This window comes from Salvelinus fontinalis, chromosome 13 (genome assembly GCF_029448725.1).
Source record: "Salvelinus fontinalis isolate EN_2023a chromosome 13, ASM2944872v1, whole genome shotgun sequence".
Taxonomy (NCBI): Eukaryota; Metazoa; Chordata; class Actinopteri; order Salmoniformes; family Salmonidae; genus Salvelinus; species Salvelinus fontinalis.
In genome coordinates this window covers 38,146,822-38,215,639 of record NC_074677.1, presented here as the reverse complement: position 1 = coordinate 38,215,639, position 68,818 = coordinate 38,146,822, and the positions used below count along the sequence as shown (strand labels likewise).

The 68,818-nt window shown below is 40.7% G+C and overlaps 1 protein-coding gene across 1 annotated transcript; it reads right to left on the bottom strand.

Annotated features, from left to right (window-relative positions):
* Nucleotides 1-8,105: 8,105 nt before the first annotated feature.
* On the bottom strand, nt 8,106-64,698 carry LOC129868619 (NALCN channel auxiliary factor 2-like). The gene is made up of 3 exons (XM_055942753.1): nt 63,493-64,698; nt 14,221-14,392; nt 8,106-11,236 (listed from the first exon to the last, which is right to left on the bottom strand). The coding sequence occupies exons 1-3, from the start codon at nt 64,216-64,218 to the stop codon at nt 10,926-10,928; spliced, it is 1,209 nt and encodes a 402-aa protein (XP_055798728.1). The 5' UTR covers nt 64,219-64,698; the 3' UTR covers nt 8,106-10,925.
* Between the last annotated feature and the right edge of the window lie 4,120 nt (nt 64,699-68,818).

Here is a 68,818-nt window from a genome sequence, read left to right as displayed (position 1 = left end):
TACGGCTGCTAGAATTCTGACTAGAACCAAGAAATTTGATCATATTACTCCAGTGCTAGCTTCCCTACACTGGCTTCCTGTTAAGGCAAGGGCTGATTTCAAGGTTTTACTGTTAACCTATAAAGCGTTACATGGGCTTGCTCCTACCTATCTTTCCGAGTTGGTCCTGCCGTACATACCAATACGTACGCTACGGTCACAAGACGCAGGCCTCCTAATTGTCCCTAAAATTTCTAAGCAAACAGCGGGAGGCAGGGCTTCTCCTATAGATCTCCATTTTTATGGAACAGTCTGCCTACCCATGTGAGAGACGCAGACTCGGTCTCAACCTTTAAGTCTCTACTGAAGACTTATCTCTTCAGTGGGTCATATGATTGAGTGTAGTCTGGCCCAGGAGTGTGAAGGTGAACGGAAAGGCTCTGGAGCAACGAACCGCCCTTGCTGTCTCTGCCGGGCCGGTTCCCCTCTCTCCACTGGGATTCTCTGCCTCTAACCCTGTTACTGGGGCTGAGTCACTGGCTTGCTGGTGCTCTTTCATGCCGTCCCTAGGAGGGGTGCGTCACTTGAGTGGGTTGAGTTACTGACGTGAACTTCCTGTCTGGGTTGGCGCCCCCCCTTGGTTGTGCTGTGGTGGAGACCTTTGTGGGCTATACTCGGCCTTGTCTCAGGATTGTAAGTTGAGGATATCCCTCTAGTGGTGTGGGGGCTGTGCTTTGGCAGAGTGGGTGGGGTTATATCCTTCCTGTTTGGCCCTGTCCGGGGATTTCTTCGGATGGGGCCACAGTGTCTCCTGACCGCTCCTGTCTCAGCCTCCAGTATTTATGCTGCAGTAGTTTATGTGTCGGGGGGCTAGGGTCAGTTGGTTATACCTGGAGTACTTCTCCTGTCTTATCCAGTGTCCTGTGTGAATTTAAGTATGCTCTCTCTAATTCTCTCGTTCTCTCTTTCTCTCTGAGAACCTGAGCCCTAGGACCATACGTCAGGACTACCGGGCATGCTGACACCTTGCTGTCCCCAGTCCGCCCGGCCTTGCTGCTATTCCAGTTTCAACTGTTCTGCCTGCGGTTACGAAACCCCTACCTGTCCCAGACCTGCTGTTTTCAACTCTTAATGATCGGCTATGAAAAGCCAACTGAGATTTATTCCTGATTATTATTTGACCATGCTTGTCATTTATGAACATTTTGAAAATCTTGGCTCTCTCTAATTTTCTCCTTCTCTCTTTCTCTCGGAGGACCTGAGCCCTAGGACCATACGTCGGGAATACCGGCCGTGGTGACTCCTTGCTGCCCCCAGTCCGCCTGGCCTGGCTGCTATTCCAGTTTCAACTCTTCTGCCTGCGGATATGGAACCCCTAACTGTCCCAGACCTGCTGTTTTCAACTCTTAATGATCGGCTATGAAAAGCCAACTGAGATTTATTCCTGATTATTATTTGACCATGCTTGTCATTTATGAACATTTTGAAAATCTTGGCTCTCTCTAATTTTCTCCTTCTCTCTTTCTTTCTCTCGGAGGACCTGGGCCCTAGGACCATGCGTCGGGACTGCCGCCCGTGGTGACTCCTTGCTGTCCCCAGTCCGCCTGGCCTTGCTGCTATTCCAGTTTCAGCTGTTCTGCCTGCGGTTATGGAACCGCCACCTGTCCCAGACCTGTTGTTTTTCAACTCTTAATGATCAGCTATGAAAAGCCAACTGAAAATTATTCATGATTATTATTTGACCATGCTTGTCACTTATGAACATTTTTGAACATCTTGGCATAGTTCTGTTATAATCTCCACCCGGCACAGCCAGAAGAGGACTGGCCACCCCTCATAGCCTGGTTCCTCTCTAGGTTTCTTCCTAGGTTTTGGCCTTTCTAGGGAGTTTTTCCTAGCCACCGTGCTTCTACACCTGCATTACTAGCTGTTTGGGGTTTTAGGCTGGGTTTCTGTACAGCACTTCGAGATATTAGCTGATGTACGAAGGGCTATATAAAATAAAATTGATTGATTGATTGATTGATATGGCAGGCAAAAACCTGAGAAAAAATCCAACCAGAAAGGGGGAAATCTGAGGTTTGTAGGTTTGCCTATCCAATATACAGTGGGATATTGGTCATATTGCACTTCCCAGGGCTTCCACTAGATGTCAACAGTCTTTAGAACCTTGTTTGATGCTTCTACTGTGAAGAATGAGGGAAGGAGAGCTCTTGGAGTCAGGTGTCTGGCATGAGCTGAACACGTGAGAGCAACCTGCTTTCCATTGCATTACATTATTGATTTATGTTAAAAACATCCTAAAGATTGATTCTATACATCGTTTGACATGTTTCTACGAACTGTAATGGAATTGTTTGACTTTTCGTCTGACCTTCGGGTCATGAATTTGGATTACTGGACTGAACGCATAAACAAAATTAAGGTATTTGGACATAAATGATGGACTATATCAAACAAAACAAACATTTATTGTGGAACTGGGATTCCTGGGAGTGCATTCTGATGAAGACCATCAAAGGTAAGTGAATATTTATAATACTATTTCTGACTTCTGTTGACTCCAAAATATGGCGGATATCTTTATGGCTTATTGGGGCTCTGAGCGCTGTACTCAGATTATAGCATGGTGTGCTTTTTTCATAAATTATTTTTGAAATCTGACACAGCGGTTGCATTAAGGAGAAGTTTATCAAAAGTTCCATGTTTAATACTTGTATCTTTTATCAATGTTTATTATGAGTATTTCTGTAAATTGATGTGGCCCTCTGCAAAATCACCGGATGTTTTGGAGGCAAGACATTACTGAACATAACGCGCCAATGTAAATTAAGATTTTTGGATATAAATATGAACTTTATCGAACAAAACATACATGTATTGTGTAACATGAAGTCCTATGAGTGTCATCTGATGAAGATCATCAAAGGTTAGTGATTAATTTTATCTCTATTTCTGCTTTTTGTGACTCCTCTCTTTGGCTGGAAAAATGGCTGGGTTTTTCTGTGACTAGGTGCAGACCTAACATAATCGTTTGGTGTGCTTTCGTTGTAAAGTCTTTTTGAAATCGGACACTGTGGTGGGATTAACAACGAGTTTATCTTTAAAATTGTTTAAAATACTTGTATGTCTGAGGAATTTTAATTATGAGATTTCTGTTGTTTTGAATTTGGCGCCCTGCACGTTCACTGGCTGTTGTCATATCGATCCCGTTAATGTGATCTCAGCCGTAAGATTAAGACATGAAGGTCAGCACATCCAGAAAATGTCAAGAAATTTGAAAGTTTCTTCAAGTGCAATTACAAAAACCATCAAGCACTATGATGAAACTGGCTCTCATGAAAGGAAGACCCAGAGTTACCTCTGCTGCAGAGGATAAGTTCATTAGAGTTAACTGCACCTCAGAAATTGCAGCCCAAATAAATTCTTCACAGAGTTCCAGTAACAGACACATCTCAACATCAACTGTTCAGAGGAAACTGCGTGAAACACGAGCAATGGACATTAGACCGGTAGAAATCTGTCCTTTGGTCTGATGAGTCCAAATTTGAGATTTTTGGTTCCAACCACCGTGTCTTTGTGAGACGCAGAGTAGATAAACGGATGATCTCCGCATGTGTGGTTCCCACCATGAAGCATGGAGGAGGAGGTGTGATGGTGTGGGGGTGCTTTGCTCATGACTCTGTCTGTGATTTATTTAAAATTCAAGGTACACTTAACCAGCATGGCTAACACAGCATTCTGCAGCAATACACCATCCCATCTGGTTTGCGCTTAGTGCGACTATCCTTTGTCTTTCAACAGGACAATGACCCAACACACCTCTATGCTGTGTAAGGGCAATTTGACCAAGAAGGAGAGTGATGGGGTGCTGAATCAGCTGACCACAATCACCTGACCTCAACTTAATTGAGATAGTTTGGGGTGAGTTGGACCGCAGGGTGAAGGAAACGCAGCCAACAAGTGCTCATATGTGGGAACTCCTTCAAGACTGTTGGAAAAGCATTCCAGGTGAAGCTGGTTGAGAGAATGGCAAGAGTGTGCAAAGCTGTCATCAAGGCAAAGGGTGGCTACTGTGAAGAATCTAAAATCTAAAATATATTTAGATTTGTTTAACACTTTTTTGGTTAGTACATGATTCCAAATGTGTTATTTCATAGTTTTGATGTCTTCACTATTATTCTACGTTGTAGAAAATAGTAAAAATAAAGAAAAACCCTTGCATGAGTAGGTGTGTCCAAAGTTTTGACTGGTACTGTATATATCTTTCTTTAAACAGGAGATTGTAATAATTTCCTCATGCCCACTAAAAAGATCAATGTAGTATCCCTGAAGCCCCACCCCCTCACCCATCTAATGACTTCTTAGTGAAAAGCAAACACAATGTCAAGGCCTTCAGCATACATTAATACAGTACCAAGATCTCTTTTAGTTGTTGTTAGTTTCAGGGATTTGATGAACGACCTCATATACTCTCAGTAACATTAGCCTTTTGACGTCTGACTAGTCTCTCTCTATTTGAATGTTATAGCGCCTCTGGCCTCTCACTGGAAAGGACAGTGTGCAAAATGACTGTCAACCACAATAATCTCTTCTCATGTGCAGTAATGGTGTAAAACATTGACTGTGACCAATATGCTTCCTAGTTGATGTAATCTCTCTGGTCATAGAGTTACATTATGTGTTGTCTTTATTTTACCAACACATTAACAGTGGCTATAGATATATAGTTGGCCAACCTGGAAAACCACAGGAAAGCTTCAGGATTGGCTGGTTTCTGTTTTGTCATTGTTTCGGCACAATAGGCAGTAAGTGACTCCATCTGGTTTTCCAAGTCTAGATCTGTTGTGGATTCGTAGGCAACCTCGTGAGCATGCAGACACCAAGGCCCCTTAGGGTAAGGATTGCCCATCACTGTCATAAAATAGTAAAACATTAATTCCAGCGTAGAATCCCATAGATAACCCTTGTCTATCACCCACTAACATTCAGTGGTGCTAATAGTATGTAAATCCAAGCAAAGCCATCACTGACGCATATTATTTCTATTCAATGTGCACAAGAATAACTCCAGTGTTTACAAGATGTTTTCATGTTTCTATATAGTGATCCATATTTGTAGACATGACAGCGGCGGGTGGACATGACCTGTACCCCCGCACACTGACTCGGTACCGGTACCTCCTGTATATAGCCTCGTTATTGTTATTGTGTTACTTTTAATTATTTATTATTTTTTGTTTTAGTTCATTTGGGCAAGATTTTTCTTAACTCTTCTTGAATTGCACTGTTGGTTAAGGGCTTGTAAGTAAGCATTTCACGGTAAGGTCTACACTTGGTGTATTCGGCGCATGTGAGAAATAAAGTTTGATTTTATTTGGGAAGGTCATAGTTAATACAGTGACAAAGTAAAACAGTGGGGAACATACTTTAAATCATGGATCCTTTGTCCCTGTCCCAGAACCAAGGGGGCTGTCCCACAGATGTACCCCTATATCATCCATGGGCCATGTCTGTTCCTGAAAGTATTAACTTTAGAGAGGACTTTCTGTAGCAGCAGCACCATTCCAAGAGCATTAAAACAAGCTTCATATAATGTGCCTTTCATCACTTTCCAGCATTGGGAATGGATCATGCTTTTAGAGGAACTTTATTAGATCCAATGTTGAGAATGAGATTTGAACATCAATACAACAGAGCACAGAGACCCTTTCTGATGTGAACATTTGCTGTGATCCATTAATTCTCTCAACATCTGACAGACGTCAACAGAACAGATGTATTGGAGAGACCAGGCCCACATACTGTACTGTTTGAAGAGAAATAGAAAAATTATAGAACATTATTGCAAAATCAATCAGACACAACTGCTGCCAAAGTGGATATACTGTACACAGTATCACCAAATAATGTTGGAGACTACTTATGCATCATTCACAAGGACAGGAATATTCAAAAGGTGCACCATGTATGTAACACTTGACCATGCTAATGTGGTTGCTCACTCCAGTGTTTGAAAGTGAAATTAAAATATCAATTTTAAAATAAGTTGGTTTGTTAAGAACATAGGTCACATACTTATACATACATCAGATTTTGTTTTCTTAGGCAGTTAGCTTGTGTATATATATTGATACACATCACATTTGAAATGTGATTTGGAGTCTATTTGTTGTTGTTCCAGGAATGTGGGACTATGATGTCAGATGTCAGTAGGAAGTTAAATCATTTTGTTTCACAGTAATCAGTATAAAACCTTTTCACTGATATTGATGTAGAAATAGTATGGTGCTGCAGACAGTTCTCACAAATATACAGCATACTTTCTCTCACAATTTTCACTTAACAATGGCTCTCCCTACTGGTGATACAGAGTAACACAGATTCTATGACTTGTTACAGTGCCTTGTAAAAGTATTCATCCCCCTTGGTGTTTTTCCTATTTTGTTGCATTACAACCTGTAATGTAAATAGATTTTTATTTGGATTTCATGTAACGGACATACACAAAATAGTTCAAATTGGTGAAGTGAACGTTTAAAAAAAAAATGTTAAAAAAATTCAACAAAACCCCCCCGGAAAAGTGGTGCGTGCATATGTATTCAGCCCTTTTGCTATGAAGCCCCTAAATAAGATCTGGTGGAACCAATTACCTTCAGAAGTCACATATTTAGTTAAATAAAGTCCACCTGTGTGCAATCTAAGTGTCACATGATCTGTCACATGTTCTCAGTATACATACACCTGTTCTGAAAGGCCCCAGAGTCTGCAACACCACTAAGCAAGAGGCACCATGAAGACCAAGGAACTCTCCAAACAGGTCAGGGACAAAGTTGTGGCGAAGTACAGATCTGGGTTTGGTTATAAAAAAATATCTGAAACTTTGAACATTCCACGGAGCACAATGAAATCCATTAATAAAAAATGGAAAGAATATGGCACCACAACAAACCTGCCAAGAGAGGGCAGCCCACCAAAACTCACGGACCAGGCAATTAATCAGAGATGCAACAAAGAGACCAAAGATAACCCTGAAGGAGCTGCAAAGCACCACAGAGGAGATTGGAGTATCTGTCCATAGGACCACTTTAAGCCATACACTCCACAGAGCTGGGATTTATGGGAGAGTAGACAGAAAAAAGCCATTGCTTAAAGAACAAAATAAGCAAACATGTTTGGTGTATGCCAAAAGGCATGTGGGAGACTCCCCAAACATATGGAAGAAGGTACTCTGGTCAGATGAGACAAAAATGTAGCTTTTTGGCCATCAAGGAAAACACTACGTCTGGCGCAAACCCAACACCTCTCATCACCCCGAGAACAACATCCCCACAGTGAAGCATGGTGGTGGCAGCATCATGCTGTGGGGATGTTTTCATCGGCAGGAGCTGGGAAACTGGTCAGAATTGAAGGAATGATGGATGGCGCTAAATACAGGGAAATTCTTGAGGGGAACCTGTTTCAGTCTTCCAGAGATTTGAGACTGGAACGGAGGTTCACCTTCCAGCAGGACAATGGCCCTAAGCATACTGCTAAAGCAACACTCGAGTGGTTTAAGGGGAAACATTTAAATGTCTTGGAACGGCCTAGTCAAATCCCAGACCTCAATCCAATTGAGAATCTGTGTTATGACTTAAAGATTGCTGTACATCAGCGGAACCCATCCAATTTGAAGGAGCTGGAGCAGTTCTGCCTTGAAGAATGGGCAAAACTCCCAGTGGCTAGATGTGCCAAGCTTATAAAGACATACCCCAAGAGACTTGCAGCTGTAATTGCTGCAAAATGTGTTTTTTTGTCTAATTTCTTGTTTGTTTCATAATAAAAAATATTTTGCATCTTCAAAATGGTAGGCATGTTGTGTAAATCAAATGATACAAATCCCCCCAAAAATCTATTTTAATTCCAGGTTTTAAGGCATCAAAATAGGAAAAATGCCCAGGGGGGTGAATACTTTCGCAAGCCACTGTATGCGACCTACCAACTGATATATTTCGAGGCATGATTACAAGGGTTGTGCTAACCTTAATTTTAAATGTGTCTAACTGAAAAGACATTCGGGATGTATAAGATTGTAAAATGACAAACAGCTAAATCTTTTATTTAACCCCTCACAAAAAGAGAGTCTGTTAATGAACAATTGTATTACTTTATTGGGCTTTAACAGTGAGCACTGCTCCGCCCAAAATACAATAGAAACAGAAAACAGATTACATATACAACTAGAAACACAGATATGGGATAATATTTGTTTTAGAACGGAATTAGTAAGCACAGTTTTAAAACAAATCTCAGGAAAACAAAGTTATTAGAACTAGTGCAAAAAGTTCTAAACATTAAAGCACAGTGTATAAAATGGCATAAGAAGTAGTCCCCTCACAGCATACAGGCTTAGGACACCAGTGTAGATTTATACCCCTTTTCCCTTCTCTGATTGAGGTACCATTCTTTTACATTCTAACGGATAAGCAACAGCCATGACTGACATAGGAGAGAGAAGGGTACAAGTGACCTTTTTGGAAATGGAGAGACCATACAATGTTATACACGTTAGTCATATAAGGCAGGCAAGATTTCCAATCCCAAATTGCAGTTATCAACATGGTTGTCTCTTTTAGAGTGTTTGGCATCTTAAACCAGTTTATAATCAGCATGCCGACAATGTCCGCTAGATATTAAATTAAACAACACAGGCTGTCGAAAACAAAATATTGCACTTTTAGCAAAAGAAACTAGCAGTTCATCAGACTGACATGAGATTAGTTCTTACTAATTCATTGTGGGCATTAAAGGCTACAGTGATATAATTAAGCAATAAGGCACGAGTGGGTGTGGTATATAGCCAATATACCACGGCTAAGGGCTGTTCTTAGGGCCTGGATATAGCCTTTAGCCGTGGTATATTGGCCATGTACCACAAACACCAGAGTTGCCTTATTGCTATTATAAACTGGTTACCAACGTAATTAGAACAGTACAAATATTTTTGGGGGCATATTGTGGTATACAGTCTGATATACCACGGCTTTCAACCAATCAGCATTCAGGGCTCGAACCACCAAGTTTATAATATATTTTATTTTAGATAAATAAATAATCTGAATCTCATGCATCTCATAGATCTCTGATTTGTTCATATTACTAAAACACTCAGACATTCAAATCCAAGTTAAATTCATACACATACTGTATACTATACTCTGTAAAAACCTGTGCTATGATATAGTTTTTCAATAGTAAAATAGTTATGATAGTTTTGTTAGGACATAAACAATATGCCTGTATTCTGGTAGACCAAGGTCACATACAGTATCTGTTTGGTAGGTGAACACAGGAATACTTTGTAAGATAAAAAATTATTCACAATTCCTATTTGTGAATCAATTTGTCACGTTGGAAGACAGTTATTTTATTTCAGCTTCCCAAATACAAGCCCAAATTTAACCAGCTATTTGTAAGAATAATACACAAATTATGCCAGGAAAAGAGGTCAGAAGTATTCAATCCAAGAAATCAGAAACATATGAGAACCATTTATATAATCATGCTCTAGCTTGTCTTTACAAATAACAAAACCGCTTTTTTCCAACAGATTGCCTATGAATAAATCAAGGTGGATCTTTTTCTATATCTCTAATATTTAGAAGTATATTTATAAAGTTTTGGTTCTTTCCAAATACTGTACTCACTGTATTTCACCATGAATGTAATGAACACACAAGAAGACATTGAGGGCAAAGACACATGCCTCAGTTTTTTGATGACGCGATGCATTCACATCTTGAACATTTCTTAGACATTCAGCCATGATAACATTCTGCTCCAATTATCACTCTGGGTCTTTGTTATGTGTAATACGTGGTAAATTGTCTGTTTTATGAGTAAGAAATGATTGGTGTAGTTATAACACAGACAGTCTTCCATTGCACAATCATGTGCCTTCTGTAAGCGATTAGAGACCCAGTGGGGGTTTCAACTCCTTTCAATCAGCTTTGCATAAACACATGTTCCTCCACAGCATTAGTAGTGTACTTCTGACATCTATCAAAAACAACATGGTTTACCTTTGATTAGGATCTGTAATCCAATACTTGCATGAACTGATTCTACTTGGTGTATGATAATGAGGGTAGTTGTACTGAGAATAAGAATAATATTTACTCTGAGTCAAACAAAGTATTTGTTGTGCGTATTCTGTTAGCTTGGAAGATGTAATGGTCATCTAATTTGTGTTGGGTCATATACATTATATTGCTGACTTCTTCACTGTATTCACACACACACACACACACACACACACACACACACACACACACACACACACACACACACACACACACACACACACACACACACACACACACACACACACACACACACACACACATAAAAAAAAAATAGCATACGAGCCTGCAACTCATACTTTTCCCCACTTCACAAACTCAACACCCAACCTCATACGTAAATCCCCAAAAACATCACTCAACTCATTAAATAGAGTAGTGATAAAACTTGAAAAAGGCCATTTGTACCCAAACCCTTCTCATAAACAGCATACAGTACCTCTTTCAGTTATAAAATCGACGCTTCCTCTGGGCCCTGGCATGATAGGAGACCCGCCTCTCTTTCCCTATGCCCTTTCATGTCCTCCTTACATGTGAGACATGTCTGGTTCTAAGTTTCGAAACCTCATCCACCTCCATACCTCTCTGTGTCGAGGTAGGGGAGGGCCCGTGCTTCGCCACTCCTCCAGTGTGGTGGAGGGTGAGGAGGTATACCGACCTGTAGCCTGCCCTGGAGCGGTGTATAACCTCCTAATTCCTGATGTCCTGTGGAGGGGACTGGATGGAGAGAGAGGGTTATAAACGCCTCACTCCTCAGGTACTGTGAAGGAAGGGGTCTCTGTAGACTGGAGGCAGGGAACAGTAGAAACTCTTGTTCATAATCAGTCACTCCTCTCGGGCAGAGCTCTCCTCCAATGGCAGGGGTACCATGGCCTCCAGGCCCACAGCGCCACTGCTCTGGACAGTGGAGAAGGAGACGACAGTGTGCAGCAGGATGAGGACCAGAACACACAGTCTTAGTCTGCTGCTGCACAGCCGCGATGCAGCTGACACGGGCGGGGAGCTGCGCCGCTGCCACGACGACGACCCTGGAAGCTGTGTCAGGGCGCACGCCGCCCCCACAGAGGGGTCGCAGCCACTCCATCTGACATCACAACACTCTGGGTCTGCATTGGTTAAATGGTTTTCTAGTAGCCCTGCATCACACACAGAGAAGAAACATAAATCAGATCCAGATTACTTTTTCAGATGACAACAAACAACAAGATACCAGGCGATTCCACCCCAGGAAAGCCCAAAAATATTTTTGGTATCTCAGAAAGTTCTGGCAATTCTCACATAGAAACTTCACTGGGAGGAATGATGTTTGACCTGCCTTTCACATTTGTATCACAATTTTTTGGAAAGTAACGATGAAAGTGGCCATTATAGGCCCTTTCTAGACCTATACAGTGCCTTCTGAAAGTATTCATACTCCTTGACTTATTCCACATTTTGTTGTTTTACAGCCTGAATTAAAAACGAATTAAAGATATTTTTTTTTTTTACCAATCAACAAACAATACAAAGTGAATTTTTATTTTTTGAAATTGTTGCAATTTTTTTGAAAATGAAATACGACATTTACATAAGTATTCACACCCCTGAGTCAATACTTTGTAGAAGCAGCGGTTACAGCAGTGAGGCTTTCTGGCTAAAAGCTTTCCACACCTGGATTGCGCAACATTTGTCCATTATTCTTTTCAAAATTCTTCAAGCTCTGTCAAATTGGTTGTTGATCATTGCTAGAAAACCCTTTTCATGTCTTGCCATAGATGTTCATGTAGATTTAAGTAAAAACTGTAACATGGCCACTCAGGAACATTCACTGCCTTCTTGGTAAGCAACTTGTGTTTTACGTTATTGTCCTGCTGAATGGTAAATTCATATACCAGTGTCTGGTGGAAAGCAGACTGAACCAGGTTTTCCTCTGGGATTTTGCATGTGCTGAGCTCCATTCCATTTATTTTCTATCCTGAAAAACTCCCCAGTTCTTAATGATTACAAGCATGCCCATAATATGATGCAGCCACCACTATGCTGGAAAATATGGAGAGTGGTACTCAGTAATGTGTTGAATTGGATTTGCCCCAAACATAACACCTTGTATTGAGGACGAAAAGTTAATTTTCCCCCCAATTTTTTTTCAGTTTTACTTTAGTGCCTTATTGCAAACAGAATGCATGTTTCTTCTTTTCACTCTGTCAATTAGGTTAGTATTGTGGAGTAACTACAATGTTGTTGATCCATCCTCAGTTTTCTACTATCACAGCCATTAACTCATTGGTCTTATGGTAAAATCCCTGAGCGGTTTCCTTCCTCTCTGTCAACTGAGTTAGGAAGGTCCTTCCCTATAAGCGTGCTGAAAGTCTGTTGTCAATTTGTTTACTGTAAAATAGCATTGTACTTGTAATTTTTTCCAAAACTTTACTAAGGGTTGGTAACAGGGTTGGTAACAGGCTTAGTCTGCTATTTGAACCAGTAAAGAGTGCTTTACTATTCTTAGGTAGCGGAATGAATTTTACTTCCCTCCAGAATGGAGGGCACACACTTTCTAGTAGGCTTAAATTGAAGATATGGCAAATAGGAGTGGCAATATCGTCCGCTATTATCCTCAGTCATTTTCCATCCAAGATGTCAGACTCCGGTGGCTTGTCATTGTTGATAGACAACAATAATTTTTTCACCTCTTCCATACTCAACTTTTCAGAATTACAATTCTTGTCTTTCTTAATTTGGTCCGATATACTTGGATGTGTAGTGTCAGTGTTTGTTGCTGGCATGTCATGCCTAAGTTTGCTAATCTGCCAATTAAAAAATAATTAGAGTAGTTGGCAATATCAGTCAGTTTTGTAATGAATAAGCCATCTGATTCAATGAATGATGGAGCTGAGTTTGCCTTTTTTCCCCAAATTTCATTGAAGGTGCTCCAAAGCTTTTTACCATCATTCTTTATGTCATTTATCTTTGTTTGATTCTGTAGTTTCTTATTCTTTTTATTCAGTTTAGTCACATGATTTCTCAATTTGCAGTACATGTAATAATCGGTTGTGCAGCCAGACTTATTAGGCATTCCTTTTGCCTCATCCCTCTCAACCATACAATTTTTCAATTCCTCATCAATCCCCAGGGATTGAACAGTTTTTACAGTCATTTTCTTAATGGGTACATACTTATTAGTAACTGGAATGAGTCATTTCATAAATGTGTCAAGTGCAACGTCTGGTTGCACCACGGACCAACAGATATTCTTTACATGAACAACATAGGAATCACTACAAAACCTATTGTATGACCTCTTATACACTATATTAGGCCCAGGCTTTGGACCTTTGGTTTTCCTAGATATGGCTATTATTTTGTGGTCACTGCATCTGGATACCGCTTTCAAGCATGAGTAAAGATGTGATCAGTACATGTTAATGATTTCATTCCTGTGCTGTTTGTAACTACCCTGGTAGGTTTACTGATAACCTGAACCAGGTTGCAGGTACTAGTGAAGATTTTTCTTGAGTAGTCCCAGAAAGTCCTTCGTAATTTGACTCCCCCCTCACGCGAGAGAAAGGCCTACAGTAGGGTGTGCTTGGGAAAGGTGGCGGAAGTGGATGATGAGTTCGAATCAAGCAAAGTTGGTGAGCAAAGTTGGTGTAGACGAATGTTCTGAATGGACAACAGTAGAATCGATAACTGGAACAAAAAGTACATTTTCTAAAATATGGATATGTGTATGAATTGCTTCTTGTTGGGATGCGTTTGTTGAATAAGGATGCATATGTGGGAGACCTGTTTGAGGTGTCGAAAATGGTTAGTATGCGCTGGGAAAAGTGGAGTCTGTCAGAGTGACCAGGAGTGGTCTTATTTTGATTCATTGCATTTCTGAAGAACAGAGGAAGATTGCAGTGAGCCTCAAAAGGATCCGGACAACAGATTTTCCGTTGCTGAGGTAATGGCAGCTACTGTCAACTACGGGCACAGATAGAACAAGGAGCTAGTTATAAAACAATCTGAGACATCCAAAATATTTTCAGGCCTTCCTGGTGTGGAATCGGCCCACAGTTTCTGTGAAAATACATGAGCTTGAGAGAAAAACGGTAACAACAAAAACTACTAAATGTCACTCAAGGCACCAATCATACTGTACCTGTACAGATGAAACTGGATAGTCCTCCGTAGACCAAGTCGTCATTGTCTGGTAACACAAAGGGGCACATGGTCTGGACCTCCAGACAATATTGCTTGCAGGGAATCCTGTGTTGACACTGGCTCTGGGTGGCGTTGAAGTATTCTGAGCATAACCAGGCTTTGTAGACTGACTGCAAGAGAAGAGCACAGCGCCTGGCAGCTTTCACACACAGCAGGTTTTTGTCATTGCAGTGTAATTGAGGCTAATTGATGGACATTAAAACCATTTCTACAGTATTAGGGCAGCAGCTACTACAAACATCTATTTTCTGCTGAGGTGGCAATGGGTAGCTATAGTGAATCCTCTATAAGGGGACAAATGATACAAATTGGGCTGACTACAGTGATAGAAAACTTTGCCAAAACAAAGCCAACCCAGTATACACTTTGTCAAGGCCATCTCCAGGCCATCAGACTGTTGAACAGCTATCACTACAGAAGTTGGCTACCTGCCCAGGACTCTGCCCTGCACCTTGATACTAATGCCCCATGTATATAGAGTCATTGAATGCTGGTCACTTCATATTCTGTTTATATACTGTTGCTTAATCACCGTATGTGCGTATGTATATACTTTATTCTCGAGATAGCTCATCCTAATATACCTACAGTGGCTTGCGAAAGTATTCACCCCCCCGTGGCATTTTTTTCCTATTTTGTTGCCTTAAAACCTGGAATTAACATGTATTTTGGGGGGGTTTGTATCATATGATTTACACAACATGCCTTCCACTCTAAAGATGCAAAATATTATTTATTGTGAAACAAACAAGAAATAAGACAAAAAAACTGAAAACTTGAGCATTCATAACTATTCACCCCCTCAAAGTCAACACTCTGTAGAGCCACCTTTTGCAGCAATTACTAGCTGCACGTCTCTTGGGGTATGTCTCTATAAGCTTGACACATCTAGACACATTTTTGCCCATTCTTCAAGGCAAACTGCTCCAGCTCCTTCAAGTTGGATGGGTTCCGCTGGTGTACAGCAATCTTTAAGTCATAACACAGATTCTCAATTGGATTGAAGTCTGGGCTTTGACTAGGCCATTCCAAGACATTTAAATGTTTCCCCTTAAACCACTCAAGTGTTGCTTTAGGGCCATTGTACTGCTGGAAGGTGAACCTCCGTCCCAGTCTCAAATCTCTGGAAGACTGAAACAGGTTCCCTCAAGAATTTCCCTGTATTTAGCACCATCCATCATTCCTTCAATTCTGACCAGTTTCCCAGTCCCTGCCGATGAAAACATCCCCACAGCATTACATTTACATTACATTTAAGTCATTTAGCAGACGCTCTTATCCAGAGCAACTTACAAATTGGAAAGTTCAGACATATTCATCCTGGTCCCCCCGTGGGAATTGAACCCTGGTCCCCCCGTGGGAATTGAACCGACAACCCTGGCGTTGCAAGCTCCATGCTCTACCAACTGAGCCACACGGGACCTACGTCTGTATGATGCTGTATGATGCATGTATGATGCATGATGCTGCCATCACCATGCATCACTGTCGGGATGTTGTTCTCGGGGTGATGAGAGGTGTTGGGTTTGCGCCAGACGTAGTGTTTTCCTTGATGGTCAAAAAGCTACATTTAAGTCTAATCGAACCAGAGTGCCTTCTTCCATATGTTTGGGGAGTCTCCCACATGCCTTTTGGCGAACACCAAACGTGTTTGCTTATTTTGTTTTTTAAGCAATGGCTTTTGTCTGGCCACTATTCCGTGGCCAGCTCCATGGAGTGTATAGCTTAAAGTGGTCCTATGGACAGATATTCCAATCTCCGCTGCGGAGCTTTGCAGCTCCTTCAGGGTTATCTTTGGTCTCTTTGTTGCCTCTCTGATTAATGCCCTCCTTGCCTGGTCTGTGAGTTTTGGTGGGCGGCCCTCTCTTGGCAGGTTTGTTGTGGTGCCATATTATTTCCATTTTTTAATAATGGATTTAATGGTGCTCCATGGGATGTTCAAAGTTTCTGATATTTTTTTATAACCCAACCCAGATCTGTAATTCTCCACAACTTTCTCCCTGACCTCTTTGGTCTTCATGGTGCCGCTTGCTTGGGGGTGCCCCTTGCTTAGTGGTGTTGCAGACTCTGGGGCCTTTCAGAACAGGTGTATATATACTGAGATCATGTGACAGATCATGTGACACTTAGATTGCACACAGGTGGACTTTATTTAACTAATTATGTGACTTCTGAAGGTAATTGGTTGCACCAGATCTTATTTAGGGGCTTCATAGCAAAGGGGTGAATACATATGCACGTACCACTTTCCCATACAAAAAAAACATGTTCTTTTTTTTCATTTCACTTCACCAATTTGGACTATGTCCATTACATGAAATCCAAATAAAATCCATTTAAATGACAGGTTGTAATGCAACAAAATTGGAAAAAGACCAGGGGGATGAATACGTTTGCAAGGCACTGTACTACTGTACATACCATTTTCTTTCCAAATAAGATACTGTCTATACACACCACATATTTATATTCTGGGTTCTTTCTGACACATGCTGACTAATACAATCTACTCTGGATAGTTACTTGGACTTGTTCAGTCATTTCTTGATTTCTTGTTTTGATTATTGAGTATTTGTGAGACATTCTACTGTACTGTTGGAGCTTGTAACACAAGACATTCTACTGCACTGTTGGAGCTTGTAACACAAGACAATCTACTGTACTGTTGGAGCTTGTAAGACAAGACATTCTACTGCACTGTTGGAGCTTGTAACACAAGACATTCTACTGTACTGTTGGAGCTAGTAACACAAGACACTCTACTGCACTGTTGGAGCTTGTAACACAAGACATTCTACTGCACTGTTGGAGCTTGTAACACAAGACAATCTACTGTACTGTTGGAGCTTGTAAGACAAGACATTCTACTGCACTGTTGGAGCTTGTAACACAAGACATTCTACTGCACTGTTGGAGCTAGTAACACAAGACATTCTACTGTACTGTTGGAGCTTGTAACACAAGACATTCTACTGTACTGTTGGAGCTTGTAACACAAGACATTCTACTGCATTGTTGGAGCTTGTAACACAAGACATTCTACTGTACTGTTGGAGCTAGTAACACAAGCCATTCTACTGCACTGTTGGAGCTAGTAACACAAGACACTCTACTGCACTGTTGGAGCTTGTAACACAAGCCATTCTACTGCACTGTTGGAGCTAGTAACACAAGACACTCTACTGCACTGTTGGAGCTAGTAACACAAGCATTTCACTGCAGCTGCTATAACACCTGCAAATTTGTACGCGACCAATAAACTTGATTTTATTCAGGGCTGTAGCCATGGAACCCTATAGTGAAATTTACTGAGTCAGCCACTGTGGTAATGCACACTGTAAATCACTGTAAGACAAGCACTGTATGGGGCCAGTGAACTACAGTGAGTACAGTACAATGTAGCTAAAGGAAAGCCAGGGTACATCTTCATCCTACTCAGGAAGCTCTCCACCAGGCCCTGTGTTTGATTAAGTAAGAGAGATAAATATAGATATTAATATGAGCAAGGCAGCAGCAGCAGCCCTCCACAGACAGAGGCACAGGAAACAGGGCAGCAGTGATGTAGACAGAGGACCACAGCAGTTTCTTCACCTCACTCTGCTGTGGAGCCAAGGGCTACCGCTGTCATGGCAGCAGGATGATCCAGAGCCTTTCACAGCCATTCTATTTATCATGTGGTCAGCCTCCCATCACCACACACAATACTACAACCTGTCTTTGCTTTATTCACAACAGGATAAGGGTAGGTACTGGTCGGTCCCTGGATGGGAGACTAGATGCTGCTGGAAGTGGTGTTGGATGGCTAGTAGGAGGCCCTCTTTCCTCTGCTCTAAAAAAATATCCCAACGGCCCAGGGCAATGATTGGAGACATTGCCCTGTGTAGCGTGCCGTCTTTTGGATGGGACGTTAAAACGGGTGTCCTGACTCTGTTGTCACTAAAGATCCCATGGCACTTATCGTATGAGTAAGCGTGTTAATCCCAATGTCCTGGGTAAGTTTCTGTCCCTCGTACCATCATGGTCACCTAACCATCAACAGTTTCCAATTGGCTCATTCATCCCCCTCCTCTCTCCTGTAACTATTCCCCAGGTCGTTGCTGTAAATGGGAATGTGTTCTCAGTCAACTTACATGGCAAAATAAAATAATACAATTCTGAAGATGAGTCGGCCCCACCAAGAGTAAACATTGTAAAGGATTAGGATGTCTGCTGCGACACAAATCTAAGTACAGATTCTCAATTATTTTCTTGCACAATTACAACACAATACATTAAACACTACAGTATATTACAACTTTGTCCAATGTTCTGTGTCTCCCTCTGCATGCTTTCTCGGTTCATCTTTCAATTACAAACCCCACTCACTCCTGAGAGAGACAGAGACGAGAGAGGAATTCCCTGACTACATTTCCATACACATTAACCTGCAGTATGTTGCTGACAGATGGTTCGCTGGAATTGTGTTTCCAGAATGACAAAGACCATCAAGGAACTCATCAACATCCACATGAACAAGGGGGCTCAGAGAACTGAACCCATCTGATTAAATAAGTTAACACCACAGAAGGTGACTCTGTAACATAAGACGTTATCAAACATCATGTTTTACAAGACACTTGAGCAGAGTAAGAAAAAAAGGAGCTAGAGGCTGTTTTGTATGTACAACCTATTGCAACACAATACTAATTCTGCAATACAAAATTAAATACTTGCGAGAGATGAGGCGATTAGACCAGTGAATAGAATAATAATGGTGTAGCCTACTGCACAAGATATCTAATCCATTCTTACACAATTTTTGCTTGCAACGCCAGGATAGTGGGTTTGATCCTTGGGACCACCTGTAAGTAAAATGTATGCACACATGACTGTAAATTGCTTTGGAAAAAGTGAAGAAAAATCTATGTGAAGAAAAATTCCAATGTTTGTAAAAAATGTATGAAAAATAAAACATTAATCTATTTTGTCTCGCAGGCAGTGTCTGTTGGAAAGCAGACTGAACCAGGTTTTCCTCTACGATTTTGCCTGTGCTTAGCTCTATTCTGTTTATTTTTATTGTAAAAACTCTCCAGCCCTTGCAGATGACAAGCATACCCATAACATAATGCAGCCACCACCATGCTTGAAAATATGAAGAGTGGTACTCTTTGATGTGTTGAATTTGTCCGAAACATAACGCTTTGTATTCAGGACATAAAAGTGAATTTCTTTGTCAAATTACTAGCAGTTTTACTTTAGCGCCTTAATATGCAAACAGGATGCATATTTCTTAAATGACCACATTTTCAAAGTTTTGGAATATTTTTGATTCTGTACAGAATTCCTTCTTTTCACTTTGTCAGTTAGGTTAATATTTAAGAGTAACTACAAAGTTGTTGATCCATCCTCAATTTTCTCCTATCACAGCCATTAAATTGCCCTCGTGGTGAAATCCCTGAGCGGTTTCCTTCCTCTTTGGCAACTGAGTTAGTAAGGACGCCTGTATCTTTGTAGTGACTGGGTGTATTGATACACCATCCAAAGTGTAATTAATAACCTCACCATGCTCAAAGGGATATTCAATGTCTGCTTTTTAAAAATGTACCTGAGGCGTTGGAAAACCTCCCTGGTCTTTATGGTTGAATTTGTGTTTGAAATCCACTGTTCGACTGACAGATAATTGTATGTGTGGGGTACAGAGATGAGGTAGTCATTAAAAAACCAGGAGAGGTCTTCTTTAGATTAATTGTTTTTCTGAAGAACAGAGCAAGATTGCAGTGAGCCTCAAAAGAATCTGGACAACAGAAGTTTTGTCTTTTGAACTTCGGAGGAGAGCAGCCTGTCACGTTCCTGACCTTATTTTCACTTATTTTGTATTTATTTAGTATGGTCAGGGCGTAAGTTGGGGTGGGTTGTCTATGTGTGTTTTCTATGTTGGGATTTTGGGTTCAGCCTGGTATGATTCTCAATCAGAGGCAGCTGTCAATCGTTGTCCCTGATTGAGAATCATACTTAGGCAGCCTGGGTTTCACGTGTGTTTTGTGGGTGTTTGTCTACCGTGTTAGTGTTTTCACCACACGGTACTGTTTCGGTTTTCTGCACTTCGTTTATTGTTTTGTATTTCAGTGTTCAGTTTCGGTTTTAATAAATCATCATGAGCATGAACCACTCTGCATATTGGTCCGATCCTTCTCGCCTCTCCTCGTCTGAGGAGGACGAAATAGACAATCGTTACACAGCCGTCAAAGGAGTCATCTCGGGGTGACATCGGATGTTCAGGTTGAATCCCTGAAGAGAATTCCTGGTGTGGTTGGTGCCCGGCATCTGACCCGCTGGGTGAATGGAGAAAAAGAAGAGAGCCTGTCGGTCCTGTTGTTTTTTGATAAAGAGCAAATGCCTACACATGTGAAGCTTGGTTATGTAAGATTTTGAGCTTTTGTCCAAAAACCATTGCAGTGTAAAAATTGTAAAGGATTTGGCCATGTTCCCAGTGTGTGCAGACGGACAGAGTATACGGTACAACGATGTGTAGAAGGACGACAGTGAGTGTTGCAATTGTGATGGGGATCATGATCACGAGTTCCTGGAGTTCCCTGTAAGGGTGAAGAAGATTGAGGTGGTAAAAGTTAGAGCGGTCAATCAAATCTCCTATGCGGCAGCTATTAAAATAATTGAGAAAACAAGTGATGCTAGTGAAGATATGGTAGTCAATGCACCACAGCCTGTAGTAAATGTTTGCTGCCAGTCAAAAGATTCCTTGGTGGATTTTGTGGCTATCACTGCCACAGTTATAAACCGTACGGCACAAGTCTCAACGAAGTCTAAGAAACTGGAGATTTGTGTGACTGCGGGAGAAAAGTTTTTGGGACTTATTAAGGATTTTACATCTAAAGAACTGCAAGGGGTACTGGTGCTGGAATACCCACCCTTCCAGGTTTCCCTGGAGAATGTGTAGGGATCAAATTAGTTTGATTTTTTAACAGAAAAGTTGTTGAATTTTTTATTTTTGTAGTTTGGTAGTTTTATGGTAGTTTGTTACCGTTTTTGGCAATTTTGTTTCCATCCCGCACAGTAGGTGGCGGGATGCACATTCAATTGTGCGATCGCCAATATACCATAGAAGAAGAAGAAGGTGTTAACCCATGTTCACAGTTAGCCACTTATGTAAATACAAGCTGAAAAGTATCAGTGGCCTGGGCTTGGCCCTCGATACGAGACGCGCACGTGTGCTTGTACACCATCGGATGCATGAGACATTCACACTCCTTTTCCCCAAGGGTTCTGTCATTTTGTCCTGTCCCCAAGTCAAAGATTATGGAAAAATGAAGATGTTCCACTCAGGCCGTTTACCATTGAACAAAAATCGTCACAGTACGCTATGAAAGTCCCGCCTACTTCCTGGTTCAAGTCCCGTTCTGCTTTCAGGCTTCAAATTCATGAAAATGTGGTCATTTAAGAGATATGTAAAATGTTATTTGTTGATTTATTTAGTTTCGATTGTGTTATTGTCTTTTTCGTAATCGAAAACCTACATAGAAGGCATTGGGTAAAGATATAATTTTACATATATCTTAAATGACCCCATTTTCATAAATTTAATGATATAAGCTTGAAGCCCATTCAAAAACTGTAAAGGACTTGAACCAGGCGGGACATTCATAGGGTGTTCCGTTCTGCTCTCCTATAGACACCAATGTGATAGCAGCTACTGTAGGTCTGGTCTGCTTAGTTCATTGACTGTATATGAACCAGAAAAAATGAGGGAGTGGGATCCTCTTCCGTCTCTGCCCTAATTTTGGGCGTGACAATTATTTTATCAAATTTGTGAAAACATGGTCATTTTAGATATTTACAATTATATCAGTGTTTGTGGGTAAAAACTACAAGGCAACTTCCTGGTCAACGACAAGTCACTTTCATACCATATTTATTATTAGTTTGTTGAGATATATAACAGTTTGTTTGAGAAAGGCCTGTGAAACTTGTGCTATGCCTGGTTTAGACATTGTATAGCCTCTGTGTTGGGTAAAATAAGTTACCAGTTATTTGGTCAAGTGCACCCCTGCTTATTGTGGTTTAGGCCGAGAGTGGCGCCAGGAGTGTGCTTAGCAGGACACAAGTTATGTTCAGATAGAAATATGCTATGTAGAACAAACATGCCTCTCTGACATGTAGAATAAAGAATCACCTCGACTCTATTCATAGCATTTCTATCTGCAACGTTCCAAAACTTTTCATACAGACCATGGCCCATGTATTTCTACCTAGCTCTGCCAGGGCTGTGTTCAGTACAAAAAAATGATGTGCAACGTTCAATTAAACGGAAACGGTGCTGTTCTGAAAAGCCAGTTGAAAAACAGGGAGAGCTTGGGTTGTGCATATATGAAGATTTCAAATGCACCTCTGCCCTTTAAATACATTACTCATTGCTTTAAGCCACTCCCTGCAACATCCACCAAACAGAGGAAACATACCTCAGTCTGTTCAAGAACGATGAAGAATGTTTTTGGGAAATAAACAGTCACTCAACGTACAAACGTTTAATCGAACTGAATGCACCCACGTGTTCTGTAAGTGTTCTTTGAGAGAGTGTCCATGTGATAGGCTGCTGCTTATACAGTTCCCTTAGCCTGATTCTAGGACAGATTTAGTGTCCTACACCTAGGACCACAATGGAAATCAGTGTTTTTACGCTTTTATGTGTCATCCTCTGGGTTTCTTGTTACTTTGAAATACCTTTTTTAAGGTAACGTCAGTGATATGACGTAGATCATACATAGCAGGCGGATTGTGGTCCGGATCAGGATCAGTATCAATAATGGGGTCAATACGGACAGCGGGTCCGAGAAAAAATAAATACACTTTTTGCACACACGTAAGACATGGCAAAATGTGTAGAATTGCAGGAAATTTGCTTAAATTGCAAAATGTTCTCTCCGCTCCATAGCAAAATGTGTAGAGTTGTAGGAAATTAGGTTAAAATATAGCACAACATTTTCTTTCCGCCAACAAGAGGGGTGTGAACAGGTTGCGAGCATGTGCAGGTGTGCAGCTCCCCTCGGACTGGCACGCAGAAGAAATATCAGCCCGTGCAGAGAAGCATGAGATTGAACTTCAACTTTCTAGAGTTTTCCCCTTAGTTAACACTATCAACGTTTCCCTTTACTGTGGGAATTGTGCTTGAATCAATGCAATATTGAACTCTTTCGGTGTAACATATCGAAACAAAACAAACTATGCAAGACTTAGTATGCAAAACTAACTGTGCAAGCGATTTTGCAAATAGCTATTGCCATATATGGATCTGTGTCATTCACTTTGAACTGGACTATTTTATAGCATGAGCGGTCGTGAGTAGATGCGCTTGTTTTGATATCAAAGCGAGAGCTGCATGTAGTCATCTGTGCATACATTTGTTAATATTCTTTGCTCGTTAGTGAGTTATTAGCCCAGTTATTGCTAACGTCTAGTCAACAATGGGGTAGTGATTGCTTCCTACAAGAGCACAAAATGTGTACATTTCTCAGGCCTACATTGAACACCGCACATTTGCTGCTACTGACAGAACAGCTATTCCCATGTTAAAATGTTATGGGATGCATTTTCTCCATTGTTTTTCATGGTAGACCACTCTGGTAGGCCTACATTATGATCAAATAGCCACAGCAGCCTACTTGGCCACTGTTAAAACTGTAACTTAAAGCGGGTACAGCCTCAGTGTTCACAGTAAATGCTCATAGTTGCACAGAATTTTCACAATATTCAAATTTGCACTCAGCAGACCTGAAATTTTGTCGGTGCTGAAAAAAAGTAGAGGAAACATTGGTCGTGAGGTGGGGGTTTGTTACTACGCCATAAAGAATGATAGAGTTTGTCCGCCCTTGAGTGCGTCCACCATTTTATTGTAGTCAATCACAGGAGGTTGATGGCACCTTAATTGGGGAGAAAGGGATCGTAGTAATGACATTAGTTGAATGGTAACAAATACATCAATGGCAACAAATACATAAAACACAAGATTTCCAGATGTTTGATGCCATTCCATTTGCTCAGTTCCAGCCATTATTATGAGCCGTTCTCCCCTCAGCAGCCTCCTGTGTAGTCAACTGGGTGGGACTTCCAACTTCATTGGCTGATTCCTCATGGTGACCCTGTTTGAGTCATGTCCAACCAGGTCATCAGGAGGGATTAGCTAATCGTGAAGAAGAAAATGGACTACTGCCCATGCTGTCAAAAACGCTATAATGGCACAGATACAAAGATGAGTCCTCTATCTAACTCTAATTACTACGCTGATAAATGACAGTATCCCTCCGGACATTTGTCACCTAGGAAATGTGTGTGGCCGGACCTTCTCAAATAGTAGTTCAGCACCCCTGACGTGAATGCAAAAGTAAACAGCATAGAGGGTCAATTTCAGCAACAACTAAGAGTGTTGGAGCTCGTGGCTAAACTCTTCACTGTTCTGGTTCCGTGGCTACCACATTGCAAGAGCGTGAAGCGAAGCCATGCACATGCGCAGATACTATATGTGACTGTGTGAGAGCGAAGTCTTGCAATTTTACTCATCACAATATCTGTGGTGCTGCTCATGCAACGTCATTTTGCTGACTCTACCTTTAAACTGTACAAATTGTTTTACCCAGAATAAAATTAATCAATCAGTATTGATTATTTTACATTCGATTTTGATATCAGAACCTGTCAAATGTGGTTCATAGTTTGTTTTTATAAGTACTTTAGCTTATTTCTTAAGTTCTTTCTTTGTATTGTTTTTGTTTTTAGATATCTGTTTTGTACTGTTAGGTATTACTGCACTGTTGGAGCTAGAAACCCAAGCATTTCACTCCACCTGCGATAACTGCTAAATATGTGTACGAGACCAAAACAATTTGATTTGATTTATTTTGCCAACATTATATGTATTCTAACCACCTCTACCATCAATTTAATTTGATTTGAAACATATTTTTCCTCTTATCCTTAGCCTCTTACCTGCCTGTCTCCCCGACCGCAAGACACGTTTATCTTTTCAACATGGATAAACGTCTGGAGCATTTTACAACTTGGAGATGTTGGATGATGCATCTGGAAAACTTCAATCTAGCAAGGGTAAGTTGACTTCACAATGATGAACTGAGACATACAGTGAACTTTAAAGGCCACCTATGTCCACCTCTGAGATCACAGCCAACACTGTGTCTAGGCCAGTTTGATTGATGCCGCCATAGACCTATAGCGCTGACCTACCATACTGTAGGGCATTTTTCAGTGGGCTCCAAACAAATTGCATAGAGAACAAGAACACAACAGAATCACCTTTAAGTGCTGCACACAGTTGGATGGAGTTTACTATTCTAGCTAATAGGGGGCTCTTTACTCTTCTGTAGCAATATGGGTATAATGATGCAGAGAAGACAAAGGAAATGTCTGCTTTTTAACGACCATTCCATGGATTTTCTCATGACATCATGGGTCTGTCTTCCTTTTATGAGGCCTATTAAAAAGTCAGCCCTGGGCATCCCTAGTCAGTCAACAACACACTGTTAAAACCGAGCCTATCTTCCACATAGCTATCCTCTCCACAGTTAGAGGCCATACGGCGTGACATGGGAAGTTCTATGAAATGTGTGTTTTGATTTGACTTTGGGCACACTGTACTGTAGTTCGACATACTGCAGTAGTCTTTAAGTCAAAGCAAAAGTTGTCTGTAGTATTCTTTTCACCAGCAGATGTCCTCACTGCTACACTGAAACCCTGTTTCGCGTTGCCATAAATCACATTCAGCGGGGCTGTTAGTTGTCATCCTCCTGACACCCAGCAAAACCAGTTATTTTTATTTGTTTCACATCACATTAGTGTTTGGGGTGAAAAAAAACCCTTTTACAAAGAAAATAAAACGTGAACACATATTTTTATACATTGTTTATTTTATGTAGTGGACATAAGGAATTGGTTGATAATAAATATGAAACACTTAACATTACAATAAATGGGTTCAGTAGGTAAAAACCATTGTAGTGGACACCATCCTGATGTCCACTACAGAGGACATTTATAAAAAAGCTCTTATTTATTTAATGTGAAAAAAACATTACACTGATCTGACAACTCACCAAACTATTCTTGAGATATTTACTTACTATAAACAATTTGAATATCAAACTCACAAAAAATATAATTACACAATTACACGCACTAACCTTTGTTATACCATAAAATGCGCTAATTGTGTTTGGCAGCAATTCTGAAAAACCAGGAAGCGAAAGTTATCCAGGTCACAGCCTCACACGTGATATCATTGAAAAGCCCAGAATGTCCTCTCAAAGGCACAACAGGAATTAATTACCGCAATGGCATGAATGGCCTCAAAGATACAGACCAAAAACTAATGTCCATAAGAGTGGACAAAAATTAATTGCTCGGTCTCAGGACAATAAAACATGATTTCCCGTTTACCATCCAATAATTAAAAATAATTCCTAGAAATGGGAAAAAATCACAAATCCATTTTTTTCCCTACAATCTTAATAAATTACCTTAAATGAAACATTCTTCAACCTCCATCATTAGTGAGTTTTATGTGAGCAGTTGTGCAAAGAGCAGTGTAAATAACTGAGATGGCTTTCCGAGTGACAGCATCAGATTGATTGAATTCTTGGTCAAATAGACATTGAGCACATTATGATCAACAAACCCAAAGTCCAAATCATTAAATTATGTTCTACGTATAGGTGATAGCCTGCCTCCTAGATGTGCTAAATGCTAGCTTAGCTTTGAATGTGCTCTGTGAAAGACTCAAGGAGAGCAGAGTGTGCTAACCTGACAACCTGGCTTTGTGTGGGTCTCAGACTAAGGAGTGTTAGCCGCTTGCCTGGCTCTGAATGTGGGCCTGCTAACCTGGCTGGCTGTCCTTACACAGCCCAATGAGTTGGCTCCATGCCTAGCCCCGCAGACAGACACACAGCACAGTACAGCACAGGGCTACTCTAACACGCTGGAGACAGTCAACTGCATGAGATCACTGATGCTTCAAGTGCTCAATAGAAAGGCATAAGAGATACAGGGAAAATAAGCCTTTTACCAGTCATCCAGTACTTCTCATGCTGTCATAGTGTGCTTCCTGTACATGTACATAGTGTTTAATGTTAGCCCATGAAGAATGTGTCATGGTGGTTTTGTGTATACAGATAGCTTCTAGTAAGTAAAGGTGGAGGTAGAATGTAATGAGTCATATTTGCTGCAGGTCCTATATTCGGCCAGGACTGAAAGTGATGCTGGAGGAAAGCATCCAGAGCAGATTCAATTAAAGCAAAGTACACCACACACAGCTCGTCGAACATCTCATTCCAAAATCATGGGCATAAGAAGTTGGTCCCCCCTTTGTTGCTATAACAGCCTCCACTCTTCATGGAAGGCTTTCCACTAGATGTTGGAACATAGCTGAGGGGATTTGCTTCCATTCAGCCACAAGAGCATTAGTGAGGTCGGGCTCTGATGTTGGGCGATTAGGCCTGGCTCACAGTCTGCGTTACAATTCATCCCAAAGGTGTCCGATGGGGTTGAGGTCAGGGTTCTGCGCAGGCCAGTCAAGTTCTTCCACACCGATCTCAACAAACCATTTCTATATGAACCTCACTTTGTGCACAGGGGTATTGTCATGCTGAAACAGGAAAGGGCCTTCCCCAAACTGTTGCCACAAATTTGGAAGCACAGAATTGTCTAGAACAAGGGGGGGGTACGGCCCGCCGGGCACTTCAATCCGGCCGAGACATACTTTATTTTTAATTAAAAATAAAATAAAAGTACTTTTGTTTTTACCCATTTTTTCTCCCCAATTTCATGGTATCCAATTGGTAGTTACAGTCTTGTCCTGTACGGACTCGGGAGAGGCGAAGGCCGAGAGCCGTGCGTCCTACGAAACACGACTCAGCTTCTTGACACAATGCCCCCATAACCCGGGAGCCAGCCGCATCAATGTGTGAGATTAAAAACCTTACACCTGGCGACCATGTCAGTGTGCATCCGCCCGGCCCGCCACAGGAGTTGCTAGAGCGCAACGGGACAAGGAAATCTCGGCCTGCCAAACCCTCTCCTAACCAATTGTGTGCCGCCTCATGGGTCTCCCAGTCACGGCAATCTGTGTCATAGCCTGGGATTGAACCCAGGTCTGTGGTGATGCCTCAAGCACTGCAATGCAGTGCCTTAGACCGCTGCACCACTCTGGAAGTTCCCCAAAATTTTAACAAACAATTGGTCCGCCAACAAATGCGGCCCTCCATTGAATTTCAAAATCCTGAAGTGGCCCTCGAGCCATGGTTTCCATGGCTGCTTCCAGAGGCAGTTTGGAATTCGGTAGTGAGTGTTGTAACCGAAGACAGACAATTTTTATGTGCTACGCGCTTCAGCACTTGGCGGTACCGTTTTGTGAGCTTGTGTGGCCTACCACTTCGCGGCTGAGCTGTTGTTGCTCCTAGACGTTTCCACTTTACAATAACAGCACTTACAGCTGACAGCACTTAGCTCTAGCAGGGCAGACATTTTGCGAACTGACTTGTTGGAAAGATGGCATCCTATGATGGTGCCACATTGAAAGTCACTAAGCTATTCAGTAAGGCCATTTTAATGCCAATTTTTGCCTATGGAAATTGCATCTTTTTCAGAGCTGATCTGATTGGTAAAAAGACCAATGTTGAAAATAAGATCAGAATTAGGCTGCCTGTGTAAACGCAGCCTAAAAGGAAAATTACAATTGGCTCAGAACAGGGCAGCACGGCTGGCCCTTAAATGTACACGGAGAGCTAAAAATAATAATATGCATGTAAATCTCTCATGGCTCAAAGTGGAGGAGAGATTGATTTTCATCACAATTTTTTTTTTGTGAGAAGTGTTGACATGCTGAATGCACCGAGCTGTCTGTTTAAACTACTAGCACACAGCTCAGACACCCATACATACCACACAAGACACGCCACCAAAGGTCTCTTCACAATCCCTAAGTCCAGAACAGACTATGGGAGGCGCACAGTACTACATAGATCCATGACTACATGGAACTCTATTCCATATCAGGTAACTGATGCAAGCAGTAGAATCAGATAAAAAATCTGATAAAAGTACACCTTATGGAACAGCGGGGACTGTGAAGAGACACACACACAGGCATTGACACATGGTAAGTCACACACTCTACACACACATACAAATGGATTTTGAATTGTAGATATGTGATAGTAGAGTAGTGGCCTGAGGGCACACACAATGTGTTGTGAAAAGTGTTATGAAATGTAATGTCATGTAATATTTTAAATTGTATATAACTGCCTTAATGTGTTTGGACCCCAGGAAGAGGCAGCAGCAGCTAATGGGGATCCTTAATACATTCAAATAAATACAGTCAGCAGGCGGTCAGACAGCCTTAACGTCTCTCAGAGCAGGTGTGATTTTCACTCCTGCCACTACACAGTAAAACCTGTCATTATGCACAGCTCAGGAAAAGAGCAGAGAGTGAGTTAAGAGTATAAGCCTCAAAGGTTGCCAAAACAAGTTTATAAATTCCTAGTATTGTGTGTGTGTTGTATTCAATGTACTGTACATACAGCTTATTATAGTATTGCCTAATCAATCTTCTACAATTGTATTTTTCCTATCATTTTAGCTATGAGAAAAAAATGCATATCACTTGTCTGTGGTGCACCTAGCTTGCTGTTTAATCAATAGGTATAGCTTGTTGCAAAGGGGAGGTTGCTTATCTGAACCACAGATAAGTAAAATCAATTGTTCCAAGATAAACATTTGGAGTAAGTATCAGCTACGAATGTGACCTCAGATCACACTCAGTTGGTCCAAAACACAGTCCAGTTTCAGTCCAACACAGTTGAGACATCGACAAGCGATATTGTCAAGTATATTATGGCGCAGTATTGTCCAGCAGTAGCTTTAGTAGATCTGGTTTCCAGTATTTATTACCTATTGTCGATCTAGAATCTACTTAGCTACCCCATATTGTCCCTTTTGGGACAAAAGGCTATACTGTATGATATAGTAATATATTATTGAAGACTATAAGAGCTCTCTCTCTCCCATATACGTTCTTATCACTGAAGGGGATAGAAGGTCCTGCTATAAGAGCTCTCTCTCTCTCTCTCTCTCTCTCTTTCAAATCTATTCTCATAACTAAGGGGTGAGGTGACAATGGGCCTACCCTGCAGCTCTTTTGCAACTAACTGCAGGGTTCCTTCTGAGTAATAGTGAGGTGAAGCAATTATCTGTGTATAAATGGGGTGGAAATGGCCCAATATACAGCTGTCTTAAACATTTCACATCTACTTAATCAGAGAGACCAAGTCTCATTGGAGACTTGGACCAAGGAACACCTTATTGTTGGAAAGAGAATAACTGCATGAGACAGAAAAATCAGGACCTTCTGATGGGTCAACTTCTCTGATTTTTAAATGATCACAAGATCATGTTGTGTGGCGTTGAGATGATCTTGAACATTATATCATTAGGTGATTAATTCCCCCCCCCTGTATGACTATACTACCTCAAATCAAATTTTAAAATGAAATAAAATGTTATTTGTCACACGCGCCGAATACAACAGTGGAAATGCTTTCTTACAAGCCTTTAACCAACAAAGCAGTTTTAAGAAAAAATAAGTGTTAAGAAAGTATTTACTAAATAAACTGAAGGAAACAATAAATAAATAAAATGAAAAAAATAAGAAAATAGAAGATTTGTTTTAAAGAGCAACAATAAAATAACAGTAACAAGGCTACAGTTGAAGTTGGAAGTTTACATACACCTTAGCCAAATAAATTTCAACTCAGTTTTTCACAATTCCTGACATTTAATCGTAGTAAAAATGCCCTCTCTTAGGTCAGTTAGGATCACCACTTTATTTTAAGAATGTGAAATGTCAGAATAATAGTAGAGAAAATTATTTATTTCAGCTTTTATTTCTTTCATCACATTCCCAGTGGGTCAGAAGTTTACATACACTCAATTAGTATTTGGTAGCATTGCCTTTAAATTGTTTAACTTGGGTCAAACGTTTCATGTAGCATTCCACAAGCTTCCCACAGTAAGTTGGGTGAATTTTGGCCCATTCCTCCTGACATAGTTGGTGTAACTGAGTCAGGTTTGTTGGCCTCCTTGCTCGCACACACTTTTTTAGTTCAGCCCACACATTTTCTATAGGATTGAGGTCAGGGCTTTGTGATGGCCACTCAAATACCTTGACTTTGTTGTCCTTAAGCCATTTTGCCACAACTTTGGAAGTATGCTTGGGGTCATTGTCCATTTGGAAGACCCATTTGCGACCAAGCTTTAACTTCCTGACTGATGTCTTGAGATGTTGCTTCAATATATCCACATAATTTTCCTGCCTCATGATACCATCTATTTTGTGAAGTGCACCAGTCCCTCCTACATAACGATGGTCATTATGGCGAAAGAGTTCTATTTTGTTTCATCAGACCAGAGGACATTTCTCCAAAAAGTACGATCTTTGTCCCCATGTGCTGTTGCAAACTGTTGTCTGGCTTTTTTATGGCGGTTTTGGAGCAGTGGCTTCTTCCTTGCTGAGAAGCCTTTCTGGTTATGTTGATATAGGACTTGTTTTAGTGTGGATATAGATACTTTGTACCTGTTTCCTCCAGCATCTTCACAAGGTCCTTTGCTGTTGTTCTGGGATTGATTTGCACTTTTCGCACCAAAGTACGTTCATCTCTAGGAGACAGAACGCGTCTCTTTGCTGAGCAGTATGATGGCTGCGTGGTCCCATGGTGTTTATAGTTGCGTACTATTGTTTGTACAGATGAACGTGGTACCTTCAGGCGTTTGGAAATTGCTCCTAAGGATGAACCAAACTTGTTGAGGTCTATTTATTTTCTGAGGTCTTGGCTGATTTCTTTAGATTTTCACATGATGTCAAGCAAAGAGGCACTGAGTTTGAAGGTAGGCCTTGAAATACATCCACAGGTACACCTCCAATTGACTCAAATTATGTCAATTAGCCTATTAGAAGCTTCTAAAGCCATGACATCATTTTCTGGAATTTTCCAAGCTGTTTAAAGGGACAGTCAACTTAGTGTATGTAATCTTCTGACCCGCTGGAATTGTGATATAGTGAATTATAAGTGAAATAATCTGTCTGTAAACAATTGTTGGACAAATTACTTGTGTCCTGCACACAGTAGATGTCCTAATTGACTTGCCAAAACTATAGTTAACAAAAAATTTGTGGAGTGGTTGAAAAACGAGTTTTAATGACTCCAAACTAAGTGTATGTAAACTTCTGACTTCAACTGTATATATAGTGGGTACCGGTACAGTCAATGTTCGGGGGCACAGGTTAGTCGAGGTAAAGTGACTACGCATAGATAATAAACAGAGCGTAACAGTAGAATAAAAATAGCGGGGGGGGGGGGGGGGGGGTGTCAATGCAAATAGTCCGGGTAACCATTTGGTTAGCTGTTCAGGAGTCTTATGGCTTGGGGGTAGAAGATGTTAAGAGGCCTTTTTGGACTTAGACTTGGCGCTCCGGTACCGCTTGCCGTGGGGTGGCAGAGAGAACAGTCTATGACTCGGGTGAGTAGTCTTACAGGATAATGCAGTGCTTCGCACAATGGCATATTAAAACATGATACACATTAATGTGACACACAGGTATCTGTGTGTCGGTCTGAGAAGAGAGACCATAGCATACTACAGTTCCTTACTGAGAGGTTTCCAGTCAGCAGACAGAGTAGAGAGACCATAGCATACTACAGTTCCTTACTGAGAGGTTTCCAGTCAGCAGACAGAGTAGAGAGACCATAGCATACTACAGTTCCTTACTGAGAGGTTTCCAGTCAGCAGACAGAGTAGAGAGACCATAGCATACTACAGTTCCTTACTGAGAGGTTTCCAGTCAGCAGACAGAGTAGAGAGACCATAGCATACTACAGTTCCTTACTGAGAGGTTTCCAGTCAGCAGACAGAGTAGAGAGACCATAGCATACTACAGTTCCTTACTGAGAGGTTTCCAGTCAGCAGCCAGAGTAGAGAGACATATTAGTTTTGCCCTGTGTCTTCCTTGTTGGTTTGTTAGTTGCCAATAGATGACTCACTCAGAGTGATGGGCAGAAGCATGAGCACAGAGACAGGGGGTGTTTTTCTGCTTTCTCTTATGTCTGCTTGCAATAGTGCTGTTCTTTTCTACAGGCCTCCAGGAAAATGATATTTTCTTCAACGTGTATTGTTTGTAATGAACTGGTAATTAATGTGCTTTAGCAGTATCAGCATTATTTCAAAATAGGCATTCATCAGACATTTCCATACACAACAACATGTAGCTAGACAGGGAGATAGCTAGGTTTCGGGAAAAGCCCTCATGTTGATAATAGCATGGTGCACCAAGTCCACTAAACAGCTGTTGTTGTAGGAAGTTCTTGTTAAAGCCCCCATGCAGTCTTTTTAATTGTATTTTGAAATCATCACAGCATGTCTAATAAATCACTGTGTGTGTTTATTTCATGAAAATAACTCCAATATATTTGTATCATGTATTTCCCTGAGCCTCCTTTTGCCATTGAAATACTCAGTCTGGTGCCCTATTTCGCCTGCTCTCTTTGCTATAGCCATGGACCCCCTTGCTACTCTCAGTAGTGTAAGGGCCGATATAGCTCCCGTTAAAATAAAAGACACGCAGCACAACATTTCCCACTATGCAGATGATGTTCTTTTATTTTTATCTAAGCCTTAAACTTATATTCCCCCTTACTTAACTTGATAGATACATGTGGCTCCTTCTCGGGCTACAAGATAAACTGGCAAAAAAGCGAATTAATGCCGATATCACGGCCTGTGGATATGCAATTTCTGCACTCTACCCCATTTAGAACAGTGATGGACAAGTTCACAAGTAGTGACAAGAACTTCATCAGCTATTGAAAACAAATTGGGATATGAAAATTGATCAGCTTAAACAAAATATAGATTTTTGGAAAACTCTGCCTATCTCCTTGGTTGTATAAATGCTATTAAAATGGTTGTCCTACCCAGGTTTCTTTACCTCTTCCAATGTCTACACAATTTCATAACACAAAGCTATTTTAAGAAACTGGATTCAATAGTAATTCCATTCTTATGGGCTAAGAAGGCAGCCAGAATTTCAAAGAAGCATTTATTTAAGTACAAGTTAGTGGGGGGTTTTGGCCTTCCTCACTTTAAATGGTATTATTGGGCTGCTAATCTGAATATTCTGTCTTTCTGGAGGGAAAGTTTACCTGGGATGCGACAGAATGATTCGCCTTCATGGCTTTTGATTGAGCAAGCCTCCTGTCAACGTTCCTCACTCCCTGTACTTGTTAATAGTCCATCATATGTGAAAAAAGCCACTTATGACTCTAACCCAGTCATTTGCCACACTCTTACGATCTGGAAACAGATTAGGTATTTTCTTAACATACCCACTGTATACATTGACAGCCCAATTTGCCTGAATCATGCATTCCACCACGCATTGAATGATATGGTGTTTTCACAGTGGAGGGAGAAGAGGCTCACAACAATCAGTAATTTATACATTGATGGTCATTTAGCTTCATTTCAACAATTACAGGGTAAGTTTAACTTTTTAGGGCTGCAGGGGCAGTATTGAGTAGGTTGGATAAAAGGTGCCCATTTCAAACGGCCTCGTACTCAATTCTTGCTCGTACAATATGCATATTATTATTACTATTGGATAGAAAACACTCTCTAGTTTCTAAAACCGTTTGAATTATATCTGTGAGTAAAACAGAACTCATTTTGCAGCAAACTTCCTAACAGGAAGTGGAAAATCTGAAATCGATGCTCTGTTCCAGGGCATCCCTATTAATTTGCTTGATATGTATTAGTATACATGCACTTCATACGCCTTCCACTAGATGTCAATAGGCAGTGAGAGAAGAAATGGAGTGTATAGCTTGATCTGAGGTCGAATAAGAGCTCTTGGCATGACGTGACACCAATTTCCTGTTTTCAGGAAGGCGCGAGAAGGAACCGGGGATTGCCTTCTGAAAAGCTGTCGTTATAGACGGCTACTATCTCCGGCTTTGATTTTATTTGATAAATGTGACAATATCATCGTAAAGTATGTTTTTTCAATATAGTTGTATCATATTATTGAATTTTTTTCGGGAAGTTAGGCGTGTTGCGTTCTTTGCGTTTGTTCACGAAGGAGAGCTTCACGGCACTTGGCTAGTGTGCTTGCTAATTCAAGAGGGAAAAATGCCATTCTAAAACCAAACAACGATTGTTCCCGACAAAGGACCCCTTGTACAACATTCTGATGGAAGATCATCAAAAGTAGGACCCATTTATGATGTTATTTCATATATCTGTCGAACATGTTTACTATTAGTTTGCGCCCAGATTTTGTGCGCTCTCTCGCTATAACGTAAGCTGGATGTCGTACTGAAGTTATTTTTAGAATTCTAACACGGCGATTGCATTAAGAACTAGTGTATCTATCATTTCCTATACAACATGTATTTTTTAGTAAAGTTTATGAATAGTTATTTGGTCAGAATAGGTGAGTGTCATAAATATACCCGGACATTCTGGGAAAAAGATGCTACGTTAGAACAATGTATAACCACGGATATCAGCTCTAAATATGCACATTTTCGAACAAACCATATATGTATTGTGTAATATAATGTTATAGGACTGTCATCTGATGAAGTTTATGAAGGTTAGTGAAATAATTAATATATTTTTCTGGTTTTGTCGCTATCGCTACCGTTTGCCTTGAATCAATGCTGTTGTGCGGTTGGCTATTGTAGTAAGCTAATATAACGCTATATTGTGTTTTCGCTGTAAAACACTTAAAAAATCGGAAATATTGGCTGGATTCACAAAATGTTTGTCTTTCATTTGCTGTACACCATGTATTTTTCAGAAATGTTTTATGATGAGTATTTAGGTATTTCACGTTGGTGTCTGTAATTACTCTGGCTGCTTCGGTGCTATTTGTGACGGTAGCTGTGATGGTAGCTGCAATGTAAAACTGATTTATACCTCCAATATGCAAATTTTTCGAACAAAACATAGATTTATTGTATAACATGTTATAAGACTGTCATCTGATGAAGTTGTTTCTTGGTTAGTTTGGTTGGTTCTTGGTTAGTTTGGTTGGTTTTGTGCAAGCTACCTGTGCTGTGAAAAATGTCTGTGCTTTTTTGTATTTGGTGGTGAGCTAACATAAATATACGTGGTGTTTTCGCTGTAAAACATTTTAAAAATCGGACATGTTGGCTGGATTCACAAGATGTTTATCTTTCATTTGCTGTATTGGACTTGTTAATGTGTGAAAGTTAAATATTTCTAAAAAATATATTTTGAATTTCGCGCCCTGCACTTGAGCTGGCTGTTGTCATAAGTGTACCAACATCGGGCTTGCAGCCATGCCAACAACATTTTTTTTTAGATACCTCCAAATCAGGAATTTCTTAAGGACACATATCCCACAGTATGGCATTAAACAATATAATCCTACATTAGATAGCCTGATCCTTGTCAAACCCCATTCAAAAGGGTCAGTCTCTAACCTGTATGATGTGCTACAGGCCCACATAGAGGTATCCGCAGGCACTATTAAAATGGCTTGGGAGCAGGAACTTGGTTCAGAAATCTCAGATGAGGCCTCAGTAGAAGCTCTCAGGAATATAAACCACCGTTCAGTGAATGCCAGACACAACCTTGTTCAGTTTAAGGTGATACACAGGTTACATTACTCAAAGGTAATGTAACCTGCATAAAATATTCCCAGACACCTCACCACTGTGTGAGAGGTGCAAGCAGGAGGAGGGGACTTTGACCCACATGTTTTGGACATGTCCTAAGTTACATGCTTACTGGGCTGTCATTTTTGATTACTTATCTAAAGCCTTTGATAGAATTATAGCCCCAGACCCATTGATCGCTCTGTTTGGTACAGTTGATGGGAATAACCAGGAAGGGAAGGCTGTCTCTCTTTGTACTCTATTAGCCAAAAGACTCATATTGCAATTTTGGAAATTGGAGACTGTACCTACCTTTGAAATGTGGTTATAGGATTTAGGGAATGTAATACATATGGAAAAGATTCGATACAATACCTCCAATAGAAGTCCAATGTTTTACGAAATATGGCAGCCTATACAGGATAAATGGTCTAGTCCAGCTTCATAACTGGGTTGATGAACTGCTGCTACTCTGTGCTGTACTCCACTCAATATTTACATTTGGTTTAACTACACTGCTTGTATGTCACGTCCTGACCATAGAAAGCCTTTATTTTCTATGGTAGAGTAGGTCAAGGCGTGACTAGGGGTTTAGTCTAGTTTATATTTTCTATGTGGGGTTCTAGTTTGTTTTTTCTATGTTGGTATTTTAGTATAATTCCCAATTAGAGGCAGCTGGCTATCATTGTCTCTAATTGGGGATCATACTTAAGTAGCATTTTTTCCACCTGTGTTTTATGGGATATTGTTTTGAGTAGTGCACGTTGCACCTCTGTAGTCATGGTTTGTTGTTTGTTTATTGTTTATTGTTTGTTTTGCTAAGTTTCACTTTATAATAAATTATGTGGAACTCTACATTCGCTGCGCCTTGGTCCATCTCTACACATGAACGTGACATTGTAATGACTATATGCTGTCTTCATATAATATGTACCACCTAATAGGATTTTTGTATTTATCATTTTTGTATGTGTGAGTTAAGTTTTGTTTTGTCCTCTAAATTTGCCATCCCATTCAACAATACAATGAATGTCAATGTATGTATCTGTCTTTTAAAAAAGAAAATTATTGTGTTGATACAAATGTTAATATATATACATACACAGCACTGATTGGCGGATAGGATCATCTAGACTTTAGAGAAGGCCTGGGCAATTATTTTCCATGGAGGGCCACATTAGAACATATTTTTGCCATCGCGGGCCAGAATCATATTATAGGATTATACATCATGTGTATGACTGTGTTGACAGATATATCTACTGTAAATCACATTCAGATATGCTACTTATTTTACTTTTTTAACATGCACAGAAATAAACCATATCCATGTTCTCCTTTTGGTAGGTATTTTCATTGTTAAACATGCAATGAACTACACGGAGGAGAAAGTACACTGTGCATTCAGCACCACGGTCAGCACCACGGACAGAACTCTTGTTAACGGGTACGCACAAGAAAGAGAGAGAGCTCAACATTACATTTAAACTACTCAATCAGTGTGAGGAGTGAAGTCTCTGATGGGCATTGACTAGAGCAGTGAAGTCAGGTATAGTTTCTGACGTCGCTATGCACAGGATTGCTGAGAGGTGAGAGACAGTAAGAGACAATCTGTGCCTTGACTTTCTATATTTCCTCACTGAAAATGTCTGTTCACATACAGTACCATTCAAAAGTTTGGGGTCGCTTTGAAATGTCCTTGTTTTTGAAAGAAAAGCACATTTTTGGTCCATTAAAATAACACCAAATTGATCAGAAATACAGTGTAGACATTAATGTTGTAAATGACTATTGTAGCTGGAAACGGCAGATTTTTTTATGGAATATCTACATAGGCGTACATAGGCCCATTATCAGCAACCATCAGTCCTGTGTTCCAATGGCACGTTGTGTTAGCTAATCCAAGTTTATCATTTAAAAGGCTAATTGATCATTAGAAAACCCTTTTGCAATTATGTTAGCACAGCTGAAAACTGTTGTTCTGATTAAAGAAGCAATAAAACTGGCCTTCTTTAGACTAGTTCAGTATCTGGAGCATCAGCATTTGTGGGTTTGATTACAGGCTCAAAATGGCCAGAAACAAAGACTTTCTTCTGAAACTCGTCAATCTATTCTTGTTCTGAGAAAAGAAGGCTATTCCATGCGAGAAATTGCCAAGAAACTGAAGATCTTGTACAACGCTTTGTACTACTCCCTTCACAGGACAGCGCAAACTGGCCCTAACCAGAATAGAAAGAGGAGTGGGAGGCCCCGGTGCACAACTGAGCAAGAGGACAAGTATATTAGAGTGTGCTGTTGTGTGTATGGAAATGTTTTATAGCCTTTTTGTCCCGTTTCAACAGAAGTAAATTAACTTGGCTAGTTTTCACCAGTTGATGTACCTACCATTAGAGCTAGCCAAAAGTTTGCTATCGTTAGCTAGCTAGCTCACTAACTTTAGGTATTATTTTTTGCCTCAAACGATGAAACCAGCAAACCCTTGAAGACCGGTACATTTTGACAGTGCAATATAGAAAACTTTTTTTCTTTCATGGCACACGAGACACCTGTGTGATTTGTGCCTGTTTTAGTGAACTAATCCATTGAGGAGGCCACGGTCCAAGAATATGGGGATTGTGGCTCAGATGAATAAGGCACGTCTCTCTCCAGAATGCACTCTCTCCCACCATTTTGTGAGTCTTTATTGTTTCATAACTTCATTGTGTGCATTGTTTACTGTGTCTATCAATTCCCCATTAGATACATCACCAGTAGTAGCCGACATTTACCTATTAATTCACATAATTTCTAATCTGCAATGTTTGTTTGGTTATGGTAATTTCTGTTAATACATTAAATATATTTTTATTACAGTAATTGACCGTTCTCATTGTCAGAGTGGACATGTGTTTTGTAGAACTCACAACCTATACTACACTTGTGAGAAACAAGTTTTTGTTAATTTCATTCCATTTACGAGTTTTGTCCGTTTATTCATCATCTTTTGTGTTAAACGCTCCTGTCTATGTTGCGTAAGGATGCACACCTGATTACGCATATAGAAGTAGGACTAGTCTACCTGGCCTGCGTGCAATTGTAGGCCTATGAATGTGCCCATTTGGGATGTCTGATAGTATATCTGATTGTCTTAACTCACCACCACTAATGAGCTGTGGAGCTCCTCAAAGTATTCTTTCTTCACCTCAAACAGCAAGTAAACAAAGTCTGTTTTTAGAATCAATTGAGAATGACAATAGTTCCTCAAAGTATTTGAACAACATTTTCAGCTCTCTCTCTTTCGATAACCACTTGGCATGAAACAAAAAAATTTAACGCTCTGATCCAGTGGAAATGTCATAAAATACCTGATTACTTCTTATCCCTTCCACAAATAGCCTACACCTGTGTCTGTCTCGAGCTCACTGGCACAGGAAACTGAGGGCCCAGATTATTTTATACAATGTTTGAAGTTTGCTTGGTAAAGTTTTGGGGTGACTCAGTTGATAGTTGATACAATGTTTCAAGATCGTTGCAGACAGGCCATGCGTAGCCAATGTGATTTAAAGGATATTTATTTTTATCAGGATATTTTCTACCTGTAGGCTGCAATGTTTTTTTGTAGGATTTATGTAGGTTATTATTACATAGCTTGCAAAGGCAATACAGATTACTTTTAGATTTGCATAATTTTATAAAGATTTAGACTGAATGTAGATTAACCACACACAATGATTTTGAGATACAAATATTATTCTAAATGAAGTGAAACTGTTCCATGAAAATGTGCATATGAAAATCATAACTGGCACGCAGATTGGTAGAAATGGTAAGATAAATTGGCACTCCAAATAGAAATGGTTGCCGACCGCTGATGTAGCATATTACCGGGTTACTTCAGGAGCATAATGGCAGAATCTGCAAAGGCCAGCAGCAGCGTGAGGAGGCTCGGAAACAGTTTTTTTTCTTCTGGTTAGGCTATATTGATCTCTGGCTCCCTCGAGTCATTAGTGTGTCTTCATTATTTAATCAAAGAGCGTACTTAAAGCATCAGACAAGTTCAGTAAAAGTTCAAACACATAGGGTGTGTCTATATATAGTACCAGTCAAAAGTTAGGACAGACCTACTCATTCAAGGGTTTTTCTTTATTTTTTTAAATGTTCTACATTATAGAATAATAGTAAAGACATCCAAACTATGAAATAACACATATGGAATCATGTAGTAACCAAAAAAGTGTTATATAAAGTATATTTTATATTTGAGATTCTTCAAAGTAGCCACCGTTTGCCTTGACAGCTTTCCACACTCTTGGCATTCTCTCAACCAGCTTCATGGGTTAGTTACCTGGAATGAATTTCAATTAACAGGTGTGCATTGTTAAAAGTTAATTTGTGGAATTTCCTTTATTCTTAATGCGTTTGAAACAATCAGTTGTGTTGTGGCAAGATAGGGGTGGTATACAGAAGATAGCCCTATTTGGTAAAAGACCAAGTCCATATTATGGCAAGAACAACTCAAATAAGCAAAGAGAAACGACAGTCCATCATTACTTTAAGATATAAAGGTCAGTCAATCTGGAAAATTTCAAGAACTTTGAAAGTTTTTTCAAGTGCAGTCGCAAAAACCATCAAGAGCAATGATGAAAATGGCTCTCATGAGGTGCTGCAGAGGATATGTTCATTAGAGTTAACTGCACCTCAGATTGCAGCCCAAATAAATGCTTCACAGAGTTCAAGTAAGAGACACATCTCAACATCAACTGTTCAGAGGAGATTGCGTGACAAAGGCCTTCATGGTCGAATCGCTGCAAAAAAAACACTACTAAAGGAGACTTGCTTTGGCCAAGAAACACGAGCAATGGACACTAGACCGGTGGAAATCTGTCCTTTTGTCTGATGAGTCCAAATTTGAGATTTTTGGTTCCAACCTCTGTGTCTTTGTGAGACGCAGAGTAGGTGAACGGATGATCTCTGCATATGTGGTTCCCACCGTGAAGCATGGAGTTAGAGGTGTGATGGTGTGGGGGTGCTTTGCTGGTGACACTGTCTGTGATTTTGTGCTTTGTGGGACTATCATTTGTTTTTCAACAGGACAATGACCCAATTCCCCTCCAGGCTGTGTAAGGGTTATTTGACCAAAAAGGAGAGTGAAGGAGTGCTGCATCTGATGACTTGGCCTCCACAATCACCCGAGCTAGTTGAGAGAATGCCAAGACTGTGCAAAGCTGTCATCAAGGCAAAGGGTGGCTACTTTGAAGAATCAAAAATATAAAATATATTTTTATTTGTTTAACACTTTTTGGGTTACTACATGATTCCATATGTGTTATTTCATAGATTTGATGTCTTCACTATTATTCTACAATGTAGAAAATAGTAAAAATCAAATAAAACCCTAGAATGGGTAGGTGTGTCCAAACTTTTGACTGGTACTGTATATGTATGACCCTATTGCAGTTCCCCCTCAACCAAACTAGGGGTCGTGACCCAGACTTTTAATACCACTGTTTTACACTAAAAGGGCATTATCGTAATTTTCACAATTTCAGTGTTATTTTGATGTCATATAGTGGAAATATCATAGAAAAAAAACAGGAAAATCTAGTTTTGACTGCACTGCCCCTTAATCAAAGTTTACTTCCTTATTCTGTCCCGTTGTCGCATAGACATGTATAGGGATCGCATCATTGTGTTTATCCCATTATCGCGTCTGTGAGCGCATGGGCAGTCTGTGAGCGCATGGGCAGTCTGTGAGCGCATGGGCAGTCTGTGAGCGCATGGGCAGTGCCATTGAGACTGATTCAACTTCGCAAACTTTGTACATCTCTATGCGACAACAGGACAAAAAGAGGAAGGGGATAGAATCTCAGTGGAATTGCTAATTTACCTCTCTTTTCAACACACTTTTAGTTCACTCCTTTTCTGTTAACTAGAACCGACCAGCTACACCGAATGGTATCACAGTCGAAAGAAGTTTTCCAGACTGAAAGAACCCCCCCCCCCAGGCTAGCACTTTGATAGCTATAGGTAGGCTATTAGCCCACAAGGTGAACAACAAGCACCGTTCTCCCCTCGTGCTCAAGGCACATTGCTGCATAAAATAATATGTTCTATATTGCATCAAGGGCAAAAATGTGATGGAAGGGTGACTTTCCATAATGCTGCCAGAGGGCTCTACGTAGGGCTGGGCGTTATGGCCTAAAGATCATATCTAGATTTCTTTCAAATTTATGGGCGATTCACGATATATATCTCGATAAAAAAATGTTTTCTCTAAATAAGCGGTGTTGCAAATTAAAGCTCAATACACTGCATTTCAAACAGTCAGCAATAATCGAATGAATTCAGGGCTAAATATAAGCCTTCCACAACCATAAGACCCACTAATAATTTAATTATTTTATCAAAATAGTTTAACATGCTTGCAATAATCATTGATCTGGCTTTCAAGTCTTTCTATGAAAATGCCCTTTTTCATAAAAAATGTAGCCAGAACCAAGCAAAGTTCACATCCACTAATAATGACCAACTTCTTGTAGCAGGCATAATAGAAAATAAACACAGGTAGGGCTGTGACGGTCATGGAATTTGGATCACGGTTATTGGAGAGAACAATTGACTTTCACATACAGCTTGTGTAAGAAAAATGATTACTAGTTACTCTCAACTATTCAATGTTATTGAATGTTATTAGGTGGTTTTCGCAAATGAGGAAGCTGATCAATGTCTAAATGTGTTGACATGATACCTCAGCTGAAACCCGCTCAGCTGAAACGTACACAGCTTGTTTCCAAAGCTAAACAGGGTACACAGAGGTAGGCATCTGGATGGTGGATTCCTTCTTACTGAACTGCATGAACACTCATATACCAGTAGGAGTCAATCTTTGGACTGTGGCTTCACATTTTATTTTCAATATACAGTACCTCTTTATTTAGGTTGATGGCATGACGTTGAAACAATGACATTGATTCAAACATAACATCAACATTGAAACAAGGTCAAATCAAATATTTGTAATCAAATATAAAATGAAACATATTTACAACCACCCAACCAACATATACTGAATATGGGATGAAAAATATTGTTTGTTTCTATGTAAAATTATCAGCAATTTCAACGTATACAGAGTTTTGATGATTATGATGAAATTAGTTTGACGTAAGAACCTGTTACTCAGGTTAAGTCAATGTATTTAAGTTGAAGTTCTACCCTAATTTCAATGTTTACAAGTTGCCAGTTCCTTATATAAAAATGTGTCTTTTATGCTCAAACCTCAAACTTTTTTTGGACCAAACCTCAAATGCAAATATGGGCTGTAGATGAGCAGGTCGAGAGTTTCAAGTTCCTCGGTGTCCACATCCTTAAGGATCTATCATGGTCCAAACACACCAGGGCACGACAACGCCTCAGGAGGCTGAAAAGATTTGGCATGGGCCCTCAGATCCCTAAGAAGTTCTACAGCTGTACCATTGAGTGCATCTTGACTGGCTGCATCACCGCTTGGTATGGCAACTGCTTCGTATCCGACCGCAAGGCACTATAGAGGGTAGTGTGTACATCCCAGTACATCACTGGGTCCGAGCTCCCTGCCATCCAGGACCTCTATGCCAGGCGGTGTCAGAGGAAGGCCCTAAAAATGGTCAAAGACTCCAGCCACCCAAGTCATAGACTGTTCTCTCTGCTACCGCACGGCAAGCGATACCGATCACCAAGTCTGGAACAAACAGGACCCTGAACAGCTTCTACACCCAAGCCATAAGACTGCTAAAATCGATTTTATCCTTTTTGCACTAACTTTTTTGACTCATCACATACGCTGCTGCAACTGTTTACGATCTATCCTTTTGCCTTGTCACTCTATTCCTAGTTATATGTATATATCTACCTCAATTACCTCGTACACCTGCATATTGACTCGGTAATGGTATCCCATGTATATAGCCAAGTTATCCTTACTCATTGTGTATTTATTATTACTTTTATTATAACATCTAATTACTTTTCTATTCATTCTCAATTGTATTTTTCTTTGCATTGTTGGGAAGGGCCCATAAGCATTTCACTGCTTGTTTACAAAGCATGTGACAAATACAATTTGATTTGACTATCATGCTAGCAGATACCCATAGACTTCCAGTCATTGCCAGTTAGCAGTGGCTCACAAAACTACCTCTAACTTCTTTCATACTGGACACAGAATCATAAAAATGGTATCCAGTAGTTCATCTGACTCTGCGGAAGTATATGAAGGACATCATTGCCAAAATCCGGAAGTATCCCTTTAACTGTGAGATGATGTTTAATATTGACTCTACTTTATTGTCACGTTCGTCTTCCTCCTCTTCTGAGGAGGAGTAGTTGGAAGGATCGGAGGACCAATATGCAGCATGGTAAGTGTTCATCTTGAATTTATTTAGAAAAGAGAACACTGAACGAACTATACAAAAATAACAAACAACGAACGTGAAGTTATCGAATAATAGTGCTGACACAAAACACTACACATAGACAATCAGCCACAACCCACAATGACAAAACAGGCTACCTAAATATGGCTCCCAATCAGAGACAACAAACACCTGCCTCTGATTGAGAACCATATCAGGCCAAACACATAGAAATAGACAAACTAGACATACAACATAGAATGCCCACTCAGATCACACCCTGACCAAACAAAAAAGAAACATACAAAGCAAACTATGGTCAGGGCGTGACATTTATCTCTAAAGAGGGAAATCAAATCTGTTATACTCCATGATAGAACTTCAAGCTCAATGCACCCAAGACATTTTCCAGAAAAAAACTATTGCAGATTGAGTGGTGCCAATCTAATCAATGTGACAGTAATATTTATGTCAATTCTGTCAATTCTTGATAATAAATTGAACAATCCTATCCCTATCACCATTCACCACTTATCTCATCTGCACCAAGTCGAGGTATCTAAATATCTGAAAATGGGCATTGCCGGTAAACCCTTCAGAGGCTAGTTTAAATTTAAACAAATCCTTTCTAATTGTGATTATTCTCTAAGCCATACAAAGGAAGGTTGCTAGTCATGGACTGTCGTATCTATGGTAACTGCAGACTCCCCCGAACGGGAGTCCCGAGGGAAGGCTAGGAGCTTGTGAACTGCCAACCCTTCCTTTAGACACAGTCAGCTGCCTGGACAGCTAAATAAAGACAGAGGAAACGGATCATGCAAACAGGTTCCACCCACACCTCACAGAATACAATAACAACACTGACTGACTGCAGACATTTCATAGACAGACCCTACCCAGGACCATTCACATGGAGTGGAGCAGCTGAGCACAGGCCACACATAACCTACAGTGATGTGAGATGGGGTGTCTGGACAATGGTAACGGGAATTACATTTGCATGTAAATTAACACAGCTACACTGTTATACAACTGTTGTCAAGATCTTTGGAATATCCATGTAGCAGAGAAACGACACACACACACACACAAGCACCCACACAGACGTCCCTCAGTGGTGGAACTAGTGGTCTGAATATCAGACAGTTACTGCTCTGGGGCAAAATATAACATCATTTCATATCTGAGTAAGCAGTCTAATGTAACTGCTGCCATATGAAGACATTAAAGCGTGACAGGTCAATCTGTAATGCTGAAGTCCCCATAGATCTCATTAAACATCCCTGTGATTGGATTCATTAACAGCTTACATTGATCAGCTAAATGTGAGTCCTCTCCTGACATGCGTTATGCCACCACCACAGTACATTCCTATCAGTACTGGTTTAGAGGGCAGGAGCCCCAGAAAAGTTGATCCAGCTTCCAGGTGTTAATATTCTACTACGTGCTGAAGACAAAAGTTTTCATTGCAATCAGAATGAAATGTATGAAATCTGGTAAAGGTTATGGTAAATAGATAGTAAAGGATCATGTTCAGTCCATTCTGCTAGTTGCCATACAGATTAGTTGCAGCAGTCATAGTATACTGCTTCAAGTTACAAATAGGGCTTCATAAGAATTCAGTGTTGCAAGTGATTTTAAGCTGTAAACAAACTGATTGGCTTTGGCAAAAAAATTATGAGTAAAAAAAATGATCTTGACAGATGATGGATCACTATGTCCCTTAAAGCAGAGGCGGGCTGCATAGGAGGCAAGGTGGAAAGTAAATGTGCCTCATTTGTAACCATTCCGTAAATTTTACACAATATTTCTGCGCCATTTCTGAAAAGTCTGCTCACGGAAAAAATATTTAGATTAATAAACTTGGCGCTCACCATACATACAGTCTGTATGCATGTTTCCTATTATAAATCAGACCTGTCGTAAAACTGTGCGCGAGTGAACAGCATTAAAACTCTGCCTGGAAAACGCCTCCAATCACCTTTTATGGTGACAATAACGCCCTTTATCTGCTGTATAATTTGGAACTATTGGCATTAGGTTTATATGTCCTGCATTGGTAAAGGCTATGTGAGTAAATAGAAAATGCTCCTATCGCACAGCAATACTGTAGCCTACCCGTACTGTCAAATACACTACATGACTAACAGTGTGTGAACACCTGCATGTCGAACATCTCATTCCAAAATATAGGTCATTAATATGGAGTTGGTCCCCTCTTTGCTGCTATAACAGCCTCCACTCTTCTTGGAAGGCTTTCCACTAGATGTTGGTACATTGCTGCAGAGACTTCCATTAATCCACAAGAGCATTAAAATCCAAATAAAAAAAAGTGGCCAGTGATTTCAAGTCTATGTATATAGGCAGCAGCCTCTAATGTGCTAGTGATGGCTATTTAACAGTCTGATGGCCTTGAGATAGAAGCTGTTTTTTAGACTCTCGGTCCCAGCTTTGATGCATCTGTACTGACCTCGCTTTCTGGAGGTGAGGTTGGGCATTGATGTTGGGCGATTAGACCTGGCTTGCAGTTGACGTTACAATTCATCCCAAAGGTGTTCGATAGAGTTGAGGTCAGTACTCTGTGCAGGCCAGTCATGTTTTTCCACACCGATCTCAACAAAACTTTTCTGTATGGACCTCGCTTTGTGCACGGGGGGATTATCATGCTGAAACAGGAAAGGGCCTTCCCCAAACTGTTGCCACAAAGTTGGAAGCACAGAATCATTTAGAATGTCATCGTATGCTGTAGCGTTAAGATTTCCCTTTGCTGAAACTAAGGGGCCTAGCCCGAACCATGAAAAACAGCCCCAGACCATTATTCCTCCTCCACCAAACTTTACAGTTGACACTACGCATTCGGGCAAGTAGCGTTCTCCTGGCACCTGCCAAACCCGGATTGGTCCGTCGAACTGCCAAATGGTGAAGCGTGATTCATCACTCCAGAGAACGCATTTCCACTGCTCCAGAGTCCAATGGCGGCAAAACATTACCCAAATCTAGCCATTGCGCATGGTGATCTTAGGCTTGTGTGCGGCTGCTCGCCCATGGAAACCCATTTCATGAAGCTTCCGATAAACAGTTCTGTGCTGTCGTTGCTTCCAGAGGCAGTTTGGAACTCGGTAGTGAGTGTTGCAACAGAGGACAGACGTTTATGCGCTACGAGCTTCAGCACTTGGAGGCCCCGTTCTGTGAGCTTGCAACCACTTCTGAGATGTTGGCTGAGATGTTGTTGCTTCTAGACGTTTCCACTTCACAATAACAGCACTTACAGTTCACTGTACTTGTGCACATGACAATACAAACTTGAAACTTGATACATATGCCTACTTCTATGTAATAGATCAGCTGTTAAATTCGACTGTATACCGGTATTATAAACCGTGCTGCTTATGATATTGCAAAACTTGAAATATATTTAGCCTATCTATTTACTAGGCTACTAGGTCACACCTTCTCATTAAAGGGGTTTTCTTTATTTTTACTAATTTCTACATAGTAGAATAATAGTGAAGACATCAACACTATGAAATAACACATATGGAATAACTTGGGATGCAACAAAGTGTTATATTTGAGATTCTTCAAAGTAGCCACCCTTTGCCTTGATGATACCTTTGCACACTCTTGGCATTCTCTCAACCAGCTTCACCTGGAATGCTTTTCCAAAATTCTTGAAAGAGTTCCCACATATACTGAGCAGTTGTTGGCTGCTTTTCCTTCACTCTGCGTTCCAACTCATCCCAAACCATCTCAATTGGGTTGAGGTACGGTGATTGCGGAGGTCAGGTCATCTGATGCAGCACTCCATCACTCTCCTTCTTGGTCAAATAGCCCTTACACAGCCTGGAGGTCCCACTAAGCGCAAACCAGATGGGATGGCGTATTGCTGCAGAATGCTGTGGTAGGCATGCTGGTTAAGTGTGCCTTGAATTCTAAATAAATCCCCTACAGTGTTACAAGCAAAGCACCCCCGCACATCACACCTCCTCCTCCATGCTTCACTTTGGGAACCACACATGCAGAGATCATCCGTTCACCTACTCTACGTCTCACAAAGACACAGAGGTTGGAACCAAAAATCTCAAATTTGGACTCATCAGACCAAAGGACAGATTTCCACAGGTCTAATGTCCATTGCTCGTGTTTCTTGGCCCAAGCAAGTCTCTTCTTCTTATTGGTGTCCTTTAGTAGTGTTTTTTTGTTGCAGCAATTAGACCATGAAGGCCTGATTCACAGTCTCCTCTGAACAGTTGATGTTGAGATGTGTCTGTTACTTGTACTCTGTGAAGCATTTATTTGGACTGCAATTTCTAAGGCGGGTGACTCCAATGAACTTATCCTCTGCATCAGAGTTAACTCTGGATTTTACTTTCCTGTTGTGGTCCTCATGAGAGCCAGTTTCATCATAGGGCTTGATGGTTTTTGCGACTTCACTTGAAGAAAGTTATTGAAAGTTTCTGGATTGACTGACCTTCACTGTCTTAAAATAATGATGGACGGTCTTTTCTCTTTGCTTATTTGAGTTGTTCTTGCCATATTATGGACTTGGTCTTTAAAAAAATAGGGTTATCTTCTGTATACCACCCCTACCTTGTCACAACACAATTGATTAGTTCAAACACCTTAAGGACAGCAATTGCACAAATTAACAAGGCACAGCTGCTAATTGAAAAGCATTCCAGGTGACTACCTCATGAAACTGGTTGAGAGAATGACAAGAGTCTGCAAAGCTGTCATCAAGGCAAAGGTTGGTTACTTTGAAGAATCTCAAATATAAAATGTATTGTTCTACAATGTAGAAAATAGTAAAAATAAAGAAAAACCATTGAATGAGTAGGTATGTCCACATTTTTTGACTGGTACTGTATGTCTAATTATAAGATTCTTATGTCTAATTATTTTAGATTATAAAAATAAATCATTTTTTATGAAATTGCTTTTCATCATATCCCCCATTTGCACAAAACACTTACTTGTCAGCTTGCAATACAATATTTCAACCACTAGCAGATGTGTGTCCGCATGGTCTAAGGTTTGCGGAGAGATGAGCACATTCTCTTGTCAAGCAAAATTTGTATGAATGCTAACTTTTGCGTGAAAAATGACGCACGCACATTTTTGTGGTATATTTTGTACGTACGCACAGTTTATAAATGAGGCCCCAGGTTCTTCCAGGTGGGCACCAATCAGAAAGGACACCAAGACCTTGTGAGGGTTACACCAGCTGTGGGCAGAGAAGGTCATTACTATTCTATGTTATCCCTGGTGGCCTATTACAGAGCACAGCCTCATAGTAAAAAAGGGCTCTGAACATTTGTTTGATCGTCTCACACTGTCGGCAGTGGTCAGCCTATAGGGAGAAGGTAAGTGAACTGGCATTGTGGTGCCAGGACAACAACTTCTCCCTCAACGTCAGCAAAACAAAGGAGTTGATTGTTGACTTCAGGAAGCAGAGGAGGGAACATGCCCCGATCCACATCAATGAAACTGCATTAGAGAGTCAGCATGTTCCTCGGTGTCCACATCACTGAGGACTTGACATGGACCAACAACACTAACACTCTTGTCAAAAGGGCGCAACAGCATCTCTACTTCCTAAGGCAGCTAAAGACACCCCGGGTCCTCTCCAAATACTACCTCTGCACCATCGAGAGAGTCCTGACCAGTTGCATCACGGCCTGGTATGGGAATTGCTCCATCTGCGACCTCAAGGCTCTCCAGCGGGAGGTGATGATGGCCCAGTACAACACTGGGACCGTGCTCCCACCCATTCAGAACATCTACTCAAAATGGTGCCTGAGGATGGCCCTCAGGATCATCAAGGACCCCACACACCCCAGCCATGAGCCGTTCACTCCCTTACCGTTAACTTCTTATGGCTGCAGGGGCAGTATTGAGTAGCTTGGATGAAAGGTGCACAGAGGTGCCCATAGTAAACTGCCTGCTCCTCAGTCCCAGTAGCTAATATAAGCATATTATTATTCGTATTGAATATAAAACACTCTGAAATTTCTAAAACTGTTTGAATTATGTCTGTGAGTATAACAGAACTATTATGGCAGGCAAAAACCTGAGAAGTTCCACTTCCTGTTTAAAATTGTTTCTGAGGTGGCAGATTTTCAACCAAGCTCTCATTGAAATTACAGTGAGATATTGATGAGTTTTCACTTCCTACGACTTCCACTAGATGTCAACATTCAATAGAACTTTGTCTGATGACTCTAATGCGAAGGGGGGCCAAAGAAGACAGGAATTAGTAATCACTGCCATGAGGTGACCACGCATTGAACACGCGCCTTCACATGAGGAGGACCTCCGTTCCACCGCTCTTCTGAAGTCAATCTAATTCTCCGGTTGGAACGTTATTCAAGATGTATATTAACAACATTCTAAAGATTGATTCAGTACATCGTTTGACATGTTTCTACTGACTGTTACGGAACTTTTGGACATTTCGTCACGTTATAGTGGATGCACTTTGTGACTTTGGAATTGTTTACCGCTAACGCGCTAACCAAAGTAGCTAATTGGACATAAATAACGGACATTATCGAACAAATCAAGCATTTATTGTGGACCTGGGATTCCTAGGACTGCATTCTGATGAAGTTCAACAAAGGTAAGGAAACATTTATCATGTATTTTCTGGATTCTGTTGACTCCAACATGGCGGCTAATTTGGCTATTGTTCTGAGCTCCGTCTCAGATTATTGAATGATTTGCTTTTTCCGTAAAGTTTTTTTGAAATCTGACACAGCGGTTGCATTAAGGAGAGGTATATCTATAATTCCATGTGTATAACTTGTATTATCATCTACATTTATGATGAGTATTTCTGTTGAAACGATGTGGCTATGCAAAATCACTTGATGTTTTTGGAACTAGTGAATGTAACGCGCCAATGTAAACTCAGATTTTTGGTTATAAATATGAACTTTATCAAACAAAACATGCATGTATTGTGTTACATGAAGTCCTATGAGTGTCATCTGATGAAGATAATCAAAGGTTAGTGATTAATTTTATCTCTATTTCTGCTTTTTGTGAAAGCTATCTTTCGCTGGAAAAATGGCTGTGCTTATTGTGGTTTGGTGATGACCTAACATAATCGTTTGTAGTGATTTCGCTGAAAAGTATATTTGAAATCGGACACTTTGGTGGGATTAACAACAAGATTACCTTTAAAATGATACAATACACATGTATGTTTGAGGAATTTTAATTATGAGATTTCTGTTGTTTGAATTTGGCGCCCTGCACTTTCACTGGCTGCTGTCATATCGATCCCGGTAGCGGGATGCAGCCATAAGGCAGACAGTATCGGAGCATGAGGTATGATACCAATAGGCTCAGAGATGGTTTCTACCTACAAGCCATCAGACTGCTGAACACTTGCACTGGACTGACCACCTGCACTGACTCTCTGCACCTTAGCACACATGCACTCACTCACACCCACACCCATACAGATATACAATCATCCACACACTCATACACACACACGCACAACAACTGCTGCTACCAGACTTATCAGCATTGTTAAATACTGCACAATAAAAACACTTGCCCCCCAAACCCCCCTTCCCAAAAACACGTGTAAATATTGGACTATAAATTGTGCCTTCCTGTTTTATATTTATTCTACTGAGCCATTTACATTATGTTTGTATTCTTATCTTTTCTTATTTCTTATTGTTGTTGCATTGTTGAGAAGGAACCTGTAAGTAAGCATTGCGTTGGATGTTGTATACCATGTGTATCATGTTGATACGACTAATGAAAGGTGAAATTTGAAACTAGAGACTATTGGAGGAAGGACAATGGTGTGTGATTGGGCAGTTAACATTATGAAGTCTGTGTAATGAACCCCTATAGGAACATGTTCACACAAACTAGTCAGCAGAGGTATCTCTGATACACAAGGTAATTGGAGAATGGGGAATTAAGAACTTCCCTGTGTTAACTGAAAGCATAAAGGACATGCCAACTCTGGAGGGAGGATGATGGTTAATTGAGTCATGACCCTGAAAATCTTGTGCATGCAAAGTTTTTTTATTTATTTCACCTGTATTTAACCAGGTAGGCTAGTTGAGAACAAGTTCTCATTTACAACTGCGACCTGGCCAAGATAAAGCAAAGCAGTGCGACACAAACAACACCTCAGAGTTACACATGGAATAAACAAACATACAGTCAATAACACGATAGAAATAAAGTCTATATACAGTGTGTGCAAATGAGGTAAGATAAGGGAGGAAAGGCAATAAATAGGCCATAGTCGCGAAACAATTACAATTTAGCAAATAAACACTGGAGTGATAGATGTGCAAAGTTAGGGGAAGAGGAACAGAGCGAGATGTCTTCATTTAATGTGAGTCTCTGATCCTTGCAGAAAGGAGTTCCACAGTCACGTCCCCTCCACTAATAGAGAGATGGGAGATGGGAGAGCTGATTAAAAACACAGTCCTCTCAGTTTGAAAATAGTAGAATAAACAGTCTGTGAACATGGCAAAGTAATGGTTAAGTAGGTTAGTTAGTTATATCTCACTCTTTCTTTGTTGCCTACCACTTTACATACAAGAGTGTGCAAAGCTGTCATCAAGGCAAAGGGTGGCTACTTTGAAGAATCAAAAATATAAAATATATTTTTATTTGTTTAACACTTTTTTGGTTACTACATGATTCCATATGTGTTATTTCATAGTTGTGATGTCTTCACTATTATTTTACAATGTAGAAAATAGTAAAAATGAAGAAAATCCCTTGAATGAGTAGGTGTGTCCAGACTTTTGATTGGTACTGTATCTCTCTATTATGCGTGGGAATAGTTTGGAACAGATTTCCAAAATAAAAATGACTTGGAGCTGATTTGCTGGTGTTTTTATAGTATTTTATGCCCAACAATAAAAATACATATTATTATTATTAAAATACATATTATTATTTTCTCCGAAAACTTGGGGGGCCAAATAAAATCACCATAATGCCAGTTGGGGAACCCTGTTGTAGACAATGTCAACAATCACATCTATACGCTGACTTGGTGAGTGAGTAAGGGAGTGCATTGGAGATGTTGTACCCACTGTGACTATGAAAACCTACCCTAACCAGAAACCGTAGATGGATGGTGGCATTCGTGTAAAACTGAAAGCGCGAACCACCGCATTTAACCATGGAAAGAGGTCTGGGAATATGGCTGAACATAAACAGTGTAGTTATTCCCTCTGCAAGAAATCAAACAAGCGAAATGCTGGTACAGGGACAAAGTGTAGTCGCAATGCAATGGCTCAGACACAAGACGTATGTGGCAGAGTCTACAGGAAATCACGGACTACAAAAAGAAAACCAGCCACGTCCCGGACACCGACGTCACGCTTCCAGACAAACTAAACACCTTCTTTCCCCGCTTTGAGGATAATACAGTGCCCGCTAACAAGGAGTGCGCCCCCTATCCTATTCCGTGGCCGACGTGAGTGAAACATTTAAACGTGTTAACCCTCACAACGCTGCTGGCCCAGACGGCATCCCTAGTCACGTCCTCAGCGCATATGCAGACTAGCTGGCTGGTGTGTTTACGGATATATTCAATCGCTCTCTATCCCAGTCTGCTGTCCCCACATGCTTCAAGTTCCTGTACCCAAGATGGCAAAGATAACTGAACTAAATGACTACCGCCCCGTAGCACTTCTGTCATTATGAAGTGCTTTGAGAGACTAGTCAAGGATCATATCACCTCCACCTTACCTGCCACGCAAGACCCATTTCAGTTTGCATACCACTCCAACAGGTCCACAGACGATGCAATCGCCATCACACTGCACACTGCCCTATCCCATCTGGACAAGAGGAATACCTATGTATGAATGCTGATCCTTGACTACAGCTCAGCATTCAACACCATAGTACCCTCCAAGCTCATCATAAAGCTGGAGGCCCTGGGTCTCAACCCTGCCCTGTGCAATTGGGTCCTTGACGTTCTGATGGGCCGCCCCCAGGTGGTGAAGGTAGGAAACATCTCCACTTCGCTGACCCTCAACACTGGGGCCCCACAAGGGTGCGTGCTCAGCCCCTCCTGTAGTCCCTGTTCACCCATGACTGCATGGCCATGCATGCCTACAACTCAATCATCAAGTTTGCAGACGACACAACAGTAGTGGGCTTGATTACCAACAACGACGAGACAGCCTACAGGGAGGAGGTGAGGGCCCTCGGAGTGTGGTGTCAGGAAAACAACCTCTCACTCAACGTCAACAAAACAAAGGAGATGATCGTGGACTTCAGGAAACAGCAGAGGGAGCACCCCCCTATCCACATCGAGGGGACAGCAGTGGAGAAGGTGGAAAATGTTAAGGTCCTCGGTGTACACATAACACACAAACTGAAATTGCCCACCCACACAGACAGTGTGGTGAAGAAGGCGCAATAGCGCCTCTTCAACCTCAGGAGGCTGAAGAAATTTAGCTTGTCACCCAAAACCCTGACAAACTTTTACAGATGCACAATCGAGAGCATCCTGTCGGGATGTATCACAGCCTGGTATGGCTACTGCATCGCCTTCAACCACAATGCTCTCCAGAGGGTGGTGCGGTTTGTACAATGCATCACTGGGGGCATACTACCTGCCCTCCATGACACCTACAGCACCCGATGTCACAGGAAGGCCAAAAAGATCATCAAGGACAACAACCAACCGAGCCACTGCCTGTTCACACCTCTACCATCCAGAAGGCGAGGTCAGTACAGGTGCATCAAAGCTGGGACCGAGAGACTGAAAAACAGCTTCTATCTCAAGGCCATCAGACTGCTAAACAGCAATCACTAACTCAGAGAGGCTGCTGCCCACTTTAATAAATGGATCACCAGTCACTTTAAACAATGCCACTTTAAATAATGCCACTTTAATCATGTTTGCATATCTTACATTACTCATATCATATACTGCATTTTATACCATCTATTACACCTTGCCTAGGCTGCTCGGCCATCGCGTATCCATGTATTTAAATGTACATATTCTCATTCACCCCTTTAGATTTGTGCGTATTAGGTAGTTGTTGGGGAATTCTTAGATTACTTGTTAGATATTACTGAACTGTCGGAACTAGAAGCACAAGCATTTCGCTACACTCGCATTACCAGCTGCTAACCATGTGTATGTGACCAATCAAATTTTTATTGATTTGAATTATTTTTATTGCACATTCTGCAAATCACCAGGTGAGGGCATTTTGAATCCAATTTCACGCTCACTGTTTGTAATGCTTACACATTGGATCATAACTCAAAGTAGCAGGACACCAAAATGTCATAAATATGCTAACTTTGATTAATTATTTCTCAATTGTGCTTTTAAATACAAATGTCAAATATATGTCAACAATCCTTCCTCCAAAAGACCATTCTATGGATTAAATCTTGTGAAAAAAATCTTGGTCTCTTTTTGTCCTGGTTTCGTGAGGAACTCACTCTAATGTGAAAATGTGACATAATTCCATTTGTCAAAGTATCTTCGCACCCTTTGATACAAAGTTATTTGTGCCAAATCTTAAGATAAACGCAGATGGATACAATCTCACTCAATAAAATGGCCTTGCGCAACAAATTGAAATGCAAGGTGTCAGTATTCTACAGTAAATTAGTCATCAGGTGTTCTCTGGAGTTTGTTTCAACTTGAAGTGCTGATGCCAAAACTGTTTGAAACTCATCTTATCTAATTATTGAAATTGGTTCATAGAAAGATTTGTTTTTGAAACTTAAACTGCTCCAATTCTGCAGTTTTTTATTAGGGATTTTATATGATGCCCAAGCATAATGAAAGTGTAATAAAACTTTTATAACTAGCAATATTGACCTTTGTCACCAACAAATCTTTTTTCAGATAGACACCTCAAACTATACTATTAAATACACTACATGACCAAAAGTATGTGGACACCAGCTCGTCGAACATCTCATTCCAAAATCATGGCATTAACATGGAGTTGGTAACCCTTTGCTTCTATAACATCCTCCAATCTTCTGGGAAGGCTTTCCACTAGATGTTGGAACATTGCTGCAGGGACTTGCTTCCATTCAGCCACCAAAGCATTAGTGAGGTCGGGCACAGATGTTGGGCGATTAGGCCAGGCTTGCAGTCGGCGTTCCAAATCATCCCAAAGGTGTTCGATAGGCTTGAGGTCAGGGCTCTGTGCAGGCCAGTCAAGTTCTTCCACACCGATCTCGACAAACCATTTCTGTATAGACCCCGCTTTGTGCATGGGGGCATTGTCATGCTGAAACAGGAAAGGACCTTCCCCAAACTGTTGCCACAAAGTTGGAAGCACAGAATTGCCTAGAATATCATTGTATGCTGTAGCGTTAAGAATTCCCTTCACTGGAACTATGGGGCCGAGCCCGAAGCATGCAAAACAGCCCCAGACCATAATTCCTCCCTCACCAAACTTTACAGTTGGCACTATGCATTAGAGCAGGTAGCGTTCTTCTGGCATCCGCCAAACCCGGATTCGTCTGTCGGACTGCCAGGTGGTGAAGAGTGATTCATCACTCCAGAGTAAGCGTTTCCACTGCTCCAGGGTCCAATGGCGGTCAGCTATATACAGTGCCTTGCAAAAGTATCCATCCCCCTTGGCGTTTTTCCTATTATGTTGCATTACAACCTGTAATTTAAATAGATTTTTATTTGGATTTCATGTAATGGATATACACAAAATAGTCCAAATTGGTGAAGTGAAAAAAAATAAAAATAAAAAATAAATTGTTTCAAAAAATTCGAAATAATTACAAACAGAAAAGTGGTGTGTGCATATGTTTTCAACCCCTTTGCTATGAAGCCCATAAACAAGATCCAGTGTAACCAATTACCTCCAGAAGTCACATAATTTGTCCACCTGTGTGCAATCTAAGTGTCACATGATCTCAGTATATATACACCTGTTCTGAAAAGCCCCAGAGTCTGCAACACCACGAAACAAGGGGCACCAACAAGCAAGTGGCACCATAAAGCTGGAGACTCATATCTCCCTCACTAGCTTTAAGCACCAGCTGTCAGAGCAGCTCACAGTTCACTGCACCTGTACATAGCCCATCTGTAAATAGCCCATCCAACTACCTCATCCCCATTATTTATTTATCTTGCTCCTTTGCACCCCAGTATCTGTACTTGCACATTCATCTTCTGCACATCTACCATTCCAGTGTTTAATTGCTAAATTGTAATTACTTCGCCACCATGGCCTATTTCCTTACCTCCCTTATCCTACCTCATTTGCACACACTGTATATAGACTTTTTCTACTGTATTATTGACTGTATGTTTGTTTATTCCATGTGTAACTCTGTGTTGTTGTATGTGTCTAACTGTTTTGCTTTTTCTTGGCCAGGTCGCAGTTGTAAATGAGAACTTGTTCTCAACTAGCCTACCTGGTTAAATAAAGGTGAAATAAAATGTTTTATTAAATAAAGACCAAGGAGCGGGTGAATAGTTATTAATGCTCAAGTTTTCAGTTTTTTTGTCTTATTTCTTGTTTGTTTCACATAAAAAAACATTTTCCATCTTCAAAGTGGTAGGCATGTTGTGTAAATCAAATGATACAAACCCCTCAAAAATATATTTTAATTTCAGGTTGTAAGGCAACAAAATAGAAAAGTAAGCCGCTGTACTACTCCAGCCGACCCTTGGCATTGCGCATGGTAATCTTAGGCTTGTGTGCGGCTGCCCGGCCATGGAAACTCATTTTTATGAAGCTCCCGACGAACAGTTCTTGTGCTGATGTTGCTTCCAGAGGCAGTTTGGAACTCAGTAGTGAGTGTTGCAACGGGTGTGACTCAAATAGCCGAATCCACTAATTTGAAGGGTTGTCTACATACTTTTGTATTAAATTAGAAGTTGCCACAATATGCTGTTGAAGATTGTTATAACCTTAATCCTGAGGGGAAAAAAACTTCTTAAATTGACATTAGTCATACATTATTATTCAACCAAATTAATGGAATAATCTAAGTAAATAAACAAAGTGTAATGAATAATATAAATGCAAAGCCAAAATCAAAAAATACAAACAATCTCAAGATCAGATATTACTTGAAAACCTCAAACGTTAGGCACGGAATTGATTAACTGCATAAATAAAATATCAATTTGTTTACGTTAGAAACGGTCTTTCTCTCTGTGGTGCCACTTTCCTCTGTGAGCACATTTATAATATTGCCATCCAGGACAACGGAGGGAGGCCACATTACAAAGCTGATGGAGCCCATTCACCAGGGTGATAAGCAGGCAGACAGCATGGCCTTCCTTGAAGGCAAGCACATAATAACTCATCAGCAGTAGGGCCCTGTACGCCACTGCTTTCAGGAAGATATCAAAAACTATCAGGGCAACGACTGTAGCAGCACATAATTCGCAATGTTACTATTAGTATCAATATGACTTCCATTTAGGAGAAATTTCATGGTATCCCAATGCAAGATGTTGTTTCTACTTATACTGCAGGTATCCACTGCACAGATGTGATGCAGTATGCTTGTTACTCAATGCATGTGGCAAAGGATGACCGCAAGCTTATGAAAGATATGGTCCAGGTTAGCACCCTTTTATTGGTCAGATGATGCCAATCAGCAGCCAATGGTCTGGACTAATACTAGGGGTGTGGGTACGTGACAACCCTGTTGTAAATCCTTCAGGAGGCTCATTGCCTCATTGATATTCTAGCGTGCTGTGAGTCAGCTGGTTCATACTCTGACACTCTCTTTGAGCCAGCCATGTTACTTCCAAAACACAGCCCTCTGGTACACAAATTACCATGTGGCTGTTTGGAGTATTTTACTTCGATGTAAAGGATGTATATTTGATAATGCAATAAGTAAGTACACATATTCACACCAATAACTGAAAACATTAAATTGCTGAAAACGTTTGTGAAAATGTGTTAAAGGGGTTAATATGGGTTGAATATAAACAGTACTCATTAAAGATGCACTATGCAGAAATCGTTCTGCCATTTCCTGGTTGCTACAATTCTAATAGTTCATCGAATTTCAGTTTATGTGACAAAACAAGCAAGTATAGTGTAGAGAATCCTTGATACATCTAAACATCTACATCTGCTGTCAAATCTATTTTCCATTCCCAAAAAATATTGTATTTTCAGTTGTTTTAAGCTGGTGTACAAAACCAAAAGTAAAAGACGCAAAAACTAAACTTAAGAACGGGAAGCATACAAATAACATAGAACCGATCTACCGCTTCTTAGACTTGCTTTCATTAAGAATGACAGATCTATAAGTCACATTTCTATGTGAATTTGGTAGGGTCGCCCAAAAAGTTGCATATTGCAGCTTCAAGATTACAATATTTTCCCTACTTTCTGGAATAGGAAATAGGTATCAAAGCAGCTTGGTGTAGTGAATGTACAAGCGTAGACTACTATCATATCTAAAAGCAGAGTGCACAGGTGCTGCTTTTGTTATTCCTACAAGAAAGATGATGTTACATAAGATTAACAGTGATTAAACTTTGATTCTGATTAGACATAGTGTTCACTACTAGGCTGTATTTACTGGCTGCCTTTTTGTAGCAGCAGCAGAAGGGGATCATAAATAATTGACCATGTCATGTTTTAAATAGTGAGAACTGGTCTTAGAAAATATGTATGTAAAATCAAAAGGTAACAAACATCTCCTTCAAGCCCTACACTCTACTCTGATAATGATATGGTAATAGGAAAACAACTGGGATAGGCCTACAGATTAAACTGAACTGGAAAAATGTGAACTATACAATTCATAGTTGTATGGACAGAGTAGTTTTACAAAACACAAAGCAGTTTTAAGAGTAAATGTGTATGAGTCAAGCATTAGACTGACAATCCCCCTCTAATCCACTGCACCTATGAAATGTGTCCATTCATTTGTGTAAAGTAGTAGCCAGGGGATACATTACATCCTAGAGGGAGGAGCTACGACTTGGCACTAGCAATGTTAAAACATAACTGAAAATGATCTGTAGCTGACCCCACCAAGAGGTTGACACCATCAATAACAGTTATGCCCGAAGGATCACTGTGTGTCCATTCACCAAAGAAGACTGATCTATAAGGTCACACTGTGAGCAAAATGTTTGTCCTTGGAAAGAGCAACAATTCTGTCAAACAGGGGAAGGCTTTTAGGAGTTTTAGACAAGGGCCTGGAGAGGCTGTCTGAAATACAGCATCTCTAGCCTACATAAGAGGAAAGATGAGGAATTAGCCTGTATGGACTGTCACCTTCTATCTGTCTCCATATTTTAAGCTCTACAACCAACATAAGCCCAGTGTATGATCATATAAACAAGAATATCCACAGCGAAGGAGATGAGACATGTGAGAACTAATTGACACTGACAGCAACCTCTTCCGGCCCAAAATGTTTCAGTTCGTGTCCCTACTCAAATAGAAATAGACCCTTTTGTTTGTTAACTAGTAAAATGCAGAAGCCATGTGGTTTTCTATTAAATTAATGGGCTTACTGTACATACATTCCTGAAATACTAATCATGGTATTTTAATACAGGAATACATCAAATAATTTTTTCTATTTAAAAGAGTTTTTGTGCATTTGGGACATTTGTGAGAAAATACCATAATAGAGGATGTAAGTGGGGACAACAGGGCATGGGACATGAGTAAACTCATGACACATGTCACCTCAGCACAGCGCAGCGCCGCGTGGATAGGTCTCCTTAGTTGACAGGTGTTTCTTAGTTGACACTTGAAGGGCAACTGATGTGCTCTACAAAAGGTGACCTTGAGACAAAATGTCAAGACAGTCTTGTTTAAGAAGAAGACAGGGTGCCTTGCTTGTTTTTGATATGCAGCACCTGGGAACCAATTAGTAGCCTTAGGATAGGGTAGCTTCTACCGCTGGGGTGTGTATATGCAGAATTAAGTGTATGTGTGGGATCAATTGGACTCTGGATAACTTCTAACATTTTCATTTGATAACAAGGTAACATTACATGAAGTTGTTACTTTGCAAGGCGTTGGATGGCTTGGCAGCCAGCAAGAAAACGTGGATGTTATCTGAAGTTTTCAAAATATGATAATCTCATCTATATATATTTTAAATGTAGTGTTTCTCTTATACCTGTGTAATAACATTCTAATAACGGTTGGTTAATATGCACAAGCAAATCCATCACTCATTGAAAATCCCTGAGTGCGCCTGTGGCCTTTTTGCCTGTGTTGTTTCTGCATGGAATCTTTTAAATGGATGTTAGTTCAGCCTTCCAAGTTTTTAGAACATTCATAGGTCAACACCTTATGACAACCATCAGATAATATTACCTTTGCTCTATGTAGTGTACATCTTCTGTTTGCTGGAAGCACTGTCTCTCTTATCATCAGGGCTGTTCTTAAACCTACAGCTGTGGGTCAATAGGCTACAGCTCAGTGACACCTCTTTCCACATGTGCCACCCAGAAACAGAGTAGTTTCAAAGCCTTAGGAAATCCTGGTTGCCCGAGCTCTCATTAGAGACTTGGGAAACACCTAAGGCATCATGGCTCTATCAACACCAACCAGGGCAAAGAGTCTGACTGTGGTCCAATATGACTCATAAATACCCCTCAGCACAGACATCCCTGTGCTGTGAGGTAGTGGAACATCAAAGGCTCTGCCAGACAACCCAGAGAGGGCACAGAGGGGTGACATCATCACAGCTCGACACACAGGTGGCAAGATACCAGAGCTGAGAAGTGGCATGAAAACCAAAACACTATTAACATGATTTTTGTTATAGAAGCACAAGGAAACATAGGTAGATATTATACAACCATGAACCACATGTATTATTATATTCATAGGCTATTCACGAATTCAGTATGAATATTCACATACAGTAGGCCTGTTCATGAATGAGCAAATAAATTGTTTCAAATGGAAAACATTCATAAGAGGTATTGTGTAGGCATATGGTACTTTGTCTGTGTAATTAGTCACCTGAAGTAATTTATTGTGTGTAAATGTGTCTTCTGTAGCCTTTTACCGTTCCGCCCATAGCTCCCTGCTGAATAAAACAGCCATTACAAGGTAAAATGCACTTATAACAGGATGTACAAGTTGATCTTACCTTACAGTCTTCTGTGTGGGATCGGACGGAATAATCCTCCGATAAATACTTGAGAAAGAAGAAGTCAAACTCTTCATATTTTTCCTGAGCGTGTTGGTCCAGCCGCATGTACGCCTGGATACAGATGCTGCAGACATCCTCGTCATCCCCACCGCCTCTAAACAAATCCAAAACCATGTTCTGAAGACTGCAATTCAAACTGTCTGGGCTTGACATCCCCAACAGTAAGTCGGAGATGGTGTAAGAATCACAAAAAGAAAGGCTGAAATTCCTAAAATAATCAAGTAACATCTGTGACGAGAACGTTGATGGAGTTGAGAAAGAGGACCCAAAGCCATTTTTTTGCTGATACAACGTGGTGCAGGCTGACTCCAGGTGAGTGTGGTGGCTATGAGAATCAGTGCAATGAGGACTTGGAGCAGCGGATTTGGTGAAATTGCTTAGAAAAATACCAATTTTCTCCTCATTTAGAGCCGGGTGGACCCCGTCAGTCGCGTTACTCCAGATTTTGCGGTTGCTCCTATCCTTGGACCTTAGTTTAACTCCAGCACACAGCCAGAGGTGATCAGAGAGAAGGACAGTGAAAAATAATAGGGATGCCAAAGACATTCGCCATTTCTGTACCCTCTCGGAATCGGCACAGGGTTTGTCGTTTTGTTTGGGTGCACAACAGATTTTTAACACGGCGTCATCTTCCCTTCGAAACATCCAAGCACCCCTGATCATATTTTAGGGGGGAGACAAAAGCGATCTCAGATGGGTTTTTCACCTCTGCAATATAGGCTATCCCCCAAACAATGTCACCTACCTCGTTTGCAACATGGTGATGGGAAGAATTTTCCCCAAGTTGTTGTGTCAAGAAATCAATCCAGCTCCAAACCCTGGCGTCTAATTTTTACAATGAGCCATCGCAAATAGATAACGTCCGGCATAATATTCCCTATACACCCAAAATTGTAACATTTTGCGAAATCCTACTGACACCTCCAGCACCGGTGCAGCATCACACAAGAAACGCATAGTATGTACAAAAACGAAATCTTTATTCTATATCTGTCATCCTCAAACATGACACAATGACTTATTTTTTCTTCCGTTTCTGGTGAAAAAAAAGCTACATTTGCCTCTCATCTTCTCCCTCCTTGATAGTCTCGTTTAGACTGTCGCCATCTTCGGTTTTGCACAGAAAACCTTGAGATTTTTTAATTGAAGGGGGTTGGGGCGCCTGCGCTCTTCGTCGCCCCTGTGGTTCCACATCTCTTACTTCCCCATTAACGCAAGCTCCATTCATTCCCCAGCTTTCATTCATTCCTTTCACTGGACAGCTTTACCCCAGGAGGCATTTAAGGATAGAGATTAAACACCACGTTATTCATCTGGTTCGCAAGAAAATATTTAATGTGACTATAGATAAATGTGACAATTCATATGTTGTAAAATAATATGCCATGGTAACGAATTTAGATGATGTTGAGTGTGGTGATATACTACAACCCCAAAAATGTGAGGTCAGAAGATCATTAAATGTTAGTTCATTTCATTTTACACTTCTTTGATAGTGTTTTCCCCACAGAGAAACCACCCTCACCATATTTTAGAGTGGTACTGATTGTCATCAATTGCTACTGTAGTCATTCTATTACTGCCTGGCTAGGCTACTAGTACTAAAGTGTGTCACAATAATAATACCAACAAAAAAACTAACCATAATATGTATTGCATAATAATAATAATCAATCCTCACAATAATCCTAATCTCTATGGTTCTGCACATTTATTTATTTTATTTCACCTTTATTTAACCAGGTAGGCAAGTTGAGAACAAGTTCTCATTTACAATTGCGACCTGACCAAGATAAAGCAAAGCAGTTCGACACATACAACAACACAGAGTTACACATGGAGTAAAACAAACATACAGTCAATGATGCAGTAGAAAAATAAGTCTATATACAATGTGAGCAAATTAGGTGAGATAAGGGAGGTAAAGGCAAAAAAAGGCTATGGTGGCGAAGTAAATACAATATAGCAAGTAAAACACTGGAATGGTAGATTTGCAGTGGAAGAATGTGCAAAGTAGAAATATTGGGGTGCAAAGGAGCTAAATAAATAAATACAGTAGGGGAAGAGGTAGTTGTTTGGGCTAAATTATAGATGGGCTATGTACAGGTGCAGTAATCTGTGAGCTGCTCTGCCAGCTGGTGCTTAAAGCTAGTGAGGGAGATAAGTGTTTCCAGTTTCAGAGATTTTTGTAGTTCGTTCCAGTCATTGGCAGCAGAGAACTGGAAGGAGAGGCGGCCAAAGGAGGAATTGGTTTTGGGGGTAACCAGAGAGATATAACTGCTGGAGCGCGTGCTACAGGTGGGTGCTGCTATGGTGACCAGCGAGCTGAGATAAGGCTTTACCTAGCAGGATCTTGTAGATGACCTGGAGCCAGTGGGTTTGGCGACGAGTATGAAGCGAGGGCCAGCCAACGAGAGCGTACAGGTCGCAGTGGTGGGTAGTATATGGGGCTTTGGTGACAAAACGAATGGCACTGTGATAGACTGCATCCAATTTATTGAGAAGGGTATTGGAGGCCATTTTGTAAATGACATCGCCGAAGTGGAGGATCGGTAGGATGGTCAGTTTTACGAGGGTATGTTTGGCAGCATGAGTGAAGGATGCTTTGTTGCGAAATTCTAGATTTAACTTTGGATTGGAGATGTTTGATGTGAGTCTGGAAGGAGAGTTTACAGTCTAACCAGACACCTAGGTATTTGTAGTTGTCCACATATTCTAAGTCAGAACCGTCCAGAGTAGTGATGCTGGACGGGCGGGCAGGTGCAGGCAGCGATCGGTTGAAGAGCATGCATTTAGTTTTACTTGTATTTAAGAGCAGTTGGAGGCCACGGAAGGAGAGTTGTATGGCATTGAAGCTCGTCTGGAGGGTTGTTAACACAGTGTCCAAAGAAGGGCCAGAAGTATACAGAATGGTGTCGTCTGCGTAGAGGTGGATCAGAGACTCACCAGCAGCAAGTGACATCATTGATGTATACAGAGAAGAGAGTCGGCCCAAGAATTGAACCCTGTGGCACCCCCATAGAGACTGCCAGAGGTCCAGACAACAGGCCCTCTGATTTGACACACTGAACTTTATCAGAGAAGTAGTTGGTGAACCAGGCGAGGCAATCATTTGAGAAACCAAGGATGTTGAGTCTGCTGATAAGAAGGTGGTGATTGACAGAGTCGAAAGCCTTGGCGAGGTCGATGAATACGGCTGCACAGTAATGTCTCTTATCGATGGCGGTTATGATATTGTTTAGGACCTTGAGCGTGGCTGAGGTGCACCCATGACCAGCTCTGAAACCAGATTGCATAGCGGAGAAGGTGCGGTGGGATTCGAATTGGTCGGTAATCTGTTTGTTGACTTGGCTTTCGAAGACCTTAGAAAGGCAGGGTAGGATAGATATAGGTCTGTAGCAGTTTGGGTCAAGAGTGTCCCCCCCTTTGAAGAGGGGGATGACCGCAGCTGCTTTCCAATCTTTGGGAATCTCAGATGACACGAAAGAGGTTGAACAGGGTAGTAATAGGGGTTGCAACAATTTCGGCAGATTTTTCTTTTTGAAAGAAAGGGTCCAGATTGTCTAACCCGGCTGATTTGTCGGGATCCAGATTTTGCAGCTCTTTCAGAACATAAGCTGACTGTATTTCGGAGAAGGAGAAATGGGGAAGGCTTGGGCGAGTTGCTGTGGGCGGTGCAGTGCTGTTGATCGGGGTAGGGGTAGCCAGGTGGAAAGCATGGCCAGCCGTAGAAAAATGCTTATTGAAATTCTTAATTATAGTGGATTTATCGGTGGTGACAGAGTTTCCTCTCCTCAGTGCAGTGGGCAGCTGGGAGGAGGTGTTCTTATTCTCCATTGACTTTACAGTGTCCCAGAACTTTTTTGAGTTTGTGTTGCAGGAAGCAAATTTCTGCTTGAAAAAGCTAGCCTTGGTTTTTCTAACTACCTGTTTATATTGGTTTCTAACTTCCCTGAAAAGTTGCATATCATGGGGGCTGTTCGATGCTAATGCAGAATGCCATAGGATGTTTTTGTGTTGGTTAAGAGCAGTCAGGTCTGGAGAGAACCAAGGGCAATATCTGTTCCTGGTTCTAAATTTCTTGAACGGGGCATGCTTATTTAAGATGGTGAGGAAGGCATTTTTAAAAAAAATAACCAGGCATCCTCTACTGATGGGATGAGGTCAATATCCTTCCAGGATACCCGGGCCAGGTCGGTTAGAAAGGCCTGCTCGCTGAAGAAAACAACTATGTAGATCAAGCCTTATATTGTATTGAAAACACATTTTTGTTAAATATATTTGACATTTAAGTGAATAAATTGAGAAGGACTAGTCATCTCTATAGACACTCATAATTATGTTGGCACTGGAAAAATGTAATTTCTCTTCAATGCAGGTTTGCATTGTAAAGACATCCTTAGGTCCACAAGAAAGTAAGCTCAATTTTACTGTACAAATTAGATTGTTTTAGAATTGTTGCTCACTATATACTGTAATAATGCAAGCAAAATAACTCCCCCATTAGCTAAATCAATGGATTAAATAAGATTACTTGCAACCAGTTTCTATAATTAAGTATAATTTAGTCTGTTTCTTGTCCCAAAGGTATCTGTAACGGCTGTCGAAGTCGTTCTCCTCCTCAGACGAGGAGGAGCATGGATCGGACCAACACGCAGCGAGGTATGTAGACATAATGAAATTTAATTATAATAACGAATACGAAAATACAAGACAAACTACAAAACAACAAACGACGTCAACAGACCTGAACATGCGAACTAACATAAAACGCACGAACAGACTAAACAAAACGAAACAGTACCGTGTGGTGCACAAACACAGACACAGCAACAATCACCCACAAACAAACAGTGAGAACAGCCTACCTTAATATGGTTCTCAATCAGAGGAAACGTCAAAACCTGCCTCTAATTGAGAACCATATCAGGCAACACACTTAACCCAACATAGAAACACATAACATAGAATGCCCACCCCAACTCACGCCCTGACCAACTAAACACATACAAAAACAACAGAAAACAGGTCAGGAACGTGACAGTATCAAGTATCTGTTTTACTCATTGTTAGACTGATCCTGGGCTGCTATATACATTTGTCACATGCATTAACAGAAGGTATTTGCTTAAATGTCATATAATACATGTAGATTTCAATCTGATTCACACTATAGGGCAAACTGAGCCAAGCAAATGTTGAGCCGAACTGTGCTGGCCTAGGCTAGGTCCTGGTTACGCATCCACCTTAGCTGCTGGAACTA

Excerpts from the sequence above, each read along its gene's own strand:
- LOC129868619 (XM_055942753.1), bottom strand. The coding sequence starts at position 64,218 with ATGATCAGGGGTGCTTGGATGTTTCGAAGGGAAGATGACGCCGTGTTA. Across the intron at positions 14,393-63,492 it reads CCCACACAGAAGACTGTAAG|TCAGTCTACAAAGCCTGGTT; the intron begins GTAAGATCAACT and ends CTTCTCTTGCAG. Across the intron at positions 11,237-14,220 it reads ATCCAGTTTCATCTGTACAG|GGCTACTAGAAAACCATTTA; the intron begins GTACAGTATGAT and ends TGTGTGATGCAG.